A 72,089-nucleotide genomic window follows, 5' to 3' on the forward strand; every position below is an offset into this window, starting at 1 on the left:
ATTACCTGTTCTGTAGACGAGGAGACTGTTAAGATAATACATTACCTGTTCTGTAGACGAGGAGACTGTTAAGATAATACATTACCTGTACACAAGGAGACTGTTAAGATAATACATAACCTGTTCTGTAGACAAAGAGGCAGTTAAGATAATACATTACCTGTACACAAGCAGACTGTTAAGATAATACATTACCTGTTCTGTAGACGAGGAGACTGTTAAGATAATACATTACCTGTTCTGTAGACGAGGAGACTGTTAAGATAATACATTACCTGTTCTGTAGACGAGGAGACTGTTAAGATAATACATTACCTGTACACAAGCAAACTGTTAAGATAATACATTACCTGTACACAAGCAGATTGTTAAGATAATACATTACCTGTTCTGTAGACGAGGAGACTGTTAAGATAATACATTATCTGTTCTGTAGACAAAGAGGCTGTTAAGATAATACATTACCTGTACACAAGCAAACTGTTAAGATAATACATTACCTGTACACAAGCAGATTGTTAAGATAATACATTACCTGTTCTGTAGACGAGGAGACTGTTAAGAGCTTTGAAGAAATTGTCCTGTATATGTTTTCTCATCACACTATCTATACTTCTGTTTGTCCTTGTACACTGTCAAAGTAAGGAGAAAAACACTGTTATAGTAAGTAAATCAAACAAATTCTTAAAAGACTATTTACCTTCAATACAGGTGTGCAGTTTTACTTCAAACACTTTCAGCATTTATCTGGTGAATACTATGTCATTTAACAATGAGCAGATTTAATATTTAGGTCTTTATGCACTTTTCATGTACTGTATAAAACCTGCATTAGTGACCATCACAGTCTGTATAAAGACCACCTGCTTAATAAGACAACTATACTGATGTCTCAAATGGCAAATTTCAATAAAATTTCAAGACCTGCGTATAAAGACTTTGTGATCCCTTGTTCCTTACAAGGTCTTTATAGACAGACTGAACTAAAACCTATAAAGGTATTCTGAGTAGAATCATTATGATTGGGAACACGCATATTGTACAGCCAGTTATTATCACAGACGGAGGTGATAGTTTTGTGATTTAGCAAGTCATTGCTATATACATGTATCTAATAATGAACACGAAAATTGCACCCACAAAATATTGACAAATGGATGATTCATATACACCCATTGTGAAAATTTAAAAAGAAAACCTGAAATTTATTTTCCGTATTTTCAGTCCCCAAAAAAATAAATCTTGAAACCAATCATGTACACAAGGAGAGACAATTCACATGCAGGAGGCCTGTCAGGCTTTTACTACTTACATGTACAATTTTTGTAGGTTTGATGACGACCCAGAAAGAGTGAACTGCCAGGAACTGCAGCAGATGTAACTGACGATCGTGATCGGTACATGTGCTCTTCACTGTGACTAGGTTACGTACTTCAGAAATCACGTCCTTCATACGAACGATCACCTTCCGTGACCACAGATCTTCCTGATTATCCCTGAAGATATACACAGAACGTATGCAAACTGATTGTTGTTGTTATTTGAGACCATTATTATTACTAATACAGTATTGTTTCTTCTGTTCATTGTACTGTTATCTAAAACACTTTGGTATCACTATCATAAGGTAAAACTGATTGAAGATGCCCCCCACCTTTCATCAGAAAAATACATTTAAGAATTACTAAATACAATTTGTAAGCGTACCTCCTCACTATGTTGTCGGCGAAATACTTCATTAAGAAATTTCCATAAGATACTGCTCCTTCTGATGTCAACTGGAAGAAAAAAAATCATTTCCCTTCATATTTTTTCTTTATAAACAAATGTGACCAGCTATTAATGTGAGATCATATAAAGTTGGTATACTTAGTCATTCCTGATAGATTGTGCCCAAGTCTGGGTTGTGTTCTTAGATTTTATATTTGTTTTAATTTACTGTGTGTAGTGGTTTTACACAACCCCATTCTGGATAAATCTCATGTTCAGCTAGCTAGAGGTCATAAAAGTAATCCGATTTGTTTCAACATTTGATGGATAGTGGTGAAAATCACCACACACCCGTGGGATAAATTTGGACCATTAACAGTACACTGGGTATAGCCAGAATGTTACATCATACACTGATAAACCAAAGATGTGTTACGTTACTGACTTACATTAAGTGTGATTCTGTCAATCACCCGGCTCATCTCGGGACAAACTCTCTCACCCTTCAGGTCAAACAGTTTGGTTAGCACAGCATGTTGTATCTTACCATCCTCACAGTGTTGGAGATAGGCTACCATACTGTCTGTCTACAACATTAAACGGTAACATAAGTACTGAGATAGGCTACCATACTGTTTGTCTACAACATCAAATGGTAACATGAATACTGAGATAGGCTACCATACTGTTTGTCTACAACATTAAACGGTAACATAAGTACTGAGATAGACTACCTTACTGTCTGTCTACAACATTAAACGGTAACATAAGTACTGAGATAGACTACCATACTGTCTGTCTACAACATTAAACGGTAACATAAGTACTGAGATAGACTACCATACTGTCTGTCTACAACATTAAACGGTAACATAAGTACTGAGATAGACTACCATACAGTCCGACTACAACATCAAATGGTAACATGAATACTGAGATAGGCTGCCATATTGTCTGTCTACAACATTAAACGGTATTAACATAAATACTGAGATAGGCTGCCATACTGTCTGTCTACAACATTAAACGGTAACATAAATACTGAGATAGGCTACCATACTGTCTGTCTACAACATCAAATGGTAACATAAATACTGAGATAGGCTACCATACTGTCTGTCTACAACATTAAACGGTAACATAAATACTGAGATAGGCTACCATACTGTCTGTCTACAACATCAAATGGTAACATAAATACTGAGATAGGCTACCATACTGTCTGTCTACAACATCAAATGGTAACATAAATACTGAGATAGGCTACCATACTGTCTGTCTACAACATCAAATGGTAACATAAATACTGAGATAGGCTACCATACTGTCTGTCTACAACATCAAATGGTAACATAAATACTGAGATAGGCTACCATACTGTCTGTCTACAACATCAAATGGTAACATGAATACTGAGATAGGCTACCATACTGTCTGTCTACAACATTAAACGGTAACATAAATACTGAGATAGGCTGCCATACTGTCTGTCTACAACATTAAACGGTAACATAAATACTGAGATAGGCTACCATACTGTCTGTCTACAACATCAAATGGTAACATAAATACTGAGATAGGCTACCATACTGTCTGTCTACAACATCAAATGGTAACATAAATACTGAGATAGGCTACCATACTGTCTGTCTACAACATCAAATGGTAACATAAATACTGAGATAGGCTGCCATACTGTCTGTCTACAACATTAAACGGTAACATAAATACTGAGATAGGCTACCATACTGTCTGTCTACAACATCAAATGGTAACATAAATACTGAGATAGGCTACCATACTGTCTGTCTACAACATCAAATGGTAACATAAATACTGAGATAGGCTACCATACTGTCTGTCTACAACATCAAATGGTAACATAAATACTGAGATAGGCTACCATACTGTCTGTCTACAACATTAAACGGTAACATAAGTACTGAGATAGACTACCATACTGTCTGTCTACAACATCAAATGGTAACATAAATACGAGATAGGCTACCATACTGTCGACTACCAATGGAATACATGAATACTGAGATAGGCTACCATAATGTCGACTACAACATCAACATAAGGTAACATAAATACTGAGATAGGCTACCATACTGTCTGTCTACAACATTAAACGGTAACATAAATACTGAGATAGGCTACCATACTGTCTGTCTACAACATCAAATGGTAACATAAATACTGAGATAGGCTACCATACTGTCTGTCTACAACATCAAATGGTAACATAAATACTGAGATAGGCTACCATACTGTCTGTCTACAACATCAAATGGTAACATAAATACTGAGAGGATAGGCTACCATACTGTCATACGTCGTCTACAACATCAAATGGTAACATGAATACTGAGATAGGCTGCCATACTGTCTGTCTACAACATTAAACGGTAACATAAATACTGAGATACGCTACCATACTGTCTGTCTACAACATCAAATGGTAACATAAATACTGAGATAGCCTACCATACTGTCCGACTACAACATCAAATGGTAAAATACACACGTAAATACTGAGATAGGCTACCATAATGTCCGACTACAACTTCAAATGGTAACATAAATACTGAGATAGGCTACCATACTGTCTGTCTACAACATTAAACGGTATCAACATAAATACTGAGATAGGCTACCATACTGTCTGTCTACAACATCAAATGGTAACATAAATACCGAGATAGGCTACCATACTGTCCGACTACAACACCAAATGGTAACATAAATACTGAGATAGCCTACCATACTGTCCGACTACAACATCAAATGGTAAAATACACACGTAAATACTGAGATAGGCTACCATAATGTCCGACTACAACTTCAAATGGTAACGTAAATACTGAGATAGGCTACCATGCTGTCTGTCTTCAACATCAAATGGTTTCAAATGCATTATGTCCTATCATTGTACCCTGTACCTGAAGAAAAACCATTGACTTGTGGTACTGCGGTCAGTGTACCTGGTGATTGCTCCACATAGGATTCAAATTCATTCCCAGAAGTAGAGGCCTAGTGGTAAAATGTCAATACATACTTTAATACTAGGGTGAGTTTGCTATCATTACAGTTGACAAAAGTGATAGGTAGTGACTTGACTCAAACTCTATTGAAACTTTATTTACTTGTTCATTAAAGTTTTATTAAATAGGGTATTGTATGAAAATAGGATCTGTGTACAGTAGCTAGCTAGATGTGCCAAGTTTAATGCGGTAACGAAAACAGTAGTACCTATAGAAAATTATCGACTATGGTCAGACCCTTGCAACTTCCCTTCATGGGACTCAAACTTGAAACCCAGAGATGGAGGGTTAGTGATATTTCAGCTCCTATAAAATCATGCAGAATTTATTCCCAATCATATCCTACCTCATATCTAAAATAAGATTTCAAACTTACCACTTTGGTAGCCATCTTTCCTCATATCTAACATAGAGTTTCTAACTTACCACTTTGGTAGCCATCTTAATTACCTCATATCTAAAATTGAATTTCTAACTTACCACTTTGGTAGCCATTGTATGTATAGGGTTATCTTTATGTAGTTTCTTGTCAATGTATCTCATCAGTACCGATAAAACCGTAGGACACCACACAGACTCGGCCTGTCAAATCAAACAAAATCAGACGAGTAAGTACAGACCTACTGTTTAATCTAGCTTTGTCACACTTGGTGACCAGGTACAGGTATATAATTTTTCACAGTTGGTGACCAGGTACAGGTATATAATTTTTCACAGTTGGTGACCAGGTACAGGTATATAATTTTTCACACTTGGTGACCAGGTACAGGTATATAATTTTTCACACTTGGTGACCAGGTACAGGTATGTAATTTTTCACACTTGGTGACCAGGTACAGGTATGTAATTTGTCACACTTGGTGACCAGGTACAGGTGTGTACAGGATGTTGCAGTACCATAGTACACCTGTTTAGGAACAAAACCCTGGTCACAATTTATACACCTCAAATGGTCAATTCATCCAATCCATGAATTGAAAATAGGGTAAAGAAATGCATACAAGTTGTGACAGTACTTATCTCACTTGCTTTTTTGACCGAGGATATACAGCCAAACGCTTGTCGACTGTGTAACAGTACTTACCTCCCCTGGTGTTTTTATGTGTGGAATTATTTGGCTAAGAATATGGAGCCCAAGGTTGGTTGACCGTGTGTGGTTACTGCAGAATAACAGATCTGAAAGTAAAATTTAGAATTGGAATTGCATTGTTTGCTTTGTATAGATAAATTGTTGTACAATGTAGATTAATTGTTGCTTATCATACAACATAGATGATGAATTGTTGTACAAGGCAAGTTAATTAGGTTGATAAATTGTTGTATACTATAGATATGTTGTTGTACAAAGTAGATAAACTGTTTTACAAGGTAGATAATTGTTATACAAGGAAGATAATTGTTGTACAATAAAGATAATTACTGTACAAGTAGATATATTGTAGTATAAGGTAGATAAATTGTTGTATACTAAAGATATATTGTTGTACAAAGTAGATAAACTGTTGTACAAGGTAGATAATTGTTGTACAAGGTAATTAATTGTTGTGCAAAGTAGATAAATTATTGTACAAGGTAGATAATTGTTGTACACTATAGGTACCATATTTTCCCTATTAAGAGCGCCTTCTCTAATAAGGGCGCCCCCACGTTTTTTGCTGAAAAAAATCAGCTAATTTCGTACAATTTTTGTGCCAGATTGTGACGATTTGCCAAGTGTTTACACATAGAAACAGCGAGAATGCCATGTTCAAAACAAAATGTGTCACTTGAATGCCCCACACACGTGTATGGATGAAGACTAACTGGCAACAACATTTTAGCGATGTCTATACAGGTTTTATGAATACTTACTGTATGTCTATGATAAAGGTTACTAAATAACAGGCATGTTATCATTTCTAAGCATTTAATTGTGTGCTCTTGTCGGTATTTCCCATCTGCCACAAAACGAAAGTAGCGATCGAAAGCACCGTCCGCCATTTTGTGTACGCATGGTAAACAAACAGGCTAGCATGAAATGCCAAAATTCCGTGAAACAGACATATTTAACCAATGTTTAATACTTCTGGTGCATACATTTCTTCATAATTATGTAATTTCAATACTTACTTGACTTCAAAACGTCATTTGGCTATAGTAAATTTCAGAAAATTACGAAACTAAAAGCAAGATGACTATAGTCTGTTTCAGAAAAAAACATCTAAAAATGGTCTCAAATAACGGCGCCCCCCTAGGCCATTTACCCGTGCCCGGCGCCCTCATTAGGGAAAATACGGTATATTGTTGTACAAGGTAGATATTGTTGTATAAGGTAGATAATTTTTGTAAAAAGCAGATAATTGATGTACAGGTAGTACAAGGAGGATAATTGTTGAACAAGGAAGATATATTGTTGCACAATGCAGATAAATTGTTGTAAAAGGTAGATAAATTATTGTACAATAAAGATAATTGTTGAACAAGGTCGATATATTATTGTACAAGGTAGATAATTGTTGTACTAGGTAGATAAATGTTGTACAAGGTAGATTATTTGTTGTACAAGGTAGATTATTTGTTGTACAAGGTAGATATATTGTTGTACAAGGTAGATGATTTGTTGTACAAGGTAGATAATTGTTGTACAAGGTAGATAATTGCTGTACAAGTAGATATATTGTTGTACAAGGTAGATATATTGTTGCAAGGTAGGTAGATATATTGTTGTACAAGGTAGATATATTGTTGTACAAGGTAGATAATTTGTTGTACAAGGTAGATAATTTGTTGTACAAGGTAGATAATCTGTTGTACAAGGCAGATAATTGTTGTAAAAGGCAGATAATTGTTGTACAAGGTAGATAATTGTTGTACAAGGTAGATACATTGTTGTACAAGGTAGATACATTGTTGTACAAGGTAGATCATTTGTTGTACACCGCAATACAGATAAATTCTTGCACAATACAGATATATTGTTGTACAATAAGGATAAATTGTTGTACACTATAAATACAATGTTGTAGACTTACTGACACTCCGTGACCAGAAGTCTCCCACAGATACGTCAGACTTTACTAAATTATCGAGGACCTCTGATGTTACTGGGTGGATCACAGGGTACGTCTCCGAGGATTTCTGTAATTACAAACACTCTATTGATAAAAATATTTCAATAAACATTTATAAATCTATAAGCAAATCCTACTGCAGGATTTAAGAAAACAGTTTAAAGTGCTAATGAGAGAGCCATTGTTTTAGTATACAAATGAAAAGGAATCTTGAAACATATGATTGGGAATTGATTTCTTTTTCATACTGAAAAAGAAATAATCTAGTGTTACTTGTACAAAATTTACTCTCAGCTGACACAAAATTTTACATTACCATTGTTTGCCAGCCATGTGGCTATGCTAGATTTATATGGTGACAATGAAATGACCGAAACCTTAATACAATTACTTAACGCATCCAATGTTAAGACTTTTTTTTATACTTACTAAAACAATCTGCCATATATTGTCAATACTTTTTTCTGTTATTATTTTTGATCGACTCCAATGCTCTTTCAAAAATGCTTTTCCTACAAGGTTCTGAAAATCAAAAGAAATGAAGCCTTAATTTTTCAGGTTGTTTGTTTGTTACAATATCTGATCAACAAAATAGTTTTTTGTTACAATATATGATCAACAAAATAGTTTTTTGTTACAATATATGATCAACAAAATAGTTTTTTGTTACAATATATGATCAACAAAATAGTTTTTGTTACAATATATGATCAACAAAATAGTTTTTTGTTACAATATATGATCAACAAAATAGCTTTTTGTTACAATATATGATCAACAAAATAGTTTTTTTACAATATATGTAAAAATATATTACAAATGTTTTTACAAATAGTTTAGTTACAATATATGATCACAATTTTTACAAATATGATAAAATAGTTTTTTGTTACAATATATGATCAACAAAATAGTTTTTTGTTACAATATATGATCAACAAAATAGTTTTTTGTTACAATATATGTTCGACAAAATAGCTTTTTGTTACAATATATGATCAATAAAATAGTTTTTTGTACAAAGTTGTTTTTGTAATATCAGTTTAGGCATTACCAGGTGGTGTGGTTATATACTCATTCATATATCTAATTACCGTATCGCTGTAAGTTGATAGCAGCAATACCCCCTTTAATCTTAAAATAGTCCATACTGTTAACATTATACTGTGTAAAAGTTGTACTGGGTAACGGAGGTCAATATCCTGTGTTAGGATTGTACCAGGTAAATTAGAATTACTAGGCCGAATCCTGCCGAGTGTTTACCTTGTGATGTCTGCGACACACTAGTAGGAGCAGTAGAGCGTCTGGAGTACACTTATCCCAGCCTAACATCAATTCCTTCTGTATACAAGGGAGGACACTTTCCTGGAATGTCTCTGTACCAATCTGTCAACAGGCGAATAAATATCATAATAATAAAATACAATTATAATGTTGCTATATATCCCAATAACCAATATTTTGCATATGCCTATTACAGAATTATCTGTCCTTGCAGATAGTTATTGATTCTAAGTCAGTTGCTGTAAAACATCAAAGGAAATGACATAATTTTCCCTCACAAAATAATGACATCATAACTGATATCGACCTGCATGGGTAGACAACTCTGCCAACACATAATAACCTTTCAAAAGACTATTCCACTGATACAGAGAATAATCTATCTGGGGTATGAGATGGACTATTCCATTGATACAGACAACCTACCTGGGGTATGAGATGGACTATTCCACTGATACAGAGAATAATCTACCTGGGGTATGAGATGGACTATTCCACTGATACAGATCTGTTGGAGATAGGAACGCTTCCTCTTCATGTCTTGTAGGTTACTGACAACTGTCTTTATACTTTCTGTAGAGTCCTGTCACACAACCATTCACTTATCTTTTATAAAGTTACAATAATTTTGAATTCACATTCTATCACAACAATGTTTCCCATTTGATCAGACTTCTATTCATATTACCAGAATGACCTTGCCCCCCTCTCTTATCACTAAAATACCTTTTAATCTTATAAATACCAAAAACATAACAAAGAGTGCTACCAATGCTAAGTATTTTAAACAATCTTCGCCGTTTATCCTCTTTTGTATTGATGCATAAGATATCAAGTTACCTGTGCCAGTCTGCCGGACTGTATCAGAGCTAGATACACCATTGCTCTACCAAGCAGGATGCTACCAGTTTCCTGGAAACAATTTGTTTGAATTTTTAATCATACCCATTGTATATCACCAAAAGGAAATGAAAAAATAACGAGAAGAAATATTATATCATTAATAATTATAATGAGCACTGTGATGAAAATATAATTTTTCATTTCAGTAAAATTAATTACATGTACACATCAAGAGTTCCTTACCTTTTGTTATCATACTAAACTCCCCTTAACTCTCACTCTTTACAAAATCATTTTGTTTCTGAAAAATGTTTTATTCAGATTTAAGATGCTGAATAAAGATAAGTCACTAAACTTTCAAGAGTGATCTCCCTTTATAGTTACATATACGTGTACTCTTTATGTTTCTAAAGTAACCACATATGCCATTAATTCAATGGTATACTTACAGCTTTGCCATCTTTCTTAGAAAGCTGTAGGTGCTTAGTGACTAAAGCTAGAACCTTTTCAGTACTGATAACAGCAAACTTCCTCAATACCTGTACAAAAACAATCCACAATTCATATCTGTAAAATAACAATCCACAATTTATTTTTGTAGAATATAAACAATCTACATTAAGGATGTATTCTTCTGAGGTTTCAGTCCCGTTGAAGTCTTGTTTCGAATTAGATCAAACAAGTTATGAAATTTTCAAATAAAATCTATCAATATCTGAAGCAAGTTGCCAGTTGCAAATTTTGTCAAAAAATTACATTTCTATTTTTAGTAGATTTTTTTATACAGGGATTTTAAGAAATGGCCCATTTGGCGGCCATTTTGGAATAGTGTCTTTTTTCACTTCAAGTAGAGCCACATGTTTACCATTTTTTACTAAAATTGGTTTTTACTTAAATCATCACTGTGCCAGCAATTTTAGCTGTATCGAGCTAATTTTTGCTGTAAATCTTTACTGGGTTCATGGTAATTAAAATATTGAGCATTAATGTGTGAAATGATACACTTTTGTCACCTTATTTTTACATTTAATGGTAATTTGAGCACTTTTATTTTTTGCTCTAAAATACCGAAAAAAAACAAATATTCAAATGGGGCAAAAAAGTAAGCACACGGACCCCCCCATTTTTCTGCCTGATTTAGAAAGAACCCTTTCCCTGTTGATATGCAAAATATTAACAAAAGTTTAATACCAGAACTATTTCTATAAAGGGTTAAATTTGGCAAAAATGGCTGAAAATGGTGCATTTTGTAGCTCAAAATTAAGGGTAGGGGTAGCATATGTTGTTATTCTGAGAAAAAATATTAGTCTTATTAATCAAAACTTGTATTTTTTCAAAGAAGACTACTAGAAAATAAATTCTACAAACATCCATACATATCAAACACCTAATTAGGAAATTATGGCTTTAATGTCTTGTGTATATGGTCAAAACGGCAAAATTCCCATAAAATCCAATATTTTGTCAACTAGGTATCTTTAAGTGGCAATATCTCAAAAACGAGCACACGGACATAATTTTTTTCTTCCATTTTCTTTTATGGTATGAACTCCTATTTCCAAAAATCTATATGAGAAAAAAAGTTTAATACAAGAAAATTTTGACTTCTCAGAGGAGTACATCCTTAAGTCAATTTATCTTTGTACAATAACAATTCCCAATTATGATTACGGTAAAGAAACTTATATATGAATACTCTTTATAGTCACACTGCCAATTTGATTTCATACCATGAATAAATATGACAGATTTTTTTTACACAACTTCAATGTTTTTGGATGTTAATACTGCTTGCTAATTATACATGTCCACCATTACCTGACAGAGAGCCACAGAGAATCCCTGGCGAGCACTTTTCCGGTTTGACGATACACCTTTTATGAGTCTTCTCAATGTGTATTTTAAATCCTTCCCTATAGCATCCTATAAGGAAAATATAAAAATATGTCTTCATAGTCTTTCTTGATGCAAGATTTCATTTTTAAAACAATGCCATGATGAAGGTGCAGGCCACAGGTACACTTGGAGCATACGGATCTTGTGCAAAATTGAGCATGCTCAGTCAGCTCGAAACCAACAAAATATGTGGCATATTTCAAATGGAAATTAGGATTTTATATCTGTTTCATCATAACATGAGGATAAATGGATGCAGGTATAAAAAAAAAAGCCACAATTTTTTTTCTTTTAAATCATCAGAAACGTGGATGACAGAAATATTTTGTTCTGCTGATTCGCGAGATTTGTCGTTCAATTTTCGATGTGTATGCTGATTTTTAGCTACTGATGTAGCGGAAAAGATATCACCTTCTGACTGACTTTTCCGCTATAACAAGGTCCCTCTATAAAGGTGTGGGAAACCAAATCAGGTACTACCGACGGCGTTGACACATACCTGGATGTTAGTAGGGGATGGTATTCTGGCTGTAGACGTTGAGTTTTTTTAATTTTTATCACCATTATTTAATCAGGTAGATACATTTGACTATCTGGACGCTACATATTCTCTTCTCATGTTTAAATTTGTCCACTATGCATGTAGTAAGATTTGGCTATATAGCCAAATCTAGTTATATACCGGTAGCCAGATTTAGCGGTACTATATTGGACCTGTTATATTACATGACCAATAGTTGCCAATCATTAGAGTGAATGAAGTCTCCTGGAGGTTTTGGAAAATTGGACACAAAACTAGGGCTGTGGATTGTCTAACATGTGGCGATCCGATCCGATCCACGATTCAGGGTTGACGATTCACAGATCGGACCACGAATCACCAGTTAGATACAAGCAAAAGATTCAATTGAAGTAAAACTGTATTTATTGATAAATCAATAATGGTCTTATATATTGATAAATGTTTGATTGATAATAAAACCAATTTTAGCAGTTTTACATTCCTTATCATTAAGCAATAGAGTTACAGGTGAAGTACAGCAGGATTCAGTCACTGTAACTGTAAAAAAATCAAATCATTTGAATTTTGAAATAATGTCATCTCAAAAATACTACTGCACATCAATTACGGCATGAATCAAAGTCAAACCATCTGTGAACAGAAATTATCATGGTAAGGGATAAATCACCATATCAAAACATTTCATTGTTACTTTTATTTTGGTCAAATACAGAAAAACATTGAAATTATGAAAAAAAATTAATAAAATCTATAAGAATAGTTACAATTTACTTTGATTCTAGGCCTATAGTTTTTATTTTTAATCAGGTGATTTATGATTTTGACTCATAATTAGCCTACCTTTCGTTTTTGACATGGGGTTCACATCTACAGTACTCAGTTGCCTAATATAATATATTCGTATTTTTACATATTTCCGACCCGTAATGAAAACGAAATCGATAATAATCTTTTACATCTCTAGATGTCAATAATTATGTTTTATCATTATTATTTTATGAAGAATTTACAACATTGCATCGAAGCGTGGGTACGAAAATAACATGTTGCTAGCTTTACTTAATGCAGCTCTTGTGTACTTCCGGTCTACTTCAAAGTGAAAACATCGATGATATTCAGACTTTAGTGTACATTCCTATACATTTTTGAGCTATGACAGCATTAAAGAAGGTATTATTTTTTGCTTTTGAAAGATCGCGATCCACAAATATCAGGAGTAACGAATATTCGTATCCGATCTTTCTCAATAATTCGTGAATACTCGAGTACTTGGATACTCGTTACAGCCCTAACACAAACATTAGAAAATGGTAGTAATGTGGATGCAATATATTTAGGCTTCAGCAAAGGCTTTGATAAAGTGTCACATAGGCTACTCCTGCACAAACTAGAGGCATACGGGATCAGAGGGAAACTCCTCATATGGATACGCAAATTCTTATTCAATCTAAACCAATGAGTAAACATTAACGGGGAAAGTTCTACAAGCAGGAAATGTCCTTGGACCTATTCATTTCCTGATTTATGTCAACGATATTCGTGAAATTGTGAACTGTGTGTTTAAACTCTTTGCTGACGACACCAAACTATATTCCAAAATCAACAAATAACAATGCACAAGATTGTCAAGAAGTCCAACTGAACATTGACAAGATCACAGACTGGACAGACAAATGGCTCATGATATTGAATAAAGATAAATGAAAACACATGGAAATAGGTAACCTTCCCATAATCAACCAATACTGTATAAAAGATAGTAGTATAAGGATACCCTTGGAGAAAACGATTACTGAAAAGGATCTTGGAGTTTTAGTTGACAACAAACTGAAGTTCACCAACCACGTCAACAAATCCGTAGCAAAAGCCAACAGCATATTGAGAACTATCATCAGAACCTTTGTGTATCTTGAAAACCAAACTTTTACCACAGTCTACAAAACTCTTGTCAGACCTCAGTTAGAATATTGTTCTGTGATATGGTCTCCATGGTTAAAGAAAGACATCAAAGCATTAGAAAATGTTCAGAGAAGAGGAACCAAAAGGCTAACTAACCTCAAAAACCTTCCATATCCTGACAGGATCAGAGCCTTGGGAATTCCTACACTGGAATACAGACGATTAAAGGCAGATTTGGTGGAAACCTCTAAAGTCCTCAATAAAATAGTCATTGTCAACAATGAAAATATGTTCACCCCAACGAAACACACTAGAACAAGGGGATATCACAAAAAGCTGTTCAAGAAACCCTTCCGTGATAACACATCAAAGTATGTTTTTAGTAACAGAATCATTGAGTCCTGGAATTCTCTTCCCAGAGAGCTGGTCAACGCAGAAAACATTAACATGTTTAAGGACAGACTGAACAATCACTGGAAGAACCATGTCATGGAATTTCAACTATCAACCTAGTGCAACTTTATTTCTTCAAGCATAAATCCTGACGAACCTGGGGTTTTTGATACAGGCATGTAAGGGCTTTGTCAAGGCTCGACTGAAAACAATTATAAAATCACCATGGCATGACCAGCTTGTCCGTCTTCTTCTTCTTCTTCTTATAGTAGACACAATTCCATCGATGTCGATGATTATATTGTGCGTTGTGCAGATTGGCAGAGGCGTGGTTGTGAAAAAAAAGAGCGAAGTTATTTACAGTGATTGTAAAGGTGTAGGTTATTTTTTTTAGTGTATAGTTATAAGATAAAAATATGATAGAATTTTAGGTCTTCAAGTTCTGTTTTTAGGACATGTGACTTGAAGACCTCTAGTGTAGTGCTTTGTACTGTAGCCACCGGTAGGATGTTCCGTTGTTTAATTGTGTGTGGAAAAATGAATGTTTGAATATGTCCTTGGAAGCAGCTAAGTCTATATGTGAATGGGTGTGGTTGTCTTGTCCTGTAGTCTGTGAAATGAAGAATTTGACTATAGTCTATTGCCACATGATGGCGTATGATTTTATGAAATAATATAAAACGTGTTCTTGTTCTGCGTGTTTGTAGTGAGGACCAGTTGAGGTTTCCCATCGATCATGTCTTGTACTGAACTTGTGTTGTGGTATCTGCTTGTTATGTAGCGTGCTGCTCTGCGTTGTGTTTTTTCGATTTGCGTGATTTGTCTGGTGAGGGTCCCATATGGAGGAGCAGTACTCCAGTTTGGGTCTGACTATGGATTTGTAAGCATGTTCTTTTAAATGTTGTGAGTTTATCTGTAGATTTCTTTTCAAGAAGACTTTAATTCATAAACGAACAACCAGTCAAACCGTACAATCGAAAACGGCTTATAACTGTGTAACATGTATCACTTACGTAATCCTTTTGAGATGTTTCTAATTTCTTCAAAAGTAATCTTGTAGTTTTAACTGTGCAATTTTCGTCTGGCTCTGCTAATCGCCAGAAATATTTCATTAAATCAGCGTCTTGTCCATCCATTCTGCTGTTTAAAAGTTGTATCAGCACGTGTATATATTTCACAGAGTTAATTTACCGCTTTGATGATTCGTGCCTAAATGACAAACCTTTCAGAGATCTTGGTTTGTTATCAGTAGCCTCTCTAACTTTATTAATGGATCAAAACGTTCCGAGTGTAAATCACTGCATGGAGTACTCACACATTAACTTCTTCTCATGAGTTGACCCGCTCTTAGGCCGAAAAAGCTTCGGTTAACCCGCTCTACACCTACATGTATATGTAAACACAACCACATTTGTAAAATGTACCTCACTCACTAATTTAGATATAAACGTACCTTCCAGAAACATAATACACAAATGTTCATTGTAAATATACATGAGCTCTGCCCACTTTTCACTCGCACATACCGTTACACAGAGACCTGTCTAAAACAGACATAGACTAGCCTATTACTCTACATGTATGTATTATGGTCAACTTTATCTTCATTTTTACCGTCAACTCTTCGTTGTTGGAACTCCCTTGACAATACTCTTCTGTCAGATCTTCAGCTTCCATTAGCATTTTCAAAAATTCTCTGAAACCATATCTCTCCTCAATATTCCTTTGGCATTGGTGACCGCAATATTAATATTTTTCACACTTAAAGATGCTCCACCGCTGACAAATGGTATGTTTTCACCATCAAAAACAGGAGCAGACGATTTAGTATTTTTCTTCGGTTACAAAAGTTACGTACTTTACACCATTACTACCATTGAAAAGTTTCAGCTTCTAATTTTCCTTCAAGGTAAAATTATGAAAAATAATTAATTGCATCCCGAAAAAATTCCGTGGCACTATATCCTATAAGGAATGAAGTACTGATTGCGCGTGCACCAAAGGCAAAACAAGTTATTTTATGTTAGTTTTTGTGTTAATTAGACAGATATATACACGATTACACACCAATTATTGTTCAAATGATGAATATCATTTATGCTCTGTCGGCGATGGAGCATCTTTAACTTAAGCTTGTGGCCATCGAGCTGTTTGTGTGGTAATTTATGCGAGAATGCTTATAAGTTTTTCTATGAATGTGCCCGTTATGATATCAAAAGAAACATTCTTTTTCAGAAATTAAATTATTTAAATATGAATATTCTCTAAAATTTAGACTTATTGTTATTTGACAGTCAAGAATTATCTTCAAATACTCAGTATTCGGAACTATTCATTTGTGTCCAGCATTTTATATAGGGCAGCCAGCAACAGGTTTTGAGAAATCAATATTGTACCCATCGTGTCTTGAAATAGAATATGTACCTTATTACTTGTTTTTACACTCATAATGAGGAAAAACGGTATAAAGCTAGTATATTAATAATCCGAAATAAAAGGCCAAAATAAATTCAAAGTAAAATCAAAATCATTTCTATGGAATATATATTCAGCCACTATAGGGCCTTCTTCAGTCCGAAAATCTGAATACACTGAATATGCTTTCTTACATATATATACTTTGTTGCTTGCTTTATAATGCACATTATATATATTTATTTTTTGCCCATCCACAATAAAATGTAATGCTCTCCCCCCCCCCCTCCTCCCCACCTCTCTCTTTCTCTCTCTCTCCAAGAAATATCTATAGTTATTCATTATCTACCTTTGATACGTATTCATCGCAATTTGTAATTATAAATGTAAATTGTTGTTGGGAGAGGGCTTTTATAAGTTTTGATAACTTGTGCTAAATCCTGTTGTATTTTTTTTTTTTATTCAATGAAATTGTTTAAACTCAAAACAGATATATGAATTATATGTTACCGGGACGGTGTAGAGATATACCGGGAACTACTCAACGAAGCATGTTTAAATTGGTACTGAAAATGTCCGACTTTAGATCGCGTCCGACTTAAGATCAGACTACCCTATGTATATATGTTTCTGTCGGAAAATTTCTATTGAAAGCAAAAAATCTAAATTAAGTTTTAAAAAAAAAGTGATTATACAAAAAAAAACTTTTTTGAATTAGGTTTAAAAAATGATAGACTAATGCAAAAATAAGAAATCTAAATTAAGACAAATATTTCTATATTTATCATAAGTCATGCATGTATCTCTTAAACTTAAGTTTAAAAGAAAAACTTTTCTGCATTGTCACAATTTTTGAACTTCAGTTAAAAATATGTAGCCTAGGATATATAACTGATTTATAGGCCTACGTCCTTGATTTTAGCTTAGCTGAAAAGATTTCAACATAAGTTTTTAAAAAGCTTGATTATGTACATGTAAGTTTCTTCACTTAAGATTTCTCTGACTTGGTATTTAGTATATATATTTTGGCCTTTTGACGAAGATCTTATTTTATCTGTGTTATGTGTATCTGTTCTGAAACCTAAAGCAGGTAATTATATATGTAAATATAAATTTACAATTCATCTTCACTGATCCTAGATAACACGGTTAGACCTATTGAATTGGTCAATTCGCATTATATCATTTATTTACAAAACGTGAAAATTTCAGTTTTATAACTCATTTCAGTTCGTTATTTATAGTAAAACAGTACATGTTCAAGTCAAAATGATATTCATGCCTCTACTGATGATAGATAACATTGTGCGTTGTGCGGATTATCAGAGGCGTGATTGTGAAAAAAAAGAGTGAAGTTATTTACAGTGATTGTGAAAGTGCAGGTTATTATTTTTTTAGTGTATAGTTATAAGATAAAAATATAATAGAATTTTAGGGAGTGGGGTTTAGGTCTTCAAGTTCTGTTTTTAGGACAAGTGACTTGAAGACCTCTAGTGTAGTGCTTTGTACTGTAGCCACCGGTAGGATGTTCCGTTGTTTAATTGTGTGTGGAAAAAATGAATGTTTGAATATATGTGAATGGGTGTGATTGTCTGGTCCTGTAGTCTGTCAGATTAAGAATTTGATTATAGTTTATTGCCACATGATGGTGTATGATTTTATGAAATAAAATTAAACGTGTTCTTGTTCTGCGCGTTTGTAGTGAGGTCCAGTTGATCATGAGGTTTTTCATTATGTCTTGTACTGAACTTGTGTTGTGGTATCTGTTTGTTGTGTAGCGTGCTGCTCTGCGTTGTGTTTTTGCGATTTGCGTGATTTGATTTGTCTGGTGAGGGTCCCATATGGAGGAGTTTAGGTCTGACTATGAATTTGTAAGCATGTTCTTTTATATGTTTTGAGTTTATCTGTAGATTTCGTTTCAAGAATCCTAGTGTCTTGTTAGCATTTGCAGTTATGTTGTTGATGTGTGTGTCCCATCGTAAGTTATTTTGTATTGTGATTCCTAGGTATTTGCAAGATGTTACTTGTTGTAATTTGTGGTCATGGAGTTTGTATGTATAATTGGTCTTTGTGCGTTTGTTTGAGATGCTGAGGACGTTACACTTGTGCGGGTGGAAGGACATTAACTAATCTTCCTCCCACCTACCTCCTGGTCTAGATATCCTTGTAATTTAAGTGCATCTTGTGTGTTATGTATGGTTTTGTATAATATGCTGTCATCTGCAAAGAGTGTTCGCATCATATCATGTAATCGTGTTCGTTTTGTGTGTCTTGATAAAGGGGCAGATTGCCTCGAAAATTTGACAATTTTTGTTCTGTCCACACGGCTGAAATTTCTTCATTGTCCCATTGCCCCGAAAAGACGAAAATAAACAAACTTTAATTTTCGTCTTTTATTTTACAAACCTTAATTTTTTGTCTTTTCGTCTTCCGGTCCCATGTGGAGGTCATTTTGATTTTTTTTTATATTAATATTGACTTAATTGTTCAATATGGAAGCATCAAAGTAGTTTATGATAACAATCAATTTATTAAATTGAAAGTATTGCAAGGTTCTTCATCAATAATTAAGATTAGAAGTTTTAAAACAGAAGTCAACATGTATGTTTACAGCAGTAACGTAGATTTCTCACATGTGGCATGTGCCACTAACAGATTCATCATTCCGCAAATCTTTTAGCTTGATCGATACATTTTAAATTTATTAATATCTTATTTTTTGTGTTCTAATCGCCCTATTTAGCAATTACGCTTATCAAAACATTGCCGTGTATATGTTAGGCACATAATGAACTTCAAATGCTAAACATAGCACTTACAGGAGTTGCCTCCCCTACACAACTTGAAAAAAAAGTTGTCGGCGGGTAATATTTGAAAGCGTTTGAACCACGGATCAATTTGTTAACAAAATAATTTATGAAAGACAACTCTTGAAGACTTTGAGTTTAAAGGAAGGACTTGTACCAAGAAATTACTCAAATACAGTTAATTATAACAGTCAATCAGTAGGTACAGTGTACTGTATATTATTTGAAAAGACATTTTGACTGCATACATGACATGGTCTTCATCATAATTGTACATCAGAAATTACAATATTATCTCCGTCGTATATGGAAGATGACAAAGTAAATCTGTAATTTGTAAATTTTCGGGCGAAAAGGCGAAAAGACGAAAAGACGAAATTTAAGGATTGTTAATTTTCGTCTTTTCTGGGCGAAAAGACGAAAAGACGAGATTATTGAAAGCGAAAAGACGAAAATTAAAGGCGCTAATTAGCGTGCTTCAATTTCGTCTTTTCGTCTTTGACTTTAAAATTTGTTAATTTTCGTCTTTTTGGGGCGAAAAGACGAAATCTTTTCGGGGCGAAAAGACGAAAAGACGAAATGGCATAAATCAGCCACCGTACAAAACTGTCTCTTTATACTACTACACACTAGGTGAGACGCCTATGAAACGGGAATAAAAGAAAACACATTTTCAATACTGGACCCACCACCCTATATGAGCGAAAACGGAAGGTAACGTACGCACGCAATATCTCCCAGAGTATTGCGGTAACCCTTTTTTTAAGCATTGAAGTCACTATTTTTTAATCTCGTCGGGTTATGAAATAAATTTTGTTTGCAAACTTTTGTGAGAATCCTAACACAGTTTGCAAACAAAATTTCTTTCATATCCCGATGAAATTAAAAAATAGTGACTTCAATACTTAATAATTAATTTTCCAGACTACTTTATAAAATGAAATACGTTTACACGTACGATTCCATTGTTTTTTTCCAAGGGATTATTTTTTCCAAATTAATACGCAACGTCAATATTTCTATTGTGACGTCACGATAACGTCGGGTTTCAGCGCCATTCTCGGATTTTTTTTCATCGTGGAATGAAAAAAAAAATTGAATAGGCCAATCAGAAAGCCAGCAACAAAGAGAAAATGATCGATTATTCATAAATGAAGGGTAACCGCAATGCACTCTGGGAGAGATTGGTACGCACCAAGGACGTATATGAGAAGGATAAGTCACACTGGGTTTTGGGGGAGTACAAGGCAGGAGCTTTTGTGTTTGTGCACTGACCGTGACGTTGAGCGACGACTGATTTTCCTTTGATATCCGCCGGCGCAGCCTTTGATGTAGCTTGTGGGTGCGAGGGTTACCGTCTTACTTTCTGAAGCGGGCCGTCGTTTCATGAGCTGTCATATTTTTTTAACGAAAATTTAAGACATATTCTCTAAATTATCCGTCCTTAAAACAAGTTATAAACGTTGTGAAATTTAGTAAACTTTACATTGGTGTTTCGTTTGACTCGATAAGACAGGTATTTGTGGTTTTTATTCCCGGTTCATAGGCGTCTCGCGTGGTGTTTAGTAATGTAAAGATAAATCCTTGGTACGCACGCTTTCTCACGTCATAACTTTGGCGTGGTGCTGTACCCTTTGGTGATACAACCGCAATCAATCTGCGCATGTCATTATCGAGACTTCCGTCTTAATTTTCCGACATGCAACATGGCTGATTATGGTGGCGACAATTATTCAAACTATGGTGGAAATCGGGGATATGATAACGACTACAATCAAAGGTTGTCAGCTTATGTTACGGCAAATACCTCGATGCATGCACAAAATTGAAAATTAACCGAACGTGTTGAACTGTAGATGCAATCGAAGTATTTTTTATGGGTCCTGTAGTTGTTAGCAGATGTTTATCACATGGCAGTGAACTGCACATATTTTTTTATGTTTCTGTACAACATGTCACTTCACTCTGTTCTGAAAATAGACGGTCAGAATGATCTACAGAGTTAGTCAAAAACGTGGACCTGTAATGAACCAAAGTCGTCCGATTTCCAAGTTGTGAAGTGGACACAACTTGCTAGAATGCTTCAAATTCCGTTTCAAAAGTTTCTGAACTGCTTTTGGATGCTTGTTATGTAGGCCTATAGAAATTTACATATATCGGCAAGCGACCAGTTCTCGACGGGTACCAATTCTCGACATCGCAAATGTACTTGAATGATCATGCACGAATTTTCTGACCTTTTGTTGTGGAAATCAGCATGGTAGTAGTGTCTTCTGTCAGAAGATGACTGTAGTGACCAATTTTGCATGTTCTAAATTGTGCAGATAACAGATACGATGGCGAGATTGGTACACGGTGAAAACTGGTCGCCTGCCAGTAGAGTTTGATTCAAGAAATTAACAATTATACTTTTCCTTAAAGAATTTCTTTGAATAAAAAATGGTTTATTAACCAAATGTACAAGGGGAATTGGTTTTTGATATATGGTCATGGGATCTTAGTATTCGTCACTTGTTTTTTCACTATATATTTTATGTATGTTTACCTTTTTTCTTTGATTTTTTTCTGATCTCATCAATTGATGGAATTCAAGTAAATTTGGCTTACTATAAAAATTATCTCCATTTTCAGCTCATAATATTTGCATGATTATTGGTTACCTACTTTTTGAGAAAACAGTGTTTTACTAGAAAGCACAACTTTTCCGTTGCCATTTTGGTAAGAACAAAGAAGGAAATGACATTATAAAAATTAAACGGTGCGCCAAAATAATGACATTTTGAAAACAAAGTATCGGAAAATTTTGAAAATATTATGAGCTGAAAGTGGAGACAATACTCTATAAGTATGCCAAATATGGTGAAAATCTATCGATAAATGAGATCAGGAAAATTAAAAGAAAAATAGTAAAAGTATATAGAATGTATAGCAAAAAAACAATAGTGACATACTTTTGTCCCACGACTGTATTTGAGTTTTGTATGTGTGTGTTGATTCAAAAAAAAAAAAGGAAGATTTTTACATGCATAGGCCTACTAGGTATAGCGTGATATTTTCCTTTTGATATATCGATCAATACAAAAGAATATATCAAAGACAGCTCTACTTGTAGGTTATCAATACATTTTGGTAATGATTATTAATTACTAAGCATAAAATTACCAAGAAGTAACAAAAAGCTTACCAATTAAGTCTTCCAAAATTATGAAAAATTGACTTTAGTTTATTCAAATTTCCTAAAATTAAAAAAAAATGAAAAAAAAAATGAAATTAATAATATTAAAACATTGTTGATGCACTTTCCACCATGATTTTATTATAACTGATAGCGCTCTTGAATCTAGATAAAGACTGGACATTGTTGTTTCCAACAGGTTATATATTTATATGTAGATCTGGTGTTGACCAAACCTTAACATTATTTCATTAATAAAAGTTTGCCAACTAAGTCTGTTCAAATGGAAAAGTATTTAAACCAAGAAATTGTCTTTTTGAAAATGTTTGATATATACCACTAATGAGATTCTTAAATAGAAAAGAAAAGGAAATATATGGATGTATATTAAATACACATGTCAACATAAGACATTATTTTTTGTTACCTGACTCTCTATATACATATGTAAATCTAGAAAAAGTAATTTCGACTATTGACCGGTCAATAGTTTGACTGTTGACTGGCGCAGAACGTTTGCATGCGCTTTATATTGTTGATTGTCATAAACACCGACGTGCCGGACCCAAATACTGTAATTCTTTGAGGAAAAGTCTGTCTCGCCAGAATCTGTGATAAGTTTAAGATTGCGGTTCAGGTAACAAAACAGTTTTATGCCTTTTCAGTCAACAGTCAAAACTCTTTCCCCTCGGTGATGGACTGTTTCTTGAGGCCAGAGGCCAAGGGAAACAGTTTGAAGTGTTGATCCCAACACCTCGAGAAAAGACTTTTGACTGCTGACTGAAAGGGCATGAAACAACACTATAATACAGAAGGTTTTTGTTGTTTTTCAGAGGCTATCAAGGTGGCGGTGGTCGATCTGGAGGAAATAGTTATGGTGGAGGACGGGATCGCCGACCTAAACCTTTACCTACAGAACCCCCATACACCTGCTATGTAGGAAATCTCCCATACGGGATTGTACAGGGAGATCTGGAAGAGATATTCAACGAGCTTAAGGTATCAAATGTGTCAACTGTTTCATAAGGATTCAAGTGTTTTATCATCTCCGGTCCCTGCTCGGGAATTCAATCAAGTTCTATAGAATTGTAACAAGAGAGGAGAAAATGTAGAAGCCAGACCATGGCTCAAACCCTGGATGCTCTGGGTTTCGAGATCCCAAAACGACTTATTTGACTGTCGATTTGTCCCACCATCCGGTGATTATGACGTCATCATTTGATGCGAGTTTTGTGGCGTCATATTCACCGAAAGTTGGGACTTATCGACTGTAAATTGCACTTTACCCACGTTGTTTTGGGATCTCAAAACTTCTGTATTGATTGAGCTACCAGGTTACTGATGATAAACCCAATCCAATCCCACTACGTAATTAAAGGATAACAATTTAACACATTCTTCTAGCTACTTGAAATTACAAAAACATAATAAACAAAAATAAGCAGTTGCAATTTATATGCCCCTGTTATATAGGGTCTATATCTGTCTCATCCCATTCAGATTTCACTTGAGCTTATAGACATTTCTTTTTGTTAGTAAACCAATGTCTTGATTGACATTTACCTGATGTGTAAAAGATAACACTGTAAGAAAGGAATGGTATTCTGTTAATAATATAGTATTCTAGTGTAACAATATAACAATGGAATGTTATTCATTACAAATATAGTATTTTAACTTTGAAATTTTACATTTTATTTGAAAAATCTCTTCAGAATATAAGAATGAACATAAAATAGTTTTGTTGGAATTGTTTTATATAAAATAGAAATCATAATATTAATATTGTCATGAATAGTTTTTGTATGACACAAGTGTGTACACCAAATACTTTTCACGATAAGTTGTAACATTCATACTTAAATATATGCTCAAGTTGTTGTGTTCCCATTTATGCAGGTCAAAAGTGTACGTCTTGTCCGTGATAAAGAAACAGACAAATTTAAAGGTAAGGTTTTACAATACTGGGTAGTGTTTACTGTGTTGAAGTATGTAAACATTTGATCTGACAATGAAATAGTAGTTTTAGTGTCTTTACTGAAAATCTTATTTCAAAATGAGAAGGAATTATGTAGTTGAAAAATATCTTCATTCACAGATCAAGGTAACAGACCTGCCTACTTCTACGCTTTTGGCGTAGTTTCTACGATTTCACACAGTAAATTATGCCTTACGCTTTGTAATTGTGTTTCTATGCTTTTTGAAAGGTCAGAAATAAATTAACCCTTAGACTGCTACACGCGACTATATACGCGTTGGTTTAAATGGCCCTCAGTGCTACACGCGTAAAAAGACGTTTTTTGACTCCGAGTTTTCAACCGGCGGTCCGATCGTCAAATCTCCCTCCTGTTGCTAAAATTATGACTGAAAATGAAAGTAGAATGCTTCCGATTGGTTCTAGTGTAATTACATTCGATAATCTCGGGATTATACACTAAAAATAACCACAGGTGTGGAGGAATTCTGACTCGTCAAAATGGCCGCTCCGATAGATCGAAGTGATGAAGAACGTGTACAACAGTTCTTTGCTAGCGATGTGTCAGAAGTTGAAAGTAAATTTGAAGGGTCAGATACTTTAGATTGGGATCCAATAGAAGGCAAAATTATTTTAATTTCTCCTATAAATAAGTGTGTGCCCGATGCCAACACAGAACATGAGGCAGCCCCCCACGCGGCCGGCTGCCGTGTTGACAGACGACAAGATTGACTTTCACAGGCGAGTTGAACTTGAAATTAATGCACAACATGAATAAATGTAAACTAGTTGCTTTTAAAAGCATTTTTGGATGATTACAATATAGAAAAATATAGTTGTTCACACAAATTTGTTTATATTATCTACACGAAGTTTACCGTCAATGACCGGCATGTTGAAAGAAAACATGAACAAAAAATGACACTGGGATTACGTTTTATGAGATGCAGGTGTTTCTTTTACGTTGATAACGGCTATGGGTTTTATCCAGATTAAGTGATTTACACCACTGTTGGTCAAGTCATGATGCATTTGAAAAACAATTTTTCAGAAATTGTTTAGGATCGTTTTCTAGTTATATTGTCTAATTAACTTTCACCTGACTGAAAATGACTTACCTGGACTCACCTGAGCTATAACAATACTTTTAAGGGTAACTTGGTCTAAGATAGAGATAATATGTGGTGCATAATGCAAATGCATACACTATGTGATGATAGACCAGAAATTAAACAGGAAACTAGCTTCTTTCCTTCATGAACAATTATCAAGATTTTGTTTGTGAATATTAATTAGTTTTAGAAGTTTTTACCTGGATTTTTTCAAAGACTTAATAACCAAATGAAGTCATATGCTTCTTAATACTAAGGTTACTCTATTAAATTGGTTTTATTTCATAATTTTAATTGAGTTTTCTTGTTATTATTTGATACAACCTAATATTTTTACCTTTAGTCACCTGTATTGTTACCTGTATGCTTAACGAGAAGTATATTTGGGGAATAAACAACATCAATATAAACTACAGGCAATAACAAAAAATTTTCATATAACTTTTATTCACATAATGCAAATAGTTTTCAAGATATAATCATTTATAATTAAGTTATCATTTCCCTGGATTTTACAAAATTAATGCAGCACTGAGAGCCATTACTATACAAACCATTGCAGCAGCCTAAGGGTTAAATAAACAATAAAAGGGACAACTCTAGGTGCCAATTGAATGCACCCACACATCAATGTCATTGAAACGGATCTATAATATTTTGAAACATGCAGTTAAAACACTTTCATGACCATGATTAGAGCATCATTGTTTCAATGCAAATGGCAGCTGTGAGGCTGTCGCTGAATCGAATGTCAAACTCTGCATAAAAGGAAAACAAAGGAACTAGACCAAGCCAGTGATACCAAACATATTTCTGAAACATGCAAATATCTGTCTCATTTTCAAATAGTCGGAGGTTTACGTATATTGCACAGTATGCAATCATTTGTGATGGGCACATGTATCATTTTTCTTCTGCATGTCGTCTGCACTTTAGGTGCAAGAGTAAAACAGTCACCAATATTTCTTTGACTTAAACAACTCAGTGATGTTATTCTGTATGAATGCAAAAGGACCAACGGTGAGTGAAATTGAGCCAAGACCATTAAGCTTTTTAGTTAGTTTCTATACTGAATTGACACTTAACAAAGTGACACTCAGTCTAAACATTGGGTCGCAGTAGTCGTCATTTTCTAGATAAATTTGTACTCTCAAGGTAGTGTTATTTAAAGTAAAGATAAAAATGGTCTGTGAGAAATGAATTTTTAATTTCCTTCAGATGCAATATCTGTATAAAATTTCATAAATGTTTCTCATATATTGATTGGCATTTTCTATTCTTATTTATAATGATATTATTAAAAGATATGCTTCTAATTGAATTATACATGCATGAGGAGGGAACGTCATTAAATGACCCTAGCTGGTAATAGGACTTAAAAGATGCTCCACCGCCGACAGAGCATAAACGATTTTCATCATTTGAACAATAATTGGTGTTTAATTGTGTATATATATGTCTAATTAACACAAAAAATAATATAAAATTACATATTTCGCCTTTGGTGCATGTGCAATCAGTACTTCATTCCATATAGGATAGCTCAAACTTTTCAGTGGTGGTAACGGTGTAAAGTAAGTAACTTTTGTAACTTAAGAAAAAATACTTAATCGTCTGCTCCTGTTTTTGATAGTGAAAAAATACCATTTGTCAGCGGTGAAGCATCTTTAAAATATAAAAATAATCAAACTGAACATCTTTATGAATTAAATATTTTAGTGTTATAACACTCCAAGTGGTTGTTATTGTTCTCAAAATCTTGATGTCATACAAACATTTGGAAAACTACACCTTTTCTTCAAAAAAACCCACTTTTTACTGAACAAACTACACTTCACAACAAAATTAGGTAGGCAGGTCTTTAGTAATAATCTGCTAAAGGTTCAATGTATTGTTGATGATTTTACAGGGGATTATTTGAAAAGAAAATTCTATTTCTTAAAATAAGGTTATTTTCTAGGGCCATTTGCAATGATATATAAAGAATTATTCAAAATTCTGAACTATACAGGGTAACATACTTGCTTTTGTCATCCGTTCTAGATATTGTCTTAAGTCTTTAGTGTTATTCCATATATTTCTTTTTTAGAATAAACATACATATTTGGTTGAATTTTGTTGTGATTCTAATGAGATGTTTCATTACAGGATTTGCATATGTGGAGTTTGAGGATGTGGAATCCTTGAAGGAAGCATTGACTTATGACTCGGCTGTAAGTATCTGTAGTAAGGTTCAGGTGATGTCTTGTTGGCTTGTTATGTCAAATTTTCTGTCATATCTGTAAAAATATTAATCTATCGATACCATGTAAATAATTGACTATAGTGGTATTTATTTTTGTGTTTCAGCTATTTGCGGACAAAAATTTACGAGTAGATGTAGCCGAATCCCGACAGGGAGGAGGTCGGGGAGGTTTCCGCGGCGGAGGTGGTCGTGGTGGGGGTCGCGGGGGCGGCGGACATGACGGTAAATCATGTGTTGGTTTTAGATTATATACATACTTTTATATAAACTAAATTTATTTATGAAAACTAACATTTCCACCAACATAAATTGTGTAAGTTAGCCAGAATCCTAACAGAATGATGCAGTGGCTATCTTGTTGTACTGGATTTTCAATATTGCTCATTGATTAATATAAAGCTGACAGAAAATCATCAGCCATTGTAGCTTGCTAAGTATGTTTGTGTTCACATTGTTCTTGTACTTATCCATTAACTCCTTCTGACATGCTTGGGTAGAGGATGTGATCAGGTCTGTAAATGATGTTGAAAATAACACGAGCAAAATCAACAAATTAAAATGTGCTAAATATTTATATAATAATATAATATAATATTTTATAAGAGGGAAGGAAATGCAAACATTTACATAAGGATGGCCAAAGTGTAAACATATGCATATAAATACGTGTAGCAAATTGATAATTGGTGATAAATACATTTATGTTTCCAGGTGGCTTCCGAGGTGGTCATGGTGACCGATCAGGTGGTGGCCGTGGTGGCTATCGAGGAGGAGGAGGTGGTAGTTTCCATGGAGATTACCATGGGGACCGTGGCAATTATAATGACCGTCCAAGGGGAGGAGGCTACAATCGTGGCTATGATGATGGCCCTGGCCGGAGGAGACAAAACAGTGGGGGCCAGATGGAGTTAAGGGAACCCTCACCAGGTAAGAGGGTGGGGCAATGATGTGTGAGGGGATGAGACAGTCAGGGAACCCTCACCAGGTAAGAGGGTGGGGCAGTTATGTGTGAGGGATGAGACAGTCAGGGAACCCCCAACAGGTAAGAGGATGGGGCAGTGATGAGTGAGGGGATGAGACAGTCAGGGAACCCCCACCAGGTAAGAGGGGTGGGGCAGTGATGTGTGAGGGGATGAGACAGTCAAGAGAACCCTCACCAGGTAAGAGGGTGAGGCAGTGATGTGTGAGGGGATGAGACAGTCAGAGAACCCCCAACAGGTAAGAGGATGGGGCAGTGATGTGTGAGGGGATGAGACAGTCAGAGAACCCTCACCAGGTAAGAGGATGGGGCAGTGATGAGTGAGGGGATGAGACAGTCAGGGAACCCCCACCAGGTAAGAGGGTGAGGCAGTTATGTGTGAGGGGATGAGATAGTCAGAGAACCCCCTCCAGGTAAGAGGGTGGGGCAGTGATGTGTGAGGGATGAGACAGTCAGGGAACCCCCAACAGGTAAGAGGATGGGGCAGTGATGTGTGTGAGGGGATGAGACAGTCAGGGAACCCTCACCAGGTAAGAGGGTGGGGCAGTGATGTGTGAGGGGATGAGACAGTCAGGGAACCCTCACCAGGTAAGAGGGTGAGGCAGTGATGTGTGAGGGGATGAGACAGTCAGAGAACCCCCTCCAGGTAAGAGGGTGGGGCAGTGATGTGTGAGGGATGAGACAGTCAGGGAACCCCCAACAGGTAAGAGGATGGGGCAGTGATGAGTGAGGGGATGAGACAGTCAGGGAACCCCCACCAGGTAAGAGGGTGAGGCAGTTATGTGTTAGGGGATGAGACAGTCAGGGAACCCCCACCAGGTAAGAGGGTGAGGCAGTTATGTGTTAGGGGATGAGACAGTCAGGGAACCCCCACCAGGTAAGAGGGTGAGGCAGTTATGTGTTAGGGGATGAGACAGTCAGGGAACCCCCACCAGGTAAGAGGGTGAGGCAGTTATGTGTTAGGGGATGAGACAGTCCTCAGTTCTGTTTTATTACACAATATTAACCCTGCTAATTTTGACAGGATGGTATTTAATGAAAATAGTGTATTGATATCTTCTCATGCTTTATGACGCTGATTTCAGGGTTGATATTGCATTTGATGATTACTTCTGAGAAAAAAATCGGCCAATATGAAAAAAACAACAAAATACCATTCATATAATATGTTAATGGCTAGATATGAAATAGATAGGTGATTTTGTTATAAATGGGATGTTTGACTAACTCAGATTATTCAATAATAGGTGATTTTGTTATAAATGGGATGTTTGACTAACTCAGATTATTCAATAATAGGTGATTTTGTTATAAATGGGATGTTTGACTATCTCAGATTATTCAATGACAGGTAATTTTATTTCAATGCTTTAAATTCTCTTATCAGAGTCAGCAGCAGCCCGGCCCAGGCTAAAGTTGGCCCCTCGCACTGTGAAGGACCCTGTTGCAGGAGCTGCAGAGGCATCACGCAAGTCTAGTATTTTTGGTACTGGCAAAGCTAGGGAGGAAACTGTACCTAGTGAAAATCGATCGCGAAACGCAAGCGAAAACAGCAACAGATAGAGGGGAGATACACACGTGTACATAGAATCAGTAACTATATGTAAAGGTGAGTTGGTGTTAATGGTACAATACATCTTGGTCCATTTGTTAAAGACGAATTTAAAACTAAGGTAAAAATCATTTCTTGTAATACTAACTTTACAAGATTTAACAAGATTGTTCAGAACTCTACTCTTTACCCACCTACTTCTTTAGGGAAGATAGGATCAGATTTGTAGCAAATCAGAAATGAACATTTCACTAATCAAGTGATTATTATTACTCACTGTTTGAACAACTGGACCCTGATGTAGATGGTAAAGAGCTGGTCAGTATTGATATAAATATCAGTTCTTCATATATTCCATGTTTTGACAACTCAAGTCAACCTATTTGAAACGGATCTACCCTGTCCAAATACATGTCCAAATGAGAGAACTATCAGGTTGAATAGAAACAGAAGCATTTGAACTGTTTATCAGTTCATCTATGTTGTTGATTGCTTATAGATTCAGTCAACCAATAATTATTTGTAAAAGTAAGTTTTCAGTGTCTACATATTAGTGCATGGTTATTAAGTTATAAATCTAATCCAAATATAGATATTTCTGTGCCTAATATATTAATTTTAAATGATGTGACTTTTTAAAAAGGGTTAGATATTTATTTACCAGTAAAACAATGTCACATCATCATCCAGGGAGTTCACTCTTGTCGAATTAAGCTCTGTGGAGATTGGGGGAACTTTATGTGACGGCACCCGTCACAATAAGATCTTGTTAATTATTGTTTAATTCAGAAATGGTGAAATAACTGCTTACCACTTGTCAATCTCGCCAACACTAAACTACTTTTGTATGGAACTTCATACTTGAAGCTCATGGTATAAAAGTGGTGTGCCAATACATGAATTAAAATGAGGTCATTGTGACCTTCATTTTGATTTATTTCTATTTGAATCAAAATATTATCGTATAAGGTGGTATCTCATTTACCAAAACAAAGTCATAGTAACCCATATTTTGGTCTTTGACCTACTTAAATAGAAATGTTTTTCAATGTTGTATAATTTTATATCTTGTGGTAGTCTTTTGATGACGATGATTTATTTTTTTCTGTTTCCAGATGCAGTCATCAAATGGGATGTTTTCTTTGTCTCATGTCAAGTGCTAACCATGGACATGACCGGTTTGTTTTTATTGGTCGTCTGTGGGTCATGTGACTTGTGTTTTGTCATTATCACCCATCTTTGTGCAAAGACATAGATTGCTGTTAGAGACCTCTGTATATATCTTCGCCATTCACAAGTTTTTGTGTTGATGGTATTTAAAACTGGCTGTTCACTGAAACAAATCAAATAGTCACATACTACTGATGGTAATTATTTAGTTTGAGGATTCGTTATGCCAAAACTTGATTCTAAATTTGATTAAAAATCATGATTTTATTTTTTGAATTGATTAAGAAACCGTTTGTATATCATGTACATAAAAATTGTTGAATGTTTTTTGTAAGGAATTTACAAACATTTTTTGTGAATTTTAAACACTAGTTAGCTGTACTTGTCAGTAACATGTAGAGCCTTGTTAAACATTTTACAGATTGTTTTTTTGAAACATTAACACTACCAACGTTTTATCGTTACTTTTCTGTTTTCCCAACCACTTAATATGTGTACTGCAGTCACTACTACACCGGTCTCCAGGTCATACAAATATCTAACCATGTGCTTCGTTAATTTGACAGTATATAAGGAGAAATAGAATACAGTATACCATGATTTTCTGGTGTACTAACACAGTGTTCCAGTGGTGCGAAATTTTGTCCACCCAAGACAAAGTTGTTGAATATCTGTGCTGGATTGATTGGCTACGCTTAACGGTGTAAATGCCTGATTTAGTATGAACAGTAACTATACAGTACTAGTCACACAACCAGAGGTATGGACATTCTAATCCAAGTCAGGTGCAGACATGGAACTGTTTCTTGTAATTTTTACATGAGGAAACGTGTGCTTGTTTTTATGTGGCAAATCACCCAGCATAAACTGCCAATCATTAATGCCCTAGTCACAGGGAACTTTTCATCCACAGGCTAATGGTACGAGGCGGTTGAGTGAGACGACTTCCTCGTTCAGCCAAGAGTTATTTGAATGATTTGTTGTACGGGGCGGTTGAGTGAGACGACTTCCTCATTCAGCCAAGAGTTATTTGGATGATTTGTTCCCTGTGTTTAGCTTTAATATTAAGGTATTTACAGGAGTTTTCCTGCTGAAGAAAGAAATATTGGTCTGATTTGTAATATTCAACATTTTGTTGGAATGAATGTGTTCAAAGCTATCATGGTTTGAAGTGTTATCATGAGAATCGATGCTGTTTACATTTTTGAGGGTTTATTATTCATGTTTTAGATATGAATCTGTTGTTTCCCTCCTACAATTGTTAAAAACTTGTAAATGTCATCTTGAGTGCTGAATCTCTGATTGTTACAGTATAATGAACATCACAAATCCTCACAAATGTTACAGAAAACTTTTTCTTTTTTAAAGAAATAAAACAAAATTTTAGCTATGAAAATGCTCCAAAATGAAAACAGTTAAGTGTTGTTAGCATTTTGTCAGTGATTTACCATTTTTTCATTTGCAAAGATTATAACCTGTCATCCTTGTGGAGGTTTTTTAGGACTTCAAGATCAGCTTATCTGAGATATAGAAGCATATTTCATTTTAGACAAATATTGAAACACAATAACAACTTGCTGAACTTCTGAACAAATACTTTTCTGAATTACTTCCCTTTGTATGGTCACAAAGCAACCCGATTTGAATCCATTATTAATATGTCCTGTTATGTGTTAAAAAATATGTTGGTATTCTAATTGGAACGTTTGGTAGAAATGGAAACAATATGACCTTTGATTGATGATCACCTATTAAGACCTCCTGTATTCTGAATAAAGATAAAATAGAATGATTATCATCTGTGTAACGTTTAATAATGATTTTACTCTCTCTCCTCTTCTAAAGTTTAAAATACCATGTTGTTTCCATTACTACAACATGTAGCAAAATTTATTGAAGTACTGTTAATATAAAGTGGAATGAGAAGGACTTTATATTGCGAAAATTTCCAGGCACGTAAAAAAACGATGTTGGAAATAGTTGACAGGTGTATTTATCGCAAAAAAAGAAAAAATATGTGGACTGTTTGCACATGCAAATCTCAAAATTAATCGCTCACTAAAATATGTGTTATTACAGTACAACAATTTCACAACTTGGTACAGGGTGAACTCGTACATGACAATACAGCTTTGCCTCATTACTGTTACATAGCCCTTGTTGCATATAAGTGAATGTTGTGTTTGTGTGAAAATTCAGGTTACATATTTGCTTTGATTTATATATTCCTTCATTCTTTCCTTGTAAAGTGTATGTTTTCATCATGTTTATGGAAACTTATGAATCAGTAAGTGGATATAACCAAACAATGATTTACCAGGCTAATCTGTATGTGTCCCACGGTGGATCTTGCTGATTTACTTAGTCCTCCTGTTCAGTGTGAAATCAAGCTTGGTTGTGTATTGTGTACATGATTTAACCAAGTAAGATATTTCCGGCTTATTTTTACAGAAATAGGCAATCTCGTTGAGCAGCTCGAAGGTGTCGCCTTCAGTAGATTGTAATGCACGGGTGCGTGCTACTATCTAGGCCAGTCTCAGTGTATTGGTGTGTTCGTACACTTGTACAGTGTAAGGAACACTTTTAATTTTAGCTGGAAATGCTTTGAAATGTAGGTTTTGAATGTGTTTCAGCTTGATTTGGATGCATTGGACGTTATATGTAGTCCAGTTGACGACTTCGTGTTCATGTTTTATACATTATAAGTCGTTGGCCTTGGGGGGGAAAGCTGTGCAAATGAGAAGGAAAATAAAAGGTAAATGTAATACTGCTGGGCGTTGGTTTTTATTAGCTCACATGTCCCGAAGGGCCTGTGAGCTTATGTCATGGCGCAGCGTCTGTCGTCCGTCCGTCTGTCCGTCTGTCCGTCAACATTTCCTTTAAATCGCTACAATAAATTGCTACTTGTCCTAGAGTTCGCATGGACTGTGACCACATTTGGCCACAGACATCCTTGGGGGAAGGGGAACAGAACTTGTATAAATTTTGGCTCTGACGCCCCCGGGGGACAGGAGGGATGGGGCCCAAGATGGGAATTTGAGGTAAATATTCAAATTCCTTCAGAAAAGAAATATGAAATGTATGATAGAATAAAGAAATTAGTCTTACTGTATGTGTTTTTCACGTTATCTCTTATCAACACGAAGGCACTCCTTACAGCTCTGTGATGACAACTGGTGGTATACATTGTAGATTATTCATCAGGAACGGTTATCCTTAAACTCGATACTCTGAAATGTTGTAGAATCCACATTGTATTCATTTTACTTCTCTAGTAAACAGTACTATTCCGAATTTGCATATTACAGAGTTATCTGCACTTTGCGGGTAGGTATTGATTGTGACGTCATGTGTTTGCGAACGTAACGTCATACGTTTCGGATAAAACGACGTGAATTGCACTCACAAAATAATGACGTAACAATCGATACCTACCCGCAAGGGAGCTTACTCTGATATATGCAAAGACAGAATACTCCGAAAACAAAAAGATACAAGTTTTTGGCGGCTTCCGTCGTGTATGAACAATGTACTATAAATTACTACAATATGTATACTACAAACTTACATCTATGTACTACAAAGTGCTACAAACTTCCAACTACTCCCACAACAAATTCTTCTTTGTGACACAAAATCAGTTCTTTTCATTGCATTTCTAAGACTGAAATATTACATTGGAAAATGTGTGATGTAGTGACATTCCCATACATGATAATATTGCTAGTGTACGTTCTTATTCCAGATCTCTACGTATTCAGACCAGTAAATGTTCACCGGCATAACGTTTAATTATACACGAGCAGATGTAATGGCAGAGCTTGCTTTAGTGGAAACATCTTATGTTTGTGTGCCCAGCAATAGCCATAGTCTAGGATCTTCACTTTGTGATAGGAAGCCGGAAAAATAACGGTAACAACACCGAAGACAATCCAACATAAATTCCTTTACGGAGGAAGGTGACTACAAAGTTTGATAGACACTCACCGTACACAAATTACATGTAATGTAAGAACAAAGGACGGATCGGTCAGATAAAGGTACCAGAAAAATAAAAATGGAGGGTCAAACATTCCAACATCATCAACAACACCAGACAAGATTTTAACATAGAATCCCAGGGTATAGGGTCTAGTGATGATCCAAGGAACTTCTAGTGACGATCCGAAGAACTTCTAGTGATGATCCGAAGAACTTCTAGTGATGAAAACGTTTTCAAATTTAAAATTAAAACTACACTTTGTCAACAACAACAACAATAAAGTTTATTAAAATGCCATAGATAACATTTTAACTGTATGTAAAATATACCTAGTCATAAAACACAACGAGAACTGTCTCTGAAATATCTTGCCAAAAGAACTGTGTTAAACAATATTTGGATTTATAAATTTCGAGGACCTTTAGAAGTCAAACAAATAAATTTAACCATTGTGTCAGGCCAGACACGCGCCATACGAGCAATTTGAGTTTCCCAATGGTACTCATTGGCCATCAAGAAGGATGTAACATATTTTCAAACGAAAAGTGCTGAATTACTGAGCAAGTCATAGTTTTCCTTCAAACACTAAATATGTGATTTTTCGAAAAGAAAAAGATAAAAGTTTGAAACCCTTCAAGTAAGATATTTAAAATGGCTCACGAACTAAGAATAAAGAAATCGAAGAAAAGAAAAAAAAAGATATCTTAATATTGCAGAAATAATTCAGCGAACGAAACAACTGTTGTAGGAATGGTTTGATAGGTAAAAGTGCCAAAGGAAACATAAAGCACGGGGACCGTTTTAACAACCAAAGGCAAAGACATATCCTAGAATAGCAGAACAGGAGAATCTATAGAGCCGCCCTAGCAATAGTCTAGTAACTCATTACATCGTCACAATATCTTAATGAAAATGTTTTACGACTGGTACTACATACAGAAGGAACTCTATGCTTAACAAGGAATGCAATTCACTGGAACTCTGGAACAATTGACTTACTCTCTACGTTGTGTTAAAAAGAATATGAAAAACGCTTCAGTGAAAATTGCAAAGAACAAGAAAAGCCAAAAAGAAATACTGAGCAATATAAAGAAAATCACACGATTAATACCAACTATAACATTAAACGTTTGAAAATTCTAGAAAAGCATAATATCATTAATTTCAACTTGGACATAAGGTTGAGGCTAGCAAGACAGAAGTTACCACGCACAGGTTTAATCACATTCAATGTATGGAATACCATGGTAACGATGTAACGAGGATTCATCTTAGGAGGTAAGTCATTTTACACCTGTGTATATTCCCATGTCGTTATAATGAATAAAAACAAACAAAAATAAATTTAAACATGATTTTTTAATGTAGATCACAATGTCGCATGCGATTTATTTTCGTGAATTACGCGATTAAATTGAATTTGTGCTAGTTTATCTCCATGAAGTGATTATATTGTACAACAGAACCAAAGGACATGCCTATTTTCTGAGATATAGTATATTTTTTCTACTTTCATTATCTATACCGGAGTAAATATACAATTAACTCTTTGTTATACAAGTTTATGTATACTACACACAAAGTGTCTAATCAGTAATACCCGTGTGAAATACATGTTTTCATTATTTAAATCTTTCCTGTATAGTGTATATAAGTTACATAGATTAACTCTTATCATTGTATGTGCTGCTTTTGCTTTTTTATATAAAGTTTTCAACTTTTAATTGCATTGTTGTTACTTGCATGTCATTTCCAAAGGAGGGGTATTACTTTTGGACCGTTTTACCGCCACTCAGTGATAAGCAAAATATTTTGCATGAATATACATTAGAGTCAGCTGCATATTCATTATTGATTTTTTCTGGGCTCATGGTAATTTCAGAGATCATAGGTTAAAATTCACACTTTCCTTGTTTAAGTTCAAATTAATTAAATTAGGATTAAATTAGAAATGCTGTATTTTGCGGTATTTGCCTACAAATCGTGGGTTTGTGAAGTTCAGTTCCAACTGATGAAAAATTGAATGATTGGGTTGCATTGGCCTAGTTAAGCATTTGTTCTATTTTAACATTAAAGACTTTAATAATTTTGCTGAAAACTAAGATTTTTCAACAATTTGATAACTTGAGATTGATCTTTAGTACTGAATGTGGATCTTAACATAACCTGTTTAAGATGATTACATCCTAGTGTCACACTGGCAGGGTCACGTGTAGAACGAATAAACGTACCCGGCCTACTAAGCTGACACCATTTTCTGTCTAAAAGTCTTTTGAGCTACAATATTGCAGCTAGGTCACGTGCATTAATTAGATCATAGTCAATAAATGGTATTATCTGTCCTTTAATTAAGCATTCTCTGTTTTCCCATATTTATAGCAGGTTTTTATCTTGTATAAGTTTGTTTTATGAGCTAATTTCAAAAAAGACTTAAACTTAAGGTAGGATGTTTGATCGTAAAACGCGACTAAATTTGGGATCTTACTTTTGTGACTACATAGATGAAAATACTTTAATAGTTCAACCATTTCATAGCTTTAGAGTGATGTTTAGAGCTTTATTCGGATTTTGTCATGATTTGCTTAAGTTCCAGATGAGCTGGATGACTGAATCATATTCAATTAATGTTATCATCCTTTAGTTTATTTTAAACGTATTTATTGTCAAAAACATATGACAAATACAACAAAGTGAATTCATACATGTATACGTGTGGCTTAAAGTGAGAAATTAATGAAATAATTTTTTCTTAAAACCTTCTACTAGACCCAATGTGATTTTATACCTGAACAAAATAAATTCGAATTAATTTCATTAGAAAAATTTTCGCTTCCATTTAGCACTATAACATTTGGAACATTCAAGTTTATCAAGAAGCCAGACAGGTTGTATCTTTGTCTGATATAAAGTGGACATTCGAAAAAGTAATGAAAAATATGTTCACGTGGATATCCACATGGACATGTTGGTTCTCTCACTAGCACTACCCGAAAAAGATCCTACTGTAATGGACTACTTTCATGTCTGAGTCTGGTATGTAAAATATTCAAATTTCGTCCGCCTACATTGAAATATTTAGGAGGCGAGGGGGGTTGTTGTCGTTTATGATCAGAGAGTAACGCTTCATTAAATGTAAAGCATTCCATAAATGTAGTGTTGATGGGAGAAAAGAACGATTAGTTGATGATAGGCGATAAAAAGGTATTCTATAATCTTTACCATTTCTCATTACATATTTACTATGCTGACCTACTGTTGGTGGTAATAATGTGTATAAATATTTGGGAATAAGTTTATTATGCATTTTATATAAAAGAGAAAGTTTCCGACGTTATCTTCTCACAGATAATTTTTCGAGACCCGTCTCAAAATATAAGAAATAAAGGTATCATCTATCAACTAAGAGTCTTTAGAGTTATTTTTCATATTAAAGGTACGTATTAAAGCTATTTGAATTTGTTTTAGGAGACAATCTCAAGCGACACATACATTGCAAGCATGATGCTAGAATTATGCCTGCTGCCCCATTGCATAATCGTTATTCAATTTTTCATCAGTTTTCGTAACTGAACTTCACAAACCCAAGATTTGCAGGCAAACACTAAAAAATATGTATTCTAAGATTCTAACCTCTGATATTACTATGAGTCCAGAAAAACGGATTTTTCTTAACAACACCATAAGCAGCTAGGTATCTTCATAAAAACTATTTCACTGAGTGGCTGTAAAAATGGCCCAAAATGATACCTCTCCTTTCTATGTTTCTCTTGGTCTAAATTAATGATACATATCGCGCCAAGCTGATTTCACGATAAAGTAGTAGGCGCAGATGTCTACGATCTGTACTTATTTAAAACTCTAAACAATAAACGACTTGATGATTCTTTGATTACCTTTACTCATTGTCAAAGATAAACAGCTGTAAACCAACTGAATTTTCATGCATTTTACAGACGAAAATAAATCGCCACAAAAGAAAAAAAGAAGAAAAGAAATAAAAACCAAAACACCGACTACAAACGCCACGAAAACAAAACACCGACTACAAACGCCACAAAAACAAAACACCGACTACAAACGCCACAAAAACCAAAACACCGACTACAAACGCCACAAAAACAAAACACTGACTACAAACGCCACAAAAACAAAACACCGACTACAAACGCCACAAAAACAAAACACCGACTACAAACGCCACAAAAACAAAACACCGACTACAAACGCCACAAAAACAAAACACCGACTACAAACGCCACAAAAACAAAACACCGACTACAAACGCCACAAAAACAAAACACCGACCACAAACGCCACAAAAACAAAACACCGACTACAAACGCCACAAAAACAAAACACTGACTACAAACGCCACAAAAACAAAACACCGACTACAAACACCACAAAAACAAAACATCGACTACAAACGCCACAAAATAAACACCGACCACAAACGCCACAAAAAACAAAACACCGACCACAAACGCCACAAAAACAAAACACCGACCACTAACGCCACAAAAACAAAACACCGACTACAAACGCCACAAAAACCACAAACACCGACTACAAGCGCCACAAAAACCAAAAACATCGACCACAAACGCCACAAAAAACAAAACACCGAATACAAAGGCCCAAAAACAAAACAACGACCACTAACGCCACAAAAACAAAACACCGACTACAAACGCCACAAAAACCAACATCGACTACAAACGCCACAAAAACCAAAACACCGACTACAAACGCCACAAAACAAAACATCGACTACAAACGCCACAAAAACAAAACACCGACTACAAACGCCACAAAACAAAACACCGACTGCAAACGCCACAAAAACAAAACACCGACTACAAGCGCCACAAAAACCAAAACATCGACCACAAATGCCACAAAAACCAAAACACCGACTACAAACGCCACAAAAGCAAAAACACCGACTACAAACGCTACGGCTGTTTAGAATGAAAATCGCCACAAAAAATGGCTGCAAAGGTTGTGGCCTTGGGATGAGCCTTCAAAAATATAAATATTCCCAGACAGGGTATGTCACTCTCCACACCACTTGTACAATCCCATTAATAGAATAAGACTGAATTTCCCCTTCACCAAGCACATGTGACTCTAGGATGTTTTCATGATATTTTTATGATCATGCAGTGGGACAGCAAGCACAATTCTAACATCCTACCTTTAGTGAAGGTGTGCTTGAAATTATCTGATAAAACTTAGAGGCACACTATTCGTAACGTTTCAGTTTTTTGGTAGTCATAAACATTTACAAGAAAATTACCACGTTCTCTCTGCATAAGCAAGGTAAGATGTTACTGAGACCAAGTGTGAAGTTTCGAAAAAAAAATATAAAAAAATAAAAATGATTAATGTGGCCCACAATAAATACAAACTGAAAGGATACGAAGACGTTTACGAAGCTCTCGATTTCCGGTAAATATCACGTGTCCCGATCGACTTCGCACGGGAAAAACAGAAACAAACATGTTTAGCGTTAAAACAAATTATGAATCGATCGACTATATTAACCTGATATAAATTTAAAGTTATAAAGTAGGCAGAACAATTGCGAGCAATTATTCTGGAGAAGTCTGTGGCGCAGTGATATCTTATTCAATAATACGTGGGTTTTGATACCTTAAACGACGTAGGTAAATTTTCCGGTGATTGTGACGTGTCAAATTACGACGTCATAATCACCGGAAGGTGGGACTAATCGACGGTAAATAGTACTTTACCCATGTCGTTTTGGGATCTCGAAACTCCCGTATTCAGTTTAGCCAATTACTGCCGCTTTTAAAATTCCCCGCGAAACCGTTTTGTATATATATGACGCCATATTACTTGACGTACAATTATTTCGGTCTATGGAAAAATAACTTCAAAAATAGACCCACTAGAGATGAGTGTAACATGAAATTGAACATTATATGAAGAGGAAATATAACAACAATAGTTTCTCATTATTATACCATTTGAGAATTTTTTATATGTTTAATTAATGTAACAAAATAAACTGATAAATAGTGAATAAACAAGAGGCCCATGGGCCTTAACGGTCGCCTGATATTTGATACAAATTAGTTATGTAATTAACTGATGTCTTTTGTTCATGAAATAGGAACATATATGTAATAAACATACATACAAAGTTTCATTAAGCTTGGTGCATATTTATGATAAAATTATAGTAATTATTATTTGTGCAAATGGCAATAACACTGTAAATTATCGTCAGATTATGCTTATTTTCGAACTCGCTTATGAAATTTCTAATGTTTAGTCTACACACAAAATTTCATTTAGCTTGTTTCATATATACTCAAGTTATTGTGTTCAATAATTATTCTTGCAAAGGGCAATAACTCCTTAAGTTACGATCGAATCATGTCGATTTGCGAACTTGTCCAAAATCTACCTAATGTTAGTCTACATATAAAGTTTCATTAAGCTCAGTTTATATTTACTAAAGTTATCGCGTTCACAAGTCCAATAATAATAATTAGTGCAAAGGGCAACAACTCCGTAAATTACTGTCAAATCATGCTGATTTTCGAACTCGTCCGATATATTTCCAATGTTAGTCGACGTGCGTCTTACCATCCGTCGACCCAGAGTTTAGTAGATCTCCTTAAACTTGTCCTCACCCTTAACAACTTCATGTTTAATGACGACAACTACTTGCAAATCAGTGGTACAGCCATGGGCACTAAGATGTCTCCTTCGTATGCCAGTGTATTCATAGGACACCTTGAATCTACAATCTTAACATCAGCCTTAATCAAACCTTTTAGCTGGCTCAGATTCATTGACGATATTAGACCTCCAATCGACAGTCTCTCGATGAATTTATTGAACATACCAACACATTCCACAATACCATCAAAGTCACTGCCGATATATCATTAGATACCAATATATTTCTAGACACTAGATCCACCTTAGTTGAAGGGGCCATTAGTACTGACCTGTATTCCAAACCTACTGATTCTGATCTATACCTCCGTCCCACCAGTTGTCATCCCTCGCATACCACCAGAAGCATTCCCTATTCACAAGCTTTACGAATCCGACAATACCACCTTCGAACGCCGGTGCGAAGAGATGAAATGCCACCTTCTCTCTAGAGGATACAAATCGCATCTGATCGACCAAGAAATCGACAAGGTCCGCGCCCTAGATAGAGCAAATCTTCTCATATACCAAACCAGAACTGCCACTCAACGTATTCCCTGTGTGGTAACATTCACTCCTTACTTACCACATCTCCCTTCTATTCTTAGAAACCACTGGAAAATCATAGAGTCATCAACCAAACTTAGGCGTATTTTCCCAGAGGCACCGCTTCTAGCCTACCGCAGACCAAAGAATGTACAAGACCTTGTAGTGAGCAGCAAACTTGCTCCTCTTGCTCCTCCTGCACAAACGGGTTCATTTAAGACATGCAACATTAAATGGTGCATGATGTGTCCTTACACAGCATCCACAGACACATTTGAATGTGCAATCAATAACAAAGCATACAACATCCGACAGAACATCACGTGCAAATCCAGCAATGTCATCTACCTCCTCTCTTTTAGGAAATGCACAATGCAGTACGTTGTGGAAACCTGTGGTACACTCAACGTCAGAATCAACAATCACCGCTGGTCTATCAAACAGAACAAACAGGTTGCCAGACATTTCAAATTACCCAGCCATAGTTGGAAAGACAAGACATGCGGGTGATTGCAATTGAGCACTGTTTAAAAATACGAGATTTGAAAAAGTATCAAAATCTCGGCATATTTACTATATTTGTTCTCTGTTTTATAGTAAATATCCCGATTTTTTTAGTAATTTTTCAAATCTCGTATTTTTTTAAAAAAACCACATGACTGTCATATATACTCATCAGTCCATCCACCAAATACAAAAATGAATGACAACATCCATATTCATTGAGTTGGCCCCCTGTGCTTGAAGATGGCAGGTTTGTTTACAAGACGATTTTCGACCTCTCGATATCTTAGGTTTATCTGCACGGACTAATGTTATAATATTTATCTATCAACTTTATTCTAGGTAATTGGTACAATGTTCATGTTTATGTTCGTAGTTACAAAAAACATGAAAAGTTACGTAAAGTGTGCCTTTAATATTTTAGACCCCGAGGCGCTTGCAGGTCATGAGAGTTACAATAGTCCCATACCGTTATACTTTTAAGCAACTCTCTATATATATTATATTATATATATGATCTGCAAGCGCCTGTGGTTTAGACTAGTGATAATCTGTATGCCTGCACAGTAAAGCACGGTTAGAACGAACCTCTGTGGACCAGCAAAATAACCTTGAGGATTACTATTGACTTAATTTAATTGTGTTATTGTTATGTTGCTTGTATTTTGGCAAAATAAGCGAATAATTGTACATTATTTCTGGTAAAAATAATTAACCAATTGCACGGATAAGGACCATTTAGTGTTAGACATTATTTAGAGAAGGCAGTCATAGTTCATCTAGATGAGACTGGGCAGACCCTTAGTGACAGAGGGTGGGGCTGCATAAGAGGAACTTGACTGGGCCGACCCCTAGGGACAAAGAGTGGGGCTTTATAAGAGGACTTGGCTGGTGCTACCCCTAGGGACAGAGAGTTGGGCGGCATAAAAGGAACTTGGTTAGTCCGACCCCTAGGGATAGAGGGTGGGGCTTCATAAGAGGAACTTGGCTGGTCCTACCCCTAGGGACAGAGCGTTGGGCGGCATAAGATGAACTTGGTTAGTCCGACCCCCAGGGACAGAGGGTGGAGCTGCATAAGAGGAACTTGGCTGGTCCTGACCCTATGGACAGAGGATGGGGCTGCATAAGAGGAACTTGGCTAACTCTCAGCTGTTAAATTCATTTAGCCTTTTATCAAATATAAATGACCAGATGACCACTAAGACCCGTCATAAAGGCCACTGGTGTTTCCACATGCTGACCGTTTATAATTGGCTACCTCTGTATCCCTTTCTATCCTCTTCCACTCCATGGATCCTGATGGAGTTGCTCTGCGAATCCAAAAATTGTCAGATTTTATCCTCTCTATTTCCTATCATCAATTTACGAAAGTATGTTGAGTTTGGGAATGATTCGGCAATATACATGTATTATGGCAGATAAACACACATGGGATGTATTTTGTTTTGTAAATTATTGTTAATTTCACTGAAGCATGACACTATTATGAGATATCAATGAAATGATTCACGTACTTTGACGATTTTTTTGTTTGTGTTTCATTTATTCGTACAGTGACAATTTTTAACACAAAAACATTTAATACCCCAGACATGTTATACATCTGAAGGTTGCCAAGGTTGGGGCCTTGGGGTCAGCCTTCAAAAATATAAACAAATGTACCAACACAGGAGTGCTTCCATTCACCACACCACTTACATACATGTACTAGATGACTCATCACATTCATACCATAAACATAGACATTTATCACAAAAACAAAAACATCACTTTCACTCAATCTTTCATAGTCTATTTATGATTTACGGATAGATAAACAAATTGGAATTTAACAACTGTAATAGAATAACAGATCAGCATATAAATGTAGTCTATAAAAATCATCTAATGGTACAGTGACAATTAAACAAATTACACATTCTTCAAATGGAATAATTTGTCTTTAAATAAAGGAAATTAGGAAGGAAAGAACTAGTAAATGAATTAATTTAAATTTTATCCTTAAGAAATGTTTACTGCACAAATGTATGAACTTAAAATTCATATTTATTATCTGTTATAACCTAATATCCTAACGACTTAACGTAAGTACAGCAATGTATTTCTTTCAGATTATCCTGGATTCTACCATAAACCATTTAAATTCCCGGGTGCAGGTGGTAAAGCTAAGCCCATGTTTATACGTGACTAATGCAATTTTAGTGGATAAAACAAATCAAACAGATATCAAATACTACCACCTTTATATTGATCATTTATATATTTAACTGTTACTTAAAATGAATATTCGGGTTTCCATTGCAAACAACTCAATGTCGTGTATCTAATGTTCGCTGTACGGAATAGCACAAATTGGTCGCGGGTAGTTTGGTCCGTAGTTTGCAGCTGTCAAAATATGACATGGGTAGACATATTCGCGGTTTATTTAGAGTACATGAACCGATTGCAATGATATATAAAACGAACAAACTAAGGTTTGTTTATTGCAATATTTGATTTTTGTGTATTAACAAATTCCAGACAAATAAGTTTTTTCTTTGAGGACGTCATTGGTATAGTAATCTGTCGCCTATAAATCATGTTAAACGTTAAGATATATTTAGACCTTTAAATCCAAAAACCTTTAAAAGTAACAAAAATGTAATAACTTACTTCTTAAAACCACGTGTCTCCCACAAACATTGTATAATCGATGACGTAATATTGGTTGAAACCAATGATGGAGAATGCCACGTGTTTGACTCTGAGTTTATTATAATATCGCTTTCTTTTTCCCACAGTACAACTTCCTTCATTACAGCTTTAATACACAAAACTCTCAGTATGTAAAACATACACACACTTCAGCTGTTTAAACGCAATGTCGCATCACGCGTGATAAAAATAGAACGATAAAAGATCAATTACTTAAGTCAGTGAAGCTTCCTGATTCTACACATACTTTAGGAAGTCATAGCTAAATCGTTTACAATGGAACACAGACGTACCTTCTGCTGCAACGGCAAACAGTTGGTACTATTTTTTGATCTTTTATTACCAGTAAAGTTTCGCATGTAGTTGGCTGGTTGACCCCAGTTACGTACCTGTTAATATCCCGTTAACGGTCGATGGATGAGTGCAGACACACTGGTAAAATCAATAGAAGACACGTAAAGTACACGTGTGCACCCGGTAGTTCAATAGGTCTGATAAGATCGGCTATATACACCTATCTGACGTAGCTTTTCCTGCTATCCGACCAGGAACTTAACTGGATTTTATTGATACGATAGCACTGTTTGCAAATGGAGATAAAAATGAAAATAGAACAAGGATCATTGAAAATAGAACAATTAATATTTTAAATAAAACAAATATTATTAAAATTTGTATAATTATCATTCAAAACAATTATTATTAAAAATAGGACCATTATTATTGAATATAGGACAATTATTATTGAATATAGGGCAATTATTATTAAAAATGGAACAATTGTTATCAAAAATAACACAAATATTGAATATAGAGCCATCATCTTTGAAAATAGAACAATTATTACTAAAAATAGGAAATGATTATTGAATATAGGGCAATTATTATTAAAAATGGAACAATTGTTATTAAAAATAACACAAATATTGAATATAGAGCCATCATCTTTGAAAATAGAACAATTATTACTAAAATAGGACAATTATATGATTATTGAATATAGGGCAATTATTATTAAAAATGGAACTATTATTGTTGAATATAGAACAATTATTATTGAAAATAGGATAATCATTATTGAAAATAGTGTAATTATTATCAAAACTAGGACAACCATTATCTAAAATAGAACAATTATTATTGAATATAGGACAATTATTATTGGAAATAGGATAATCATTATTGAAAATATTGTAATTATTATCAAAAATAGGACAATCATTATTGAAAATAGAACAATTATCATTGAAAATAGAACAATTATCATTGAAAATAGAACCAAAGTAATTAGGAAAAGAAGAAAAAAAGTTTATTTCATTTTAAAACTATCATAATTTATCGTGCTTATATGCCTTTATTTAATTTTAATCTCACATATTCGGAGATGCTCCTTTAGCAACGCTGCTTTTATTGATACGAGAAATTGTCATCGTCATCGTAATTAGGTTACAATAAATAACATTTGATCTTGAATCACATTTCGGGTTAAAGGCCTTATTTTGCTGTTTTATTTTATCATCTATGTAGACCCTTCTTTCGGCTTCTGATTTTTCTTCCATAACTTAACTGACATTCGATACATATTATATTCTCTCATTTTGAATTGTTGACGTCACGGCATCATTTTTTAAGACGACGTCATGATGATCACATCACAATATATTTACATTACCACTGCACAGTACCTATATATTGCTACTAAGCCCAATATAAGATATTTCCAGTATTGACAATGACTATTTTTAATACATAATAACGTAAGTTTCCTTTTGTATCCTTTTCCTGTAAACGACTGTCAGTTCTGACATTATACAATTTGATCATTCAATATCAAACCAAACAATAATGGATTCTTTTGCGGATACACTAAATTTACTTGTAAGTAAATAGTCACGATTTACATACGACGTCCATGTTACTAACAATCACTTTGACGGCATATATATAGGGGTTCATAGTATTAAACAATCGTCATGACGTAATATTCTATGACCCGAGGTCAACAGACGGCCAGTTCGTGAACCCTTTCCCGCCATTGGCTGTTCCATCAAATGATATTTTCACTATACAAACGTATTACTTTTATTTTCATACTTTATTTTTCACCCTTTTTCTTCTTATAACGGAATTTATAAATGTAAATATAACATTGGTGTTAATGTTTGACAATTGGTGTATAACATAATGTTCTAGCATATCTATTGGTACTCGTATTCTAGAAACCCAATGTATATTACACACCAATACATGTCAAAAATAGACAACCATGCTTTGCACAATGCCTTAAATACTGTTTTTAGAATAAAAATGTTCGAACATACAAAAAGAAATGATTTTGTTTAAACAAACTTTATGTATTCATGAAACATAAGTAACGAGGTCCGTATGTAATAAAATGTTAAAATGATAAATATCACAACCAATACTGCTATCGTGTGTCATTTCTCAATGATAGATCTATACTGATATTCATTAGGCATCCAAGTTCAACCTGAAATAGTTTCTGATCATGACAATATTTATAAAATGAAACAATGTTTACATGAGAGGTAACAAATATGGTTTAAAGATGCTCCACCGCCGACAGAGCATAAATGATATTCATCATTTGAACAATAATTGGTGTTTTATCGTGTGTATATATATATCTAATTAACATAAAAATAATATAAAATAATTTATTTCGCCTTTGGTGCATGCGCAATCAGTACTTCATTTCATTTAGGATATAGTTACACGGAATTTTTTCGGGATGCAATTAATTATTTTTCATATTTTTAACTTCCAGTAAAATTAGAAGCTCAAAATTTTTCAATGGTGGTAATGGTGTAAAGTCAGTAACTTTTTTAACTAAAGAAAAATACTTAATCGTCTGCTCCTGTTTTTTATAGTGAAAAAATACCATTTGTCATCGGTGGAGCAAATATTACTTTTAAATCCGGTTGGAAATTTCCAATGGGTTACCAAGTAAAATCCATATATTAATATTATCCTTAAATTTTGTGTAATACCTTTAGAGAAATATAATACAATCAACAAACAATAAGTATCAAAATAATATATATATCATAAATAATAAGAAAGACTTTAAATATCACAACAGTTTGGAATGAGACATTTTCCTTGGTGCAGGGCTGTTTGGAAATACATCTTAAATACCAACACGTCCACCTCCTATTCCGTCAATGTATTTCTGCTATTGCGTACAGGTATAGATTGTTACGTCATTAGTTCAAGTGTAAAAATGACGTCGTTTCTCTGAAATATCTTACGTCACACTCACAGCCACATGACGTAATAATTGATACTCTCACAGAGTTAGAGATAACTCTGTTATATTTAAAAACGGAGAACGAGATCAAAATCTATAAACAACATTTTGATATACAATTACGAAAACGAGATCATTATCGATATTCAGTAACGTCATGAAATGGAAATGCAATAAATAAAGATGAATAAATGGTATTTCTAGGAATAGACTAGACGTACTTTTCGATGACTAGATTCCCCAGCACTCGTTGACTGCATCCTTAACACTTAAAATCAGAAAGAATAGTATCGCTTTTTCTGTGGAACATGTGACGTCATCGTCGTGAATTCTAGTGAGTAAACGCTGGGGATAAACCCAGGGTCCACATTCATATACCTTGCATACACAATATAAAGTGGAGTACATGTCTTTACATAACATAGATTCCTGCCTCAAGTAAATGATTAAAATAATAAATGCACATTATCAACAAAATCCATCTTAATGACGTAAGATGTTATTAGACGGTGATCAATCACCAGTGAACCCATTTTAAACGAAGTCTTATGAAATCTATAGCCACCCAGCGAACCCATTTAAAACTTAAAATGATATTTAATGAAATCATAAATGTGTTTCTATGCATTCAGAGACGTCTAATTGTTATACATAAAAACTCCCATTGCAATGATAACTTCTCATTGGATGTATAGCCATTCGTGTCGCTTTTAAATTACTTTCCCATATACTATTCAAGATACATGGGCTGCAGCAGGACACTGACTGCAAAGGAATGGGCACATGGCATGGAGAGTGTTAACAGAGTGTCAAAGCTACATACTCAATAAAACCAGTATTGGTAGATAGAACATGTCATAATAGCACCGAATGTACAAAAATAGAGGCGCATCCGAAGAACACCAGCTTGCTTCCGTTATATTTCTAATTGCCATTTTTCTTGTCACTTATTGTACGTGCGTCAATATCAGCATATTTCACTACCTTTGTGTGAAGACTCGTCGATTGGTGTTCTCCAACGAATATCCTTTCCTTCTATAATTTTACTGTTTATTGACTTTGAACTGGTATCTTGTATCCATCCTCGAAGTAAAGCCGTTTAATGGATAACGTAATTTCCTATTTTCCTAGCTTGTAAATTTTTCTTTGAGCCTACATTGTCCTTCCATCTTCATAATGTCTCAGGGGTTGGCCACATAGCCGTCGGAGCCTGTGAACACGCCGTCCAGATTCTGTCGGATGGACGTAGATCGGACACAATGACAGCCCACACTAATTGGTTCCCACACCTCCTCGTACCTATAAACATTGTTGTCTGTACACCCCACCACACGGAACACTCGCGTATAGTAGTTGATCTTTTTACACTCTCGTATAAATTCACTGTCGGATGATTCTTCTTGGCAGTTCCGGCAGCGGCACTCGGCCTGTACCATTGTATCGGGGATACGGAACTGGTCGTACTCCATAACGAAGTACGAGGGACACAGAGGGGCATTACTGGATATGAGGTCCGGACATGCAGAATCGCCATCAATACGCAGATACTTCTTATCCACATACTGTACAGGGATATTTGTCAGTGTACGTAAAGGCTCGAGCATACCGAAACTTTCGTGGATGCGGGATCTGTACTCGTTCCCGCGGTAACTTCGCTCTAGTCGGCGGTATTCCGCAGCACTCGGTGGATGGCACACTGTACGTCGAAGTCTATTGGGTCTCGCATGTATGCACACTAGTACTAATAGTGAGACAATGCCTTTGTGGAATACCTGGAATTGCGATAAAATAATAAATGCATGATTGGTTTTAAATAGAAAAGCGTATTTTGTCGTTCAACATTTCTTATTGTAGTTGTGCACTATAGCCATCTTTAATACTAGATAATGTGTGCATGTGTTACTAATTTATTTCTTGTATTCCGAAAAAAATCTCAATCGTACCTGAGTTTGTCTAACATATCAATTGATCACACCTAGCTGCATATTCAGCAATATAACAATACTAATCTCTGTACAAAACATGTTATACATAGCGAGTTTCACTATTATGTAACTGTAATACGAACTGTCTATAGTATGTAACGGCAGATAATGTTACACGGCTATCTGGTGCCATCAGAAAATAATTAAATCTAATAGAGAAAGTGAAACTAAATTATCTTTAACTAGAAATATTACTTGTTCATAAGTTTGCAGACCAAATTCTGATTTTTGACCCATGCTAATTTCTAAATATTACGTACCTTTGCCATATTAGTACCTTCACTATCTATTAGTTACCACAAGTTATGGTCCATAGCAGCACCATTCTCCGTTTTTATACATAACGGCTACCCGACAGTTTAATACAGGGTGATTCCCGTTAGGGTTACGTCCCTTTACAAAGAAATGACGTACCATCTACATAGGAAGTTTAAACTGACAAGCAGTGCCTCCAATGAGAGAGTCGCTGCTTCCTCCTAATTGTATATGGTAAAGGGGGAAGTTACAAATAATTCAATTGACAAATCCTTGCTACTATTTGCTTCACGATCTCCACGTGGATATCAAGTCATGTACCATCCGCCTTAAAATAGCACAGGGGAAATCCGCGCTCTCCTCTGCCTGATTTGATGAATGTTAGGAAGGGGCGTGGCATAGGTGGAGGTAGTTTATTTTGTTTGTTCACCATTGTTGTTACATCGAATTACAACTATCCTGACAATAGTGACATCATCCTATAATTCCTGGTGTTTTTTCTCTGTAAAATATCTCTTATTTGCAAAAAATAAGAATAAATAAGGATCATGCGACTTGTCATTTTACGTAACCTTACTTCCCGTTCCTTAAAACCGTTATGTAATTTTGTACAGGGATTAATTAAATTTAAAAAGATAGGCGGAACTATTAAGTAAAAGGATAACTAGATATATTTAGAAACGTCAGTATTAAAGTAAATGGCAATAACACAACCCTACTTAACTCTGTATAGACAAGAAGATAATCCTGCCCCTTAACCTCTGTACGTTATATTAATTGTATAACAATTAGGATTTGTTTCATTTACATTGGTGTCAAAATGTTTTCAACGTCATGCGAAAAAATCAAATTGGATGATCAAGATTACAATCAACGTTGCATGTTGATGAATTAACAGAACTAATTAATCGGTGTCATACAGAAGTTTGTACGAGTTGTAAGTAATGATAAGAGGATGAAGTAACAAAATTGATTAATCCATATTATGTAGAACTTTGTTAGTAATGATAATGTATGAAACAAAAACACAGTAATTAATCTGCATCCTGCAGAAAGTTTCTTTGTATGATATTCAAATGTTGATGAATTGATGCCATTATTAAATAACCTGTATTATACAAACTTTAGATGTGTCGATATCGACATTATCAAGTAAGTGTTTGTCACGTAGAATTTTTATTTTGTATGACTGGTAAGTGGCCAGAGAAGGATCAAGCATAAAAATAATTACTCTGTACAGTATACCGGAATTTGGCTTTGTGTCAATTGTAATCGGTAATATCGGTATAAAATAATGAAGATAACGACCATACATAATCAATATTTAACTTAAATAAAAGGTCAGAGTAACTAGTGATAGTGTGTATCTTTGTATTTGTAAGACATCGTGATCACACCAGGATCTAATCTTTCTGTGTGACTGATATGATAACAGATTTATACTCTCTACGATCCAAGTAAACAATGTGAGACTAACCCCGACTAACCTCAGTTAAGTATAGGACCTTGAATGAGTGTTCATTTCATATGAGATTTTATGAAACAAACCTTAGCGACCGAAAATTAAAATGTCGAGACGAGTTTCAGAAAATCCCATATGAAATGAACACAAATTCATGATACTTTTTATTACATCACTATAAAAACCTACTTTTCAAAGAATCTCACTTCAAAATGAATTTCAAAAATCAGCAGAGGCCGCCATTTTTTCCCACCTTCCTATAAATTCTGACGTCACTTTATTGTTTTTGTCATGACACCATAAAAGGATTTATTGCTCGGCATGGCAAATGAAATCGTTCAAGGTCATATTACACTAGTAACATATAATTATTTTTTCATATTGAATCTGGCTTTCTGGTTTGGCGATTCATTTCTTTTATATAAAAAAAATAAAATCCGAGACTGGCGTGGAAACCTGACATAATCGTGACGTCACAATAAAAATATTGACATTGTGTATTGGTTTGGCAAAGTAATCCTTTAAAAACCAATGGAATCGTACGTATAATCGTATTTTATTTTATCATGTAGTTTAGAAAATTAATTAGAAGCATTGATGTCACTATTGTTTAATTTCATCGGCTTATGAAATCAATTTTGTTTGCAAACTTTTTTTAAGAATCGGCTATCGAAATTGCTTCAAGATCGTAATAGATAAACAAATTCTTTGAAACTACAGACCAGTCAATAGCTAGACTGTCGACCGGCAAGGAAATGTGCACGCACTTAATTGTTGACGTCATAAGCATCGTAACGTCGGACCAAAATATTCTTTCGATGAACGTCATACTCAACAGAAGCCGCGACAAGCTTATGATTGCGTTACAGTGATTTATTTTGATTAGATCACGGACCAATAACATTTTGGTTGATATGGAAAGATAAGGAAAATAGAAACGTTATAAATACAGAAAATATTATTCTGGGAAGTGCTATTTCGAACAGTGTTGTATGATACAAGCCTAGCGAATTTAATTTTTTTTGCTTTATTGAACTCTTTTTATTATGTTCGCAGACCATTTAGGTGTAGAAACAGTTTTTTCATGTCTTATCAATGAAACAAACCCCAGAAAGTGGTCCCCGAGACAGGATGTAATATTTACACAATACATCAAGCCATTCCTCACATACATAAAACAGTCATTAGTATACGGTTAAGGAATGAGGACCAAGAAAAGTACACCAAAACTGATGGATACGTGACACATAGAGGTTACACAATGAGTGGTTGTTGAATATTGAATTTATTCCACACGAGTGATTTTTTTTAAAGTTACAAAAGACACGAGCTTTGTTACAAGTTAAAAAGTTACAAAAGACACGAGTGTGGAATAAATTTAATATTTAACAACCACGAGTAGTGTGACCTGTTTCTACCACAATCATATTCGTTTTTTACCCGATAGAAATACGGCAGGGATACGGTAACGTGTATTTACCGAAATATGCAAATAAGGTGAAGTGATATTGTCATCAGCAAAAATACACTAATTAGTATTCAAGTCATTGTTTGATAAAGAATCCATCGATATCAAATTCTTGTAATTGGGAACATCTTTAGGGTTAAATAAATATAATTTAACGTCTAATTGAGTTCAAATCTTCATAGTTGCTTCCGGAAAATAAAACTCAATGTCGGACTACATGTATACATGCACGACAGGGCATCGTCTATTTCCCGCCAGATAATCATCAAGCCATTACCATCAAGATCAAGATCGTTTTATACACGTTAAATCTACGAAACTCATCAGTAAAATTCTGCCCGTCAAGATGTATTATTAGTATCAAAGGTCAATTAAACATGTATGAAAACGTCACGTATTTTGACACAACGACCACGAAGCATTATACGCTTTCAAACAGCAGATTTGGACGTCAATCGGCGATCACAATATACATATAGAATGACGTCATTTGATTATTGATGACGTTGACAATGATGACGTGAAATTGAGAAAAAAGTAGTTCGGTCAAAGTTCACCGTGTCGGCCGATCAGAATGCGTACAGAGTTTATACCACATGTGGTATAAACAAATTGTTAAACAACAGCTGCAGTGTTTATCTATGTCCTGAGAGTTGAATAACGTACACTGCCTATTGTGGTAGAAATTGAGATACACTACAGTTAGGGAAGAGTGGGCACAATGAAAAGCAAGTGATAGACAGCTAGAGAGAAGCGAAACGTCTATCAAAAACAGTGTCCTTCCGGTTTTTGTATCTGACTCCATAATCCCAAAAAATATTGAGAATAGTGTTTGTATTTATGTTTAATAATAACTTTATTTCGTGCTTTTATTTTTTTCTGATATCAAATGGCTTAATTGCCTAATGACTGCGCCGTTTTTAATATATCCCGGGAAAACGTTCCTCATGTATGATGTCATAATACTCGACGCATTATGATGTCATACTTTCGTATGACTTTCAGATTATGCAAAAATAATAAAATAATAAACTTTTAATCAATAGAAATAAATGTAAAGTCTGAAACTAAATTTTTAAAATTGTAAATGGTAAGGGAAATGGTTAGCTTGAGTTATTTCTTAAGATATACTTTTATTTGATATGTCATTATTATAACAGTTTACTTTGAAATCGGACAATTACGTTACCCACCAGAGGCCTTTTAGAGATAGTCTTGTCGTGGATGCAGTTGTTGAACTGGCGATCTTGAATACACTGCATCTGAATCAACTGAATATCAAATGAGTTTCCTATTAACTACCCCTTTATGTTTCACTTAACCTAGTTTCAGGTATATTAGACACAATTCTTTTATTTGAGGACATTAATCGTAAATTTAAGTCGTTCTTGGAAACTTTCATTTCAAATTAATGATATAAAAGATATCATAAAAAATGTTCTTTGTTAAACAGAATTATACGTAAAATATCAACATACATCTGTACATGTATACAAACACGATTTATTTTGAAATTCCATTAACAGTGCCATTCCTAAATATATGTAATATTCCCCCGTGTGAGTGGTTTTCGATTAAACCGTATTTGTTATGGCGGTCAATTAGATTTCACATGGTGCTATTTTTTATTTCATTATTTTGTTTGTGCCTTACTTTCGTTTTAGTCAGTGATAGCTGCGAATGTAAGTCAATTCTCCAAATATGACAATTGGATGATAGTTTGACACAAATCCCGTTGTTAGCCACATTTAACCAGTTTTCTAAAATTATACCTCAGATGTTATCGAGAAACCGCAATCTTATTCACGCGGTGACGTCACGAGGTTGTATTGCTTGGTTATATATAGCCATACTATCGTATGAGATAAATCAGTGACAATTTTTTTTATTCCTCTTCGGTCGTAAATCTCAATGTCATCTTCCTGTAATAATGCTTCAAACCAAACAGAAAATTTCCAAACTTATGCGGTATAATTTATTACACAATAGAGCTGTTTAAGAGTCCGATCGTCATTCTTTTAATTATAGCCTATATACACTGCATCACAACAATAATTATATCCGTGTCTAATTCTATATTTTAAAGTATTCTCCGTCTCTTTGTAACCGTATTATACAATGGGCCCCATACTCAGTGATTACACCCTTGTAATATATTAACAACAAATCTTGAAGTTCCTAAATGACCTTAGTTGTCGATGGGCCGTAAAACTCAAACAAAGTTGAGATTCTCGAAATGTACGTTGTTGTAGTCAAGTAATGAAATATCTTAATTTGATAAAAAAAACCACTCATATAAATTGAATTTAAGATCATTTAAGATCATATATATTTCATCTTTAGTCTACTTCAGGCTTCCCCCCACACAAAAATGAAACAGTTGATACCTTCAGGTGGGGCTCTTTTTTGTTTTTATATATTTCCGTTTCTATTTCTCAGAACCTACTTTAACCTGATCTCCAGTCATTGATAAGTCTTCATTCTTGACCTTACATTGACAGTCATTTAAAAGATACTTTGACCTTTGTTCGAGATATTAATATATAACATCGTTGAATGTCAATATGCTGGTTGCTCGCTGTTGGTATCTTACAAGGATGTGCTCAGCCGTACGGTCCAGTGAGATGGAGATAAAATAACGACTCTCAGACTAAATAAAACACAAAAATACATAATGTACTGTCTGAAACATTTATTTTATTAGCACACGAGTATTGCATTGATATATACATTCCTTTGAATGTCAACATAGCCACCAATATGGTTACATAAGGACAACCTAATCAAAAGAAGTAGTTATCAAACAACTGACACGGTCAGTGCTGCTATAGTGCAAATTTACTAATTATGCTTTCAAAGGTCACTCATAGAAAAGATCAGTATTATATCGTAATTCTTGCAATATAGTTCACTTTGGTAACAATTTCATAATTTTATCTCGATAGATCATTATTCTGTAATGAATAAACAATTCATTGCCGCCAAGGACAAAAATACATTTCAAATTCAATACATATACATTTTTGTGATCGCTGGCACGACAATTGTAACGACACAATGATAATGACGTAAGACAGTTCATCTCCTGAACAGGACCTATTGCATTTGGTAAGATTACATAAAATGGGGTGCAGTGATAATGTAAATATCAAACAATATCTACAAATCAATTGAGTTCAACATCGGATATGGACTAACCAAAGTAACCAGAGGAAAACGGAGAAAATGAATAATTAAACCACCATATATGCTAAATAGGTCGATGTTGGAAACCAATATAAAAATTGTACAAGATGACATGCTGCCAACTACATCATTAAAAATGAAGTATAGATTTCAATAATATTACGAAATCTACATCTCCACTCGTGAGCACAACTACCGTGTTTGTAGTGAACTAATAGTTCATTTATAGTTCGTGACACTATCTTCCTGTTTGAGAAGGAAATCCTCGATGGAAATGTACGGTTAGAGGGATGTTATGTATCAAATTGTTGTTCTAACTACGGTACATATTGATTAAGTGTGAGGTTCATCAGAGTGGAACCACTGGCCGGATCCTACCTATTTACAGTGGAAATGTACCCCTAATTCCGTCAATGGTCATTAGAGTGGAACCACTGGCTGGATCCTACCTATTTACAGTGGAAATGTACCCCTAATTCCGTCAATGGTCATTAGAGTGGAACCACTGGCCGGATCCTACCTATTTACAGTGGAAATGTACCCCTAATTCCGTCAATGGTCATTAGAGTGGAACCACTGGCCGGATCCTACCTATTTACAGTGGAAATGTACCCCTAATTCCGTCAATGGTCATTAGAGTGGAACCACTGGCCGGATCCTACCTATTTACAGTGGAAATGTACCCCTAATTCCGTCAATGGTCATTAGAGTGGAACCACTGGCCGGATCCTACCTATTTACAGTGGAAATGTACCCCTAATTCCGTCAATGGTCATTAGAGTGGAACCACTGGCCGGATCCTACCTATTTACAGTGGAAATGTACCCCTAATTCCGTCAATGGTCATTAGAGTGGAACCACTGGCCGAATCCTACCTATTTACAGTGGAAATGTACCCCTAATTCCGTCAATGGTCATTAGAGTGGAACCATTGGCCGGATCCTACCTATTTACAGTGGAAATGTACCCCTAATTCCGTCAATGGTCATTAGAGTGGAACCACTGGCCGAATCCTACCTATTTACAGTGGAAATGTACCCCTAATTCCGTCAATGGTAATTAGAGTGGAACCACTGGCCGGATCCTACCTATTTACAGTGGAAATGTACCCCTAATTCCGTCAATGGTCATTAGAGTGGAACCACTGGCCGGATCCTACCTATTTACAGTGGAAATGTACCCCTAATTCCGTCAATGGTCATTAGAGTGGAACCACTGGCCGAATCCTACCTATTTACAGTGGAAATGTACCCCTAATTCCGTCAATGGTAATTAGAGTGGAACCACTGGCCGGATCCTACCTATTTACAGTGGAAATGTACCCCTAATTCCGTCAATGGTAATTAGAGTGGAACCACTGGCCGGATCCTACCTATTTACAGTGGAAATGTACCCCTAATTCCGTCAATGGTAATTAGAGTGGAACCACTGGCTGGATCCTACCTATTTACAGTGGAAATGTACCCCTAATTCCGTCAATGGTCATTAGAGTGGAACCACTGGCTGGATCCTACCTACTTACAGTGGAAATGTACCCCTAATTCCGTCAATGGTCATTAGAGTGGAACCACTGGCTGGATCCTACCTACTTACAGTGGAAATGTACCCCTAATTCCGTCAATGGTCATTAGAGTGGAACCACTGGCCGGATCCTACCTATTTACAGTGGAAATGTACCCCTAATTCCGTCAATGGTAATTAGAGTGGAACCACTGGCCGGATCCTACCTATTTACAGTGGAAATGTACCCCTAATTCCGTCAATGGTCATTAGAGTGGAACCACTGGCCGGATCCTACCTACTTACAGTGGAAATGTACCCCTAATTCCGTCAATGGTCATTAGAGTGGAACCACTGGCTGGATCCTACCTATTTACAGTGGAAATGTACCCCTAATTCCGTCAATGGTCATTAGAGTGGAACCACTGGCCGGATCCTACCTATTTACAGTGGAAATGTACCCCTAATTCCGTCAATGGTAATTAGAGTGGAACCACTGGCCGGATCCTACCTATTTACAGTGGAAATGTACCCCTAATTCCGTCAATGGTAATTAGAGTGGAACCACTGGCTGGATCCTACCTATTTACAGTGGAAATGTACCCCTAATTCCGTCAATGGTCATTAGAGTGGAACCACTGGCCGGATCCTACCTATTTACAGTGGAAATGTACCCCTAATTCCGTCAATGGTAATTAGAGTGGAACCACTGGCCGGATCCTACCTATTTACAGTGGAAATGTACCCCTAATTCCGTCAATGGTAATTAGAGTGGAACCACTGGCCGGATCCTACCTATTTACAGTGGAAATGTACCCCTAATTCCGTCAATGGTAATTAGAGTGGAACCACTGGCCGGATCCTACCTATTTACAGTGGAAATGTACCCCTAATTCCGTCAATGGTAATTAGAGTGGAACCACTGGCCGGATCCTACCTATTTACAGTGGAAATGTACCCCTAATTCCGTCAATGGTAATTAGAGTGGAACCACTGGCCGGATCCTACCTATTTACAGTGGAAATGTACCCCTAATTCCGTCAATGGTCATTAGAGTGGAACCACAATGGATCCTACCTATTTACAGTGGAAATGTACCCCTAATTCCGTCGTCACATGGTAATTTAGAGTGGAAACCATTCCGTCAATGGTCATAGAGTGGCCGGATCCTACCTACTTACAGTGGAAATGTACCCCTAATTCCGTCGTCAATGGAACCACTCCGGATCCTTAGAGTGGAAAACCTAACTGGCCGGATCCACTGCTGGCAGGATGCTAAGTATGTTGCAGTGGAAATGTGTGCGAGGTGCGTCCGTCAATGGTAGATTAGAGCGGTATATTCCACGAGGTTGTGTCCTACCTATATTGTATAGTGGAAATGTATTGCTACTTCCGGGTTATATGCTCATTCACTGGAAGCACTCTGGCCGAAGACTAATTACAAGCAAATGTACACCCCACCCGTTACATTATTAGAGTGACAACGGCGAACTGGATCGTCCCACTTACACTGTATGCTGAGCGCTAAGCTAATGGCAGAAAGGACTACCACTTTATATACGGACTTTGGTGTTCTCACCAGTGGAACCCAACCTTCCTCACAAGGGGGCGAACGTCACTCAAGGGATTAAGTGAGCTGCGTTGCCAATGGGGAAAAAAAAGGCGATTACAAGGGAGCATTAGGAAGTAGAAGTCAGTTAGGAAGAAGAGAAAAGTCCGATCACTAAATTAGTCGCCTCATTAGAGATCATGCAATACCAGTGGTACGGATTCCTACCTACTTACAGTGGGAAATGTACCCCTAGATTCCGTCACTGGTCATTAGAGTGGACCACTGCCGGATCCTACTTACAGTGGAAATGTACCCCCGTCAATGGTCATTAGAGTGGCAACCACTGCTGGATCCTAACTTACAGTGGAAATGTACCCCTAATTCCGTCAATGGTCATTAGAGTGGAACCACTGGCCGGATCCTACTACTTACAGTTGGAAATGTACCCCCCCCTAATTCCGTCAAGTCATTAGAGTGGAACCACTGGCCGGAATCCTGTTTTACAGTGGGAAATGTAGCCATAATTCCGTCAATGGTCATTAGAGTGGAACCACTGGCCGGTTTAACGTTGAAAATGGACCTCCGTTGAAAATTGACCTCGGGTTAGTTTTCAACGTTGAAAACGGACCCCGAATGCCGTTGAAAATTGAACATGCCGTTGAAAATTGACGGTGTCTAGGGTCAATTCTCAACGGCAGGTCTGTTGAAAAATGACCGTTGAAAAATGACCTTGGCAAACTATCAACGGATGGTCTGTTGAAATATGATCCTAGTACATTCACATATATAACTGTTGCACAAACTCTGTTATCGCCATTCCTAATATAAGCGACCCTTCTATGCTGGTATTTAAATTACGTAATCACCTCGATTTGAATTGAAATTTGGTATTGTTATCATCGTAACAATTAAATACCTCATTTAAATATTTTAGGTGCTTGTATGTATACGGCAATACGGCACTACAAAACTTTCATTTTTTTCTATAGTCATTTTTTGTTCGTCCGTATAGATAATGTTAATTTAATTGTTCTCAAAAACTGAGGAATTGCTATATAACACTGAGGTAACGTAGTAAATAAAAAGGAATTGTTGTTATCAATTGCATGCAAAGTTTGTGCTATGTGGTGTTCACTTCCGAGTACCAGTGGATAGTATAATTATGGGATATTATTAATTTGTTTCTTAATGATTTTTTATGATTATATTTTCGACGATTTAACGTTTGTCAGATTTTCAGTAATTGTTAATATATAATTATTCCCTGCAATACAAGAATGCATGTATTATATATCTGCGTTTGGATCAGTTATGTTGTGTTCTGCGTATGGTTGTTGTGTGTTGTTGTGTTGTTTTGTTGGTTGTGTGTTTTGTGTTGTGTGTTGTTTGTTGTGTGGTTGTTTTGTGTGTGTGTTGTTTGTGTTGTTGATGTTTGTGTTTGTTGTTGTGTTGTTATGTGTGTTTGTGTCATGTTATGTATGTTGTGTGTCATTGTGTATTATTGTGTTGTGTGTTTGTTGTTGTGTTTTGTGTTGTGTGTGTTGTGAGTTGTTGCGTGCTGTGTGGCTGTGTTTTGTTGTTGTGTTTGTTGTTGTTGTTCCGTGTTTGTGCAGTGTTGTTACGTGATGTTTTGTGATGTGTTGTTGCGTTATGTTGTGTGATGTTGTGTTGTTGTCGGGTGTTGTGTTGTTTTGTATTGTGTGTTGTTAGGTGGTTTTGTATTTTGTTGTGTTATGTGTTGTTTGTTGTGATTGTGTGTTGTTGTGGTTGTGTTGTGTGATGTGTTGTTGTGTGATGTTTTGTTGTGTGATTTTGTGTTGTGTTAGTTTTGTGATGTTGTGTGTTGTGTGATGCTGTCGTGTGTTGGTGTTGTTATGTGTTATTGTGTTGTTTTTTGGGTGGTGTTGTATTGTTGTTGCGTGGTTGTGTGTTATGGTTGTGTTGTGTGTTGTGTTATGTGTTGTTGTGTGATCTTGTGTTGTTGTCGGGTGTTGTTTTGCTGTGTATTGTTGTTTTGTTAGGTGGTGTTTGTATTGTTGTTGTGTTGTATGTTGTGGTGTGGTTGTGTTATTTTTTGTTTGTGTGATGTTTTGTTGTGTGATTTGTTGTGTGTTTGTTGTCGTGTTCTGTTTTGTGTGTTTGGTGTTTGTTTTTGGGTGGTGTTGTATTGTTGTTGCGTGGTTGTGTTTTGTGTGTTTTGTTATATGTTTTTTGTATGATGTTTTGTTGTTTTTGTTGTGATGTGTTGTGAGGTGTGTTGTGTTTTTGTGGTGTTGTGTGTTGTTGTGGGGTGGTGTTGTGTTGTTGTTGCGTGTTTGTGTGATGTGTATTTGTGTTATGTTGTGTGATGTGCTATTGTGTGATGTGCTGTTGTGTGATTTGGTGTTGTTTGTTGTTGTGATGTTGTGATGTTTAGTGCGTGGTGTTGTGTGTTGTGGTGTGGTTGTGTTATTGTTATTGCGTGGTTGTGTTTTGTGTGTGTTGTGTGTGGTTATGTGTTGTGTTGTGTTGTTGTGTGTTGTGTTGTTGTTGTTGTGTTTTTGATGTTTTGTAGTGAGGTTGTGTAGTGTTGTTGTGTTGTTGTCTTGTGTTTGTGTTTTGTGTTGTGTTTTGTGATTGTTGTTGGTTTGTGTGGTGATTTGTGTTGCTGTATGTTTTGTTTGTGTTATGTTGTGTGATGTTGTGTTGTGTGATGCTGTGTGTGTTAATGTTGTTATGTGTTATGGTGTTGTGTTGTGTATTTTTGTGTGGTGGTGTTGTATTGTCAACGGGTTGTTGTGCGTCAACGGGTTGTGTTGTGATTTTTATGGTTGTGTTGTGTGTTGTGTTACAGTGTGTTGTTTAGAGTGTGAATTCCTACCTACTTATGGAGTGGAAATGTATCCCAAAATCCGTCAATGGTATAGAGTGTGCCGGATACTACTATTTACAGTGGAAATGTACCCCTAATTCCGTCATGGTAATAGAGTGGAACCACAGGTCGCTGGATCCTAACTTACAGTGGAAATTGTACCCCAAATTCCCGTCAGTGTCGCTGGTCCTGCTGGTGTTGCGTGTACACACCCAATAACACTTCAGTGATTAGTTTAAAATAAAGATTGTCATGCTACTACATGCCAAAACCCCCAAATGTCGTTTAGAGTGGAACCATCCGGTGGCTGGAATGCGGCTGGTACTGATGACACACGGTAAACCCTAACAATGTCGCGGTTGTGTTTCCATCGTCTGTGGTCGCTTGGTCTGCGAGGTGGTGCGTTACACGGACAGGCAAAGAACACTGCAGTGATTAGTTTTTAGCGCATATAATGTCATGCTACTTGCCATTTTGTGATTTTTTGTTTTTTTTTGTTAGAAAAATTATTTTTGATATTTTATGTGTTGTTTGCATTTCCTCCAGTTTTGTTCTTTTTGGACTTTTGTTTGCACATTGTAAAATCTTCCTAGTCCGTGGCTGGATTGCGGTCTGGAGCGCAGCTGAATGCACAACAGCGGCGGAAACCCAACAATGGTCCGGGTTAGCGTGTTCCATCTTCCGGTTATTCCTTTTCCACTGAATCGCTAGATGGATGACATCTTTGGTAAGCTTCTCTGGTCTTGTTTGATGTATGTTTATACTTTCTTTCGACTGGTAAAAGTACCTATAACATTGCGCGTACTGTTTGTATAAAAAATTCCGAATGGCTGTTAAAAAAAGGTGTCATTTATTTGACACTTGGGTAATCGCTGCGTTTAATTTCCATGTAGAGTTTACTATTGAGATACATTATACGTCCAAGATGACACCTATTGGAGTTAAAAAAAACTCACCAATAAAGCATTGTTAGTGTGGTTTAAAAACATTTCGTACTACCACTGACACAGTTTCAGTTTAAAGAACATTTTAAACAGTAATATTTTTCTAGTGGATAAAACATGAACATTAATTTGCTTCAGCTAATCCACTTTGGGAAAATTTAGAGCCTTTTTATGTAATTGTTGTGACGCTTTGAGCGACCTTATTATGCATTTCTACTTTGGAAAAAATTATAAAATCTTGACAAATGTCGAATGATACCTCCACGTTCATATATATATATATACATACATAAATACACTTTAAACATTGTAATCAATCACTTATCTTTTAACGATACTGAAAATTGAACTGTATAGCGAAAGCGCCTACTGTCTTTTTATTTACAGCAAGGAAGTTTTAAGGACGTGTCAAGAGTAGAATTTAGAGGAAAACTGGAGTGCCCGGAGAAAATATCAACTGAACTAGTGTCAGTAACTAGTGTCTATCCTACGTGAGTTTCGAACTATCTCTTAAATGTGTCGGAATCGATTTTATTACCCGGGAACTATGGTGATATATATATCTTGAGGTGATCAGGTGGTGTAGTGGTTAAGCGCTCGCCTTTCACCTAGCCGGCCGGGATTCGATCCCCGTCCACGGACGTGAAAAGGTTCGGGGTCACCTGCCCGATCACGTGGGTTTTCTCCGGGCACTCCGGTTTCCTCCCACACTAAGACCCATTACGCGGGCTTACATCACGGCCATCGAGAGTGATTTGCTTAAGTTGTATAACTTGTATCGTAATCGATGTAAAAAAGAAACAAAGATTACTGATAATAATATATATCTCGATTATAGACTCAAATTGATGCTCCCAAAAACTTAATAACTAAGTAATTATGTTTAGTTATCAATTTTATAAAATCATTCTAGAAGTTGTACACTATTTCATTCATTTCATCTTGTGACACATATAAAACCTGATTAGGAAAACTAGCTTTGATATTGTAAACTGTACAAAAAAGCTTGAGTGTATCTCAAGTGCATCCGGAATAAGTGCTTAGCATGTGATTATGTCAACTCGGAATATCGAGTGCTTAACATGTAATATGTCAAGTCATTCGGAATATCGAGTGCTAATAGTCATGTCGAGTGCTTAGCATGTAAATGTCAAGTCATTCGGAATATCGAGTGCTCATCGATAACAGTGCTTAGATGTGTAGTTCGAATATCGAGTGCTTAGCATGTAATATGTCAAGTCATTCGGAATATCGAGTGCTTAGCATGTAATATGTCAAGTCATTCGGAATATCGAGTGCTTAGCATGTAATATGTCAAGTCATTCGGAATATCGAGTGCTTAGCATGTAATATGTCAAGTCATTCGGAATATCGAGTGCTTAGCATGTAATATGTCAAGTCATTCGGAATATCGAGTGCTTAGCATGTAATATGTCAAGTCATTCGGAATATCGAGTGCTTAGCATGTAATATGTCAAGTCATTCGGAATATCGAGTGCTTAGCATGTAATATGTCAAGTCATTCGGAATATCGAGTGCTTAGCATGTAATATGTCAAGTCATTCGGAATAATCGAGTGCTTTGCATGTAATATGTCAAGGAAACTATAGCGGGCTCAAGAGAATTGCCCTCCCTTATTTCTAGATAAAGAAATAAAATATATTGCACGGTGGATTGAATGGACACCATGTATAGGACATTAATTCTCAGAACATGTAGGCCTGTGTCAGTATTTAACACTGAAGTATTCCTGGTCAGGGTCGGTCTGGTAATCCAGGAGGATTGTGTCATCTTTTGTTCCGTATAAACTCAATTACCAGGTCTCATTTCATTTGCCGAACTGAATAGATATTCACAGTCATGTACCTTATCAATTGGAGACGTGCACTGATAAATGTGAAAATACCTGAATTTTATAGACCTATTCATTTCCTTCTCGGTGAAATAGAGGAAATGGTTGGTTAATGCTTGAACATAAGGTATACAATAGATGCATAAACTGAACATACATGGACTTTGTAAACACACAGCTGAATAAAACATTGTAATATGCTTCCTTCTAGGCAATTGTAAGTGTGTGGGAAATATTAGTGTTCATTTCACATGAGATTTTATGAAACAAGTCTTTAGAAATTATTTTTGCGAACCTTGGCGAGGAAATAATAAAACCAAAATATCAAAATGTGACATTCCAGAAGGCCGCAATTTTTACAATAACTTTCAAGCGATAGAAAAACGTTCCATTTATATTACACTAGTGACAAAGCAAACAATTTACACGTGAGGCAGTTACCAGGAATTGACTACTGGATGATGTTTTTTTTTCTCGAGTATTCCGGTTTTCTTCCACTTACAAACTTGACTAGTCCTTAAATTAGACTGACTCTTAATAGGACTTTAAACTATTAAAACAAAATAATCATTACATTGTCACTTTATAGCAGACGGATCATGTGATAAATATATTTGTGATAAAATATCAATAAAAACTGAATTTGTAATACAGGTTTTTAGTTAGGAAACTTAAGATTGAATTGAATGTCAGTCCAATGGTGTCTGAAATTGATTTAATTTATGATTAACGTCCTATTAACAGTCAAGACCATCCAAGGACGGCCCATTGTGTATGCGATATATGTTGCACCTTTTCATTTCGTGCGTATCTAGGGGAGGCTGTAATATGTTCGAACTTTTGCCCTTTTTATGTTTTCTGAAGAAAACTAAGCCAGTTTGTCTGCGTCCTTTCTAGTGTATACATGTAGGTTTGATTACTACAATAATGCTGTAACACATTTTGAAGTTATAAAATATTTCATTGAACTCTTTAAAATTAGTTTTAGCCAATTAAACCATTTGGCTTTTATTTTCAACTCATGGTGAGTCTACTGTAAACCAAATAATCTTTCTGTAATTCACGGAAATTTATTACCGCGGATATCCTCTTAGGACAGGTAACCCCATCCTCGATACCCCAGGGGTTCCGATCATTTAGTGTCTCTACACCCCTGGAATATATCATAGTAAAACTGATGGCAACTCAGGGGAAAACACTTGGATCAATCACAAGGCTGCATAGCTTTTCTTTGAAGACTAGAGAGAGAGCAACGGTTAACTTTAAAGCCACGCAGTCAACCACAGTGTACCGTTATACGGCTCTTTTGATGTAAATCAAAGGGCTAAATTATCTGTACTGTTCTATGCCCCATTTTTACTTTGAGATTGTCAAGGGGTGTAGAATTTTTAGTGATCGGAACCTCTAGAGTATCGAGGATGTGTAGAGATCGTAAGTGATCGGAACCCCTAGAGTATCGAGGATGTGTGTAGATATCGTAAGTGATCGGAAACCCCTAGAGTAGAGTATCGAGGTCTGTGTAGAGATCGTAAGTGATCCGGAGTAACCCCTAGAGTATCGAGGATGTGTAGAGATCGTTAAGTGATCGGAACCCCTAGAGTATCGGGATGAAGTACAACCATAATTACAGGAAACCGCCAAATCGTTGTACTTGAAGACGCCATAACTTAAAAACGCTAAAAAAATTGTCACCGCGAGAATTAATTGGGTTTTTTCTGTATGTGAACGATGAAAAACTTTAACATATTTTCCGTAAACAGTTCGACAATTAGAGACTAACACCTCATCGATAGGTCATTCATTTTATTTCCTGTAAATAAACAAAAAAAGAATATCTAGTATTATGTACACCATTGGGCATTTTATTTCCTGTGATCTTGGATACCAAGTAATTTACAGGTAAAACATCTTTACTACTTTTACTAAAAAACTACCTATATATTTATTATTCTGGGGATGACGTAATACAGCTTACATTAATACATCAAATATGTATATAAAAGAAAAAATATGTCGTTACTCTTGAAAATATAAAGCACGAGGAGTTAACGATAAAAAGCTATATGGCGTCCCTAATATCACCAATGAGTCCTATAAGGACAATTAAAAGCTATATGACGTCCCTAATATCATCAATGAGTCTTATAAGGACAATAAAAAGCTGTATGGCACCCCTAATATCACCAATGAGTCCTATAATAACAATAAAAAGCTGTATGGCGCCCCTATTATCACTTATGAGTCCTCGAAGGACAATAGAAAGCTGTATGGCGCCCCTAATATCACCAATGAGTCCTTATAAGGACAATAAAAAAGCTGTATGGTGCCCCTAATAAGTCACTAAATGAGTCCTCGAAGGAATAAAAAAGTGTATGGCGCCCCTAATATCACCAATGAGTCCTATAATAACAATAAAAAGCTGTATGGCGCCCCTATTATCACTTATGAGTCCTCGAAGGACAATAAAAAGCTGTATGGCGCCCCTTATATCACCAATGAGTCCTATAAGGACAATAAAAAAGCTGTATGGTGCCCCTAATATCACTTATGAGTCCTCGAAGGAATAAAAAAGTGTATGGCGCCCCTAATATCACCAATGAGTCCTATAAAGACAATAAAAAGCTGTATGGCGTCCCTAATATCACCAATGAGTCCTATAAAGACAATAAAAAGCTATATGACGTCCCTAATATCATCAATGAGTCCTATACCTATAAGGACAATAAAAAGCTGTATGGCGTCCCTAATATCACCAATGAGTCCTAAAAGGACAATAAAAAGCTGTATGGCGTCCCTAATATCACCAATGAGTCCTATAAGGACAATAAAAAGCTGTATGGCGTCCCTAATATCACCAATGAGTCCTATAAGGACAATAAAAAGCTGTATGGCGTCCCTAATATCACCAATGAGTCCTATAAGGACAATAAAAAGCTGTATGGCGTCCCTAATATCACCAATGAGTCCTATAAGGACAATAAAAAGCTGTATGGCGTCCCTAATATCACCAATGAGTCCTATAAGGACAATAAAAAGCTGTATGGCGTCCCTAATATCACCAATGTATGACGTCTTATATAAGGACAATAAAAAGCTGTATGGCGTCCCTTATATCACCAATGAGTCATATACCTATAAGGACAATAAAAAGCTGTATGGCGTCCCTAATATCACCAATGAGTCCTATAAGGACAATAAAAAGCTGTAATGGCGTCCCTAATATCACCCAATGAGTCTCGAAGGACAATAAAAAGCTGTATGGCGCCCCTAAATATCACCTAATGATATGATCCTAGAAGGACAATAAAAAGCTGTATGCACATGGCACCCCTAATATCACCAATGAGTCCTATAAGGACAATAAAAAGCTGTATGGCGCCCTTAATATCACCAATGAGTCCCCTATAAGGACAATAAAAAGCTGTATGGCGTTCCCTAATATCACCAATGAGTCCTTATAAGGACAATAAAAAGCTGTATGGCGTCCCTAATATCACCAATGAGTCCTATAAGGACAATAAAAAGCTGTATGGCGTCCCTAATATCACCAATGAGTCCTATAAGGACAATAAAAAGCTGTATGGCGTCCCTAATATCAACAATGAGTCCTATAAGGACAATAAAAAGCTGTATGGCGCCCTAATATCACCAATGAGTCCTCTAAGGACAATAAAAAGCTGTTTGGCGTCGCCCACAATAGGCCTCGGAAGGAACAATCACCAATGAGTCCTAAAAAGGACAATAAAAAAGCTGTATGGCGTCCCTAATATCACCAATGAAGTCCTATAAGGACAATTAAAAAGCTGTATGAAACGTCCCCTAATATCACCAATGAGTCCTATAAGGACAATAAAAAGCTGTATGAAGTCCCCTTATCACAAATGAGTCCCCTGTATGGCATAATATCACCAATGAGTCCTATAAGGACAATAAAAAGCTGTATGGCGCCCCTAATATCACACCATGAGTCCTATAAGGACAATAAAAAGCTGTATGGCGGTCCCTAATATCACCAATGAGTCCTATAAGGACAATAAAAAGCTGTATGGCGTCCCTAATATCACCAATGAGTCTATACATATAAGGACAATAAAAAGCTGTATGGCGTCCCTAATATCACCAATGAGTCCTCCTATAAGGACAATAAAAAGCTGTATGGCGTCCCCTAATATCACCAATGATGAGTACCTATAAGGACAATAAAAAAGCTGTATGGCGCTCCCCTAATATCACCAATGAGTCTTATAAGGACAATAAAAAGCTGTATGGCGTCCCTAATATCACCAATGAGTCCTATAAGGACAATAAAAAGCTGTATATGGCGCCCCCTAATATCACCATGAGTCCTATACCTATAAGGACAATAAAAAGCTGTATGGCGCCCCTTATATCACCAATGAGACCTATACCTATAAGGCGATAAAAAGCTGTATGACGTCCCCTAATATCACCAATGAGTCCTATAAAGGACAAGGACAATAAAAAAGCTGTATGGCGGTATATCACCAATGAGTGCCTATAAGGACAATCAAAAGCTGTATGACGTCCCTAATATCACCTGACTCCTAAAACCTATAAGGACAATAAAAAAGCTGTATGACGTCCCTAATATCACCAATGAGTCCTATAAGGACAATAAAAAGCTGTATGGCGTCCCTAATATCACCAATGAGTCCTATAAGGACAATAAAAAGCTGTATGGCGTCCCTTATATCACCAATGAGTCCTATACCTATAAGGACAATAAAAAGCTGTATGGCGTCCCTAATATCACCAATGAGTCCTATAAGGACAATAAAAAGCTGTATGGCGTCCCTAATATCACCAATGAGTCCTATAAGGACAATAAAAAGCTGTATGGCGTCCCTTATATCACCAATGAGTCCTATACCTATAAGGACAATAAAAAGCTGTATGGCGTCCCTAATATCACCAATGAGTCCTATAAGGACAATAAAAGGCTGTATGCGCCCCTATTATGGAGTCCCTATAAGACATATAAAAAGCTGTATGGCGTCCCTAATATCACCAATGACTATACCGATAGGACAATAAAAAGCTGTATGGCGTCCCTAATATCACCAATGAGTCCTATAAGGACAATAAAAAGCTGTATGGCGTCCCTAATATCACCAATGAGTCCTATAAGGACAATAAAAAGCTGTATGGCGTCCCTTATTTTACCAAAAGCTGTATGGCGTCCCTAATATCACCAATGAGTCCTATAAGGACAATAAAAAGCTGTATGGCGCCCCTAATATCACCAATG

At 35.7% G+C, this 72,089-nt stretch overlaps 4 protein-coding genes across 4 annotated transcripts; 2 read left to right on the forward strand and 2 right to left on the reverse strand.

Annotated features, from left to right (window-relative positions):
* Window positions 1-500: 500 nt before the first annotated feature.
* LOC138332043 (myb-binding protein 1A-like protein) lies at window positions 501-15,843 on the reverse strand. Its single transcript, XM_069279982.1, has 14 exons — window positions 15,659-15,843; window positions 11,753-11,857; window positions 10,384-10,473; window positions 9,932-10,003; window positions 9,564-9,674; window positions 9,071-9,193; window positions 8,237-8,329; window positions 7,769-7,874; window positions 5,842-5,933; window positions 5,238-5,339; window positions 2,160-2,297; window positions 1,708-1,778; window positions 1,313-1,496; window positions 501-632 (listed from the first exon to the last, which is right to left on the reverse strand). Exons 1-14 carry the CDS (start codon window positions 15,779-15,781, stop codon window positions 519-521), a joined length of 1,524 nt encoding a protein of 507 aa, XP_069136083.1. The 5' UTR covers window positions 15,782-15,843; the 3' UTR covers window positions 501-518.
* Window positions 15,844-21,489: 5,646 nt separating this feature from the next.
* Window positions 21,490-34,840, forward strand: LOC138332044 (eukaryotic translation initiation factor 4H-like). The gene is made up of 8 exons (XM_069279983.1): window positions 21,490-21,647; window positions 23,876-24,041; window positions 24,942-24,990; window positions 28,278-28,342; window positions 28,479-28,596; window positions 29,086-29,301; window positions 30,741-30,962; window positions 32,021-34,840. The coding sequence occupies exons 1-7, from the start codon at window positions 21,574-21,576 to the stop codon at window positions 30,914-30,916; spliced, it is 864 nt and encodes a 287-aa protein (XP_069136084.1). The 5' UTR covers window positions 21,490-21,573; the 3' UTR covers window positions 30,917-30,962; window positions 32,021-34,840.
* A 5,157-nt stretch (window positions 34,841-39,997) lies between these two features.
* Window positions 39,998-40,570, forward strand: LOC138330692 (neurofilament heavy polypeptide-like). The gene has a single exon (XM_069278233.1). It carries the CDS (start codon window positions 39,998-40,000, stop codon window positions 40,568-40,570), a length of 573 nt encoding a protein of 190 aa, XP_069134334.1.
* Window positions 40,571-48,847: 8,277 nt separating this feature from the next.
* On the reverse strand, window positions 48,848-52,342 carry LOC138332045 (uncharacterized). Its single transcript, XM_069279984.1, has 2 exons — window positions 52,011-52,342; window positions 48,848-51,537 (listed from the first exon to the last, which is right to left on the reverse strand). Exons 1-2 carry the CDS (start codon window positions 52,017-52,019, stop codon window positions 50,947-50,949), a joined length of 600 nt encoding a protein of 199 aa, XP_069136085.1. The 5' UTR covers window positions 52,020-52,342; the 3' UTR covers window positions 48,848-50,946.
* Window positions 52,343-72,089: the final 19,747 nt, after the last annotated feature.

Source organism: Argopecten irradians, chromosome 9 (assembly GCF_041381155.1).
Source record: "Argopecten irradians isolate NY chromosome 9, Ai_NY, whole genome shotgun sequence".
Lineage (NCBI taxonomy): Eukaryota > Metazoa > Mollusca > Bivalvia > Pectinida > Pectinidae > Argopecten > Argopecten irradians.

What these genes read in the sequence shown, in the direction of transcription:
- LOC138332043 (XM_069279982.1), bottom strand. Translation starts at nt 15,781, where the DNA reads ATGGATGGACAAGACGCTGATTTAATGAAATATTTCTGGCGATTAGCA. An exon ending in CTTCTGGTCACGGAGTGTCA is followed by an intron (nt 5,934 to 7,768) that starts GTAAGTCTACAA and finishes TTTTACTTTCAG; the next exon opens with ATCTGTTATTCTGCAGTAAC. An exon ending in TTGACAGAATCACACTTAAT is followed by an intron (nt 1,779 to 2,159) that starts GTAAGTCAGTAA and finishes TTTTTCTTCCAG; the next exon opens with TTGACATCAGAAGGAGCAGT.
- LOC138332044 (XM_069279983.1), top strand. Translation starts at nt 21,574, where the DNA reads ATGGCTGATTATGGTGGCGACAATTATTCAAACTATGGTGGAAATCGG. An exon ending in AGAAACAGACAAATTTAAAG is followed by an intron (nt 24,991 to 28,277) that starts GTAAGGTTTTAC and finishes GTTTCATTACAG; the next exon opens with GATTTGCATATGTGGAGTTT. An exon ending in GTTAAGGGAACCCTCACCAG is followed by an intron (nt 29,302 to 30,740) that starts GTAAGAGGGTGG and finishes TTCTCTTATCAG; the next exon opens with AGTCAGCAGCAGCCCGGCCC.
- LOC138330692 (XM_069278233.1), top strand. Translation starts at nt 39,998, where the DNA reads ATGCATTTTACAGACGAAAATAAATCGCCACAAAAGAAAAAAAGAAGA.